The sequence below is a fragment of the Hemiscyllium ocellatum genome, chromosome 37 (assembly GCF_020745735.1).
Source record: "Hemiscyllium ocellatum isolate sHemOce1 chromosome 37, sHemOce1.pat.X.cur, whole genome shotgun sequence".
NCBI classification, from domain to species: domain Eukaryota; kingdom Metazoa; phylum Chordata; class Chondrichthyes; order Orectolobiformes; family Hemiscylliidae; genus Hemiscyllium; species Hemiscyllium ocellatum.
In genome coordinates this window covers 39,611,363-39,683,451 of record NC_083437.1, presented here as the reverse complement: position 1 = coordinate 39,683,451, position 72,089 = coordinate 39,611,363, and the positions used below count along the sequence as shown (strand labels likewise).

Genomic DNA, 72,089 nt, shown 5'->3' with positions numbered 1-72,089 from the left:
GGGTTTTAAATTAACAGGTACAGAACTTCTCATTATTCAAATTATCTGATCCAGTGTTTGGAAAGTGCTAATTTTTTATTTTGCTGCTTAGTCTCTCAATTCAATTATTAGTACAAACCATTTCAGTACAAAAGCCACATTGGAACACAATCTGCTTCTGAATATTCATCACCCTCTAGATGTGTGGATCAAAATTAAACTCTGATTGAAACTGGACAGGTTATTGGTACATTCATTTGTACTTTCTACATTTTCTTCCCAGGCAAGACAGCATTACCATTCTCTTTGGTATCTTTCAATAAAAACTCTTTACTCAGTTGTTTAGACACCCATCACCAGAGAAGTCAGAACCTTGACAAGGTTTCCTCCAGATTCTCCTAAGCATTTAGTCCCAGTTCAGCACAGCCTTAATGAGAAACAATACAGTCCACTGCAAAGCTGATATTTTATGGATTGGGCCAGGTGATGGGTAACCATATCTTCATATAAACAAGTTTAGGATCACCTGGTTGAAAGCAATGAAACATAGACCTCACTGACCTCAGCCTTCATTTAGAACAATAGCCAGGAAGGGGATTATGTAGAAGTCACCAAAAACCATTGTGGCTGTAGCAAAGACATAAAAAACTGGATCACATTGGTAATGGGGTTGATTTAATTCAAGGAGAAAGTGAGGACTGCAGATGCTGGAGATCAGAGCTGAAAATGTGTTGCTGGAAAAGCGCAGCAGGTCAGGCAGCATCCAAGGAGCAGAAGAAGGGCTCATGCCCGAAACCTTGATTTAATTCAAGACAGCAATAGCTTTGATGGCATGGATTACAACTTTTGAGTTGCAAGTGTAATCATATCATGATTCCAATTTTACCTTTGAGAAACGTAGGCATGGTGGGACAATAACACCTGGATTCACATGGTTAAAGACATTGGGTTCATTCCTAGATTTGAAATTTATGAACGCCATTCATAAATTTGATGCAATCAAACTTGGGCACATTAAGCACAAAAAGATTAGGAGGCATCATTAAAAATACAGTCTTTGTCTCACACTAAGGCTAATTGGTATGGACAATGTTAAGTTATTGAAGCAAGGGGCAAATACAACTAAGAGTGCTTTTAATATAAAAAAAATCGTTAGGTACGACAGAAAGACAGAGGAGTTTAGATTAATGGCGTAATGGAGTGTGGAGCCAAAGGAGGCCTGGGAATACATGTGAGGTCAGGTTAGGAAGTAAGCATACTGAGCTAATTGTAGGTCCACCAGATGTTAGAGATGGAGAAATGCAAGGGACTTTAAAAAAATGAAACTTTAAATTATGCACCAACTTAAGTCAACAGGAATTGGAAGAGCAGATGATGGGACTTGATGCAGAGAGGTATGGGCAACAGAGCAACAGATTTGAAAATTGGTAGCTTGTAAATTTGTAAATGGTGAGGATGACAGCTGTAAATTTAAGGAAGTATCAACACACTGATCAAGTAGACAGGGCTATTGGGAGGGCTGACAAGGCAAAGCATTCTGCACTTTTAAGTGGCAGGACACTGGAAAGCAGAGGTTCAGAGGGACCTTGACATGTATGTCCACCAATCACTGAGGGTAGCAAAGCAGATAGATATAAGTGGTTAAAAGGTGGTACACAGGATGCTTGTCTTTCTTAGCAGAGGCACAGAACACAAGGGCAGGGAAGTTTTGCTGGAACTATACAGAATAGCTGGAGTGCTACCTGCAGTTCTTCTCAGCATGCGATTATACTCCAGATGATGCACAGGAGCTTTACTAGGATGCTGCCTGGGTTGGTGAATCTGAGTGATGATGAAAGATTGGTTAGGCTGGATTGGTTTCCTTGGAGCAGTGAAGGTTGAGACAGGACTCTTTTGAGGTGTATATGATAAATGGGGCTTGGACAGTAGAAGGTGGGTCACTAACATGGGGCACTGATTTAAGGCAAGAGATAGAAGGCCAAAAGGACAACAGAGGAAACCTATTTCTCCCAGGGAGCAGTGGGAGTCTGGAATTCAACACTTAAAAAAGTGAGCCGAGTCAGACATTCATAACATTGAAGCAGTATTTAGATATTCACTTGCATTGCCACAGCTTCAAGACCTATGGGCAGGAGGGGGAAAGTAGGATTAGCCTAGTCAGATCTTTGACTGCTACAAGTACGATGGGCCAAGTGGCCTCCTTTTGTGCTACAAATGTCTGAGTTTAAGGCTTGAGTGTGTGAAGAGGAGGCTGGCAGAGAACACTAATAGTTAAGGCTAAGGTGATAAGGACACAAATGTCAGGTCATAGAGATGTACAGCACGGAAACAGACCCTTTGGTCCAACTTGTCCATGCCGACCAGAGATCCTAAACCAATCTAGGCCCATTTGCCAGCACCCGGCCCATATCCCTCTAAACCCTTCCCATTCATATACCCATCCAGATGCCTTTTAAATGCAGTAACTGTACCAGCCTTCACTCCCTCTGGCAGCTCATTCCATGCACGCACCACCCTGTGTGAAAAGATTGCCCCTTAGGTCCCTTTTAAATCTTTCCCCTTTCACCTTAAACCCATGCCCTCTAGTTCTGGACTCCCCCACTCCACAGAAAAGACTTTGTCTATTTATCCTATCCATGCCCCTCATGATTTTATAAACCTCTATAAAGGTCACCCCTCAGCCTCTGATGCTCCACGTAAAACAGCCCTCGCCTATTCAATCTCTCCCTATAGCTCAAATCCTCCAACCCTGGCAACATCCTTGAAAGGGTTCAGAAGAGATTTACAAGATTCACAACATCCTTCTGATAGGAAGGAGACTAGAATTGCACACAATATTCCAAAAGTGGCCTAACCAATGTCCTGTAGAACTGCAATCATGACCTCCCAACTCCTGTACTCAATATTCTGACCAATAAAGGAAAGCATACCAAACGCCTTCTTCACTATCCTGTGACTCTACTTTCAAGGAACCATGAACCTGTACTTCAAGGTCTTTGTTCAGCAACACTTCCTAGGACCTTACCATTAAATGTACAAAGATTGCCCTGATTTGCTTTTCCAAAATGCAACACCTTGCATTTATCTAAATTAAACTCCATCTGCCATTCCGCAGCCCATTGGCCCATCTGATCAAGATCCTGTTGTAATCTGAGGTAATCTTCTTCGCTGTCCCCTACACCTCCAAGTTTAGTGTCATCTGCAAACTTACTTACTATACCTCTTGTGCTCGCATCCAAATCATTTACATAAAAGAGCAGCAGTCGACCCAGTACCAATCCTTGTGGCACTCCACTGGTCACAGGCCTCCAGTCTGAACAGCAGCCCTCCACTACCACCCTCTGTCTTCCACCTTTGCACCAGTTCTGTATCCAAATGGCTAGTTCTCCCTTTATGCCATGATATCTAACCAGTCTCCTACGAGGAACCTTGTCAACCATCTTATTAAAAGCATATAGATCATGCCTACTGTTCTACCCTCAATCCTCTTTGTTACTTCTTCAAAAAACTCAATCAAGTTCGTGAGCCATGATTTCCCACACACAAAGCCATGCTGACTATCCCTGATCAGTCCTTGCCTTTCCAAAGGCATATAAATCCTGTCCTGTAGGTTTCCCTCCAACAAGTTGCCCATCATGGATGTCAGGCTCACGGGTCTATAGTTCCTTGGCTTGTCCTTACCACCTTTCTTAAATAGTGGCACCACGTTAGCCAACCTCCAGTCTTCTGGCACCTCACCTGTGACTAGTGATGATACAAATATCACAGCAAAGGGCTCAGAAATCACATCCTTAGCTTCCCAGAGTTCTAGGATACACCTGATCAGGTCCTGGGGATTTATCCACTTTTATGTGCTTCAAGACATGCAGCACCACCACCTCTGTAATATGGACATTTTAAGATGTCACCATCTATTTCCCCACATTCTGTATCTTCCATATCCTCCTCGAGAACACTGATGCAAATACTCATTTAGTATCTCCCCCATCTCCTGTGGCTCCACACATGGGCTGCCTTGCTAATCTCGGAGGGCCCTGTTCTCTCCCTAGTTACCCTTTTGTCCTTAAATGCATTTATAAAATCCCTTTGGCAAATATGGTTAAGGGGAATCCAAAGCTATCTCCTGTCCCCTTTTTGCCCTCCTGATTTCCCTCAAGTATACTCTTCTCAGGATTCACTCAATCTCTCCTGTCTATACCTGACATATGCTGCTTTCTTTTTTTTAAATCCAAAATCTCAATTTTTCTAGTCATCCAACTTTCCCTTTAACTCTAAACAGGTATATACGGTCTCTGGACTCACCCATTTTTGAAGGCTTCACATTTGAGCCGCCCCTCTACCTACCATTATCTGCCCCCCATCAACCTTTGAAACTAATTGTCTAATACCATCAAAATTAGCCTTCTTCCAGTTTAGAACTTGCACTTTTAGATCTGGTCTAACCTTTTCCATCACTATTTTAAATCTAATAGAATTATGGTCGCTGGCCCCAAAGTGCTCCGCCACTGACACCTCAGTCACTTGCCCTGCCTTATTTCCCAAGAGAAGGTCAAGTTTTGCACCCTCTCTAGTTGGTACATCCACATGCTGAACCAGAAAGTTTTCTTGTACACACTTAAATGCCTCTCCATCTAAACCCTTAACACTATGACTGTTCCAGTCTCTGTCTGGAAAGTTAAAATCCCCTACCATAACCACTTTATTATTCTTACAGATAACTGAAATTTCCTTACAAATTTGTTTATCCATTTCCTGCTGACTATTAGGGGGTCTATAATATAGTCCCAATAAGGTGATTATCCCTTTCTTATTTCTCAGTCCCACCCAAATAACTTCCCTGGTTATATTCTCAAATGTATGTCCCAGCAACAGACAGTTAAAACAAGCTGGAAGTTGTCAGCTTTTCTGATACAAAGCAAATAGTTTCCGAAACTCAGCATGGTAACAAAGAGGACCCTAAAAAGAGACAAACAATCCAGAAACATGGACATCAAGAAAAAAACTGGACAGCTTCTGAAAAATGAATGATTTGAAGGAAAAACCAAGGCAGCAGTATAAAAATCAAGCTATTCTCTCTTCTTCACCCTTGTCACTAAGACCTAGAAACATACCAAGATGTGAATAATCGGTACATGCCCATGACAACCTATGAAGAACTGGTGAAGACGATCATAAGACACAGGAATGCAAGGAAGGCCATTCGGCCCATTGAGTCCATTCTGCCTTTCAATCGCGACTAATGGGCATTTCAATGCCACTTACTTGCACTCTCCCAGCATCCTGTAATTCCTTGCAAGATTAAGAATTTATCAATCTCTGCCCTGAAGACATCTAACCCCTCGGCCTCCATGGCGCTCATTACAATTTCAGATCCTCAGGGACAGCATCTCAGCACAGGTCACAACTTAACAAGCGCAAATGCTTGGAAGTTGAAGCTCATGACTAGAGAGATTAGAGCTGTCAATTTTGATACTGGAGGCCAAGTCTCCGTCTGTTTCCTGAAGAAAATAAAGACTCCTATCACATTCACTATCAAAGAACTTCCATCACGTTTGTCACAACTGGATTTTAGTCCCTTAGTTTCCAGATTTCGGCCTGATCGTACTTGTCCAGAAAATAAGTCTGTATTTCAGTGGTTCAAAACAGAGCTGCTATTGCAAGCAAAACACTCAATGTCTGTCACTTTAGAATAGGTTTATGTAACAGACATGCCTGAATGTTTCATGAGTCCCTCAGGGTAAGCTTTTCAAAGTTAATGTCAAACGTCAGTGCAGCTTTGAAAGCAGCCCCCAAGATTGATAGGCTTTTCCTGTGCCAGAGGAACGCCTATATAAAAATTGAAGCAAGGCTACCTAATACACACACTTTCCAAACAAGGATTAGTACTGAGCATATACTCGTGCAGGTTAGGTACTTTATTGTGCATAGATTTTGTGGTCTCAGTCAAGGATGCCAGCTCTCCTCAAAATAAAATGGCAACCAATTGCAAAATTATTCCCATTGGATAAAAGGAGCAGCACTGCTTAGTTGCATAAGTGTGACATTCCCATATCAACACTGACGTGTGTGTGTGGTTTAAAAAACTCCCAATTACTTTCAAAGCAGTGAGGAACTAAGCCAAAATCAGACACACTGCTTTAACAATCTAACTTAGAACACATTAGAAATTCATACCAACCGCCAATCAGCCTTCCAATCAGTATTGAGGGGAAAACCAAGAACCAATAGAGCCAGAATGGGGAATTAAAACCTTTCAAGATAAGTTTTTTTTAAAAAAGTTTGATTCTCTTCCATTTTCGTCTTCCCTATAGTTGAGCCCATGTTAAGCCAACATGTTAAGAAAACTTACAAGTGAACTGGAAGAATGCATGCATTTATGGAATGCATTAATTTGAGACACTAAAAACTATTTATTTCATAAAATTTGAAAACACTCTTGAGGTGTTGCCACTGGATTTACATTGATGGTCTTCGTCAGTTGAAGGGGAACTGTTGGTCATGATAAGCTTAACACTGAAGCATCAGAATGATTGATTAAAAATGAACCACACTGTCTATGCGCCAATGGAAGGCTCCCTCCAACTCCAAATGTAGCCTGTGCGCAGAACAAGTAACAATATAGCACATCCAAAAAGTGATGCAGGACTGAACATGCATTATGCCTCTGTCAAATGTAGGCAGAGGGAAAAAAAAATTACTGGAGCTGATTACTGTCAAAATTTAGAAGCCTTGCACAGAAAAATCTGAGAACGTAGAATCAGAGGAAGAGGCTCTTTAGCCCATTGAGTCTGCCTTGCTAAACCTATGCCGGTCCCACTTTCCAGCACTTCGTCAATTGCCTTGAACATTATGACACTTGAAGTGCTCATCCAAGTACTTTTCAAAAAAAAGAGAAGTCCAACTCCTGAAACTCAGACCACTGTTATCTAACTAAAGTTCTCTACAGCTCCAACATAACCTTCCTGCTGTTATGATGTATGCCAGACTGATAAAGGAAAGGGTGTAGTATGCCTTAACTACCCTATTAGCCCATTCCTTCAGTTTCAAGGTTTTGTGGACAAGCACCCCAAAATCTCAGTTCCTCTGAACTTCCTAGTGCCCTACTGTTCATCAAGTGCTCCCTTGTCTTGTTCCTTCTTCCAAAGTGCATCACCCCACATTTATCAGGACTAAATTCCCTCTGCCACTGATCTGCCCTCCAGCCACTAGGCCAATGTTGGATCCAACTTGCCAAGTTACCCTCGATCCCATGTGTTTTTATCCTCTATCAGCCTCTCATAGCGGAGCTTGCAAAATTGACTACCCTGATCTACAAGCAGAAAGTGAGGACTGCAGACGCTGGAGATCAGAGTCAAAGAGCTTGGTGCTGGAAAAGCACAGGTGGTCAGGTCGTATCCGAGGAGCAGGTGAATCGATGCTTCGAGCATAAGCTCTTCATCAGGAATCCTGATCTATGCACTTGGTCATCTTTTTGGAAAATTCAACCAGATTTGTTAGGCATCACCTCAGTTAAACAATGCCATGCTGACTATCCCTAACAAAACCTTGCTTCTCTAAATTAGTTCTCTCCTTCAGAATTTTCACCAATAATTTCCCTACCGCGGATGAGAGGTTCACTGGCTTACAATTTGCTGGTTTATCTCTACCACCATTCTTGAAAGGTGGAACCACATTAGCTGTCCCGAGGCACCTCTTGTGGCCAGAGAGAAATTAAACGTTTGGGTCAGGACATTACGAATTCCTCCCTCGTCTCCTACAGCAGCCTATCCAGACCTGGAGATTTGTCCACTTTTACGGCCACCAAAACCTGCTCATGCCCTATGTCAACTTGATAAAGAACCTCTTCAGTCCACCTTTCCTGAATTCTGTACCTACAAGCTTTGTCCTCCAGACTGAAGAGATTTGTGAAATATCCATTTCACACTACCAGTGTCCTCCATTTCAACACAGAATTCCATCTTTGTCTCGACTATTGCCTGATTATTCTTTTCCCTTCAATATCCTTAAGGAATATCTTGGGATTCTCCCTATTCTAGCCCGCTCGCATTTTTGCCATCCTGTTTGCTCTCAAGTTTCCTCTTGCACCTTCTCTGCACCACTAGGGTCTCTGATTTGCTGATGTCCACCTATCCTGATCTCCAAGTGATGAAGCATTTACACCAGTACATACTCATTTTGTATCAAACCTGTTCTGGAATGTATGCAATGTTAAATTTGTTTCCAACCTCCACAGTGAGAGGCTTTTGTGAATACACGTCACAGCTCTCTGTGGTGCCATGCATCAGTGTAATTTTGACTGCCACCTAACAACTATCTTGCATTTAAACAAAGCTCAGGTTATGCGGCAAGGCAGTCAAGAAACCAAAGCTCAAAAGAAAGGGGAAGACATAAGAACAAGAGAAACAAGGGGAGGAAAATATCATGCAACCCTTTGACATCACCATGGCACAATGATTTCAACTCCACTTACCCATATCCCTGGAGTCAAAACCTGGGCATCTCAGCTTGCAAACAAGTTTGACAGTGCAGCATTCACAACCCTCTAGGGTAGAGAAACCCAGAGATATACAACCCTTCAAGAAGAAATTTCTCATCAGTCCTAAATGAAGGACTTGCTTTATCTTAAAACTGTGCTCTATGTTCTCTATAGTAGGGCTTATGCTCGAAACGTCGAATTCTCTATTCCTGAGATGCTGCCTGGCCTGCTGTGCTTTGACCAGCAACACATTTTCATCTATGTTCTCTATACCCCAATGAAGGAAACAACCTTAGAGTGTAACCTGCCAAACCCTTAAGAATCTTGTATTTATTTTGTATAAACTCCAGCCAATATTTCTGTTCATGTGGCAACCCAATCATCCCAGCAAGCAACCTTGTGACATAAAAACAAAATGCTGGAGTAAGTCAGCAGGTCTGGCAGCATCTGTGGAGAGTGAAACAAAGTTCATGTTAAGTTCAGTGTGACTCCTCTCTCAATGGGGTGGGGGTTAGAAAACGAAGGGTTTTTAGTTATTTTAACCAACCTTTTCAGACACACTTCTGGCGCAAGAAGGACTTGAAACTGAAACGATTGGTTCAAAAAGGGAGGGATACTACTACAGCACCACAAGATGTTACTGTATCATTAGCAAGGGTCTCTGGTCGCTAGTACAGTAATGTTACTATTTTACCATCAACAATCCAATGATGGTTTTTGCACTTTTGACAAAGGGGATGGAGTGGAACAGATGGTAAGGTTGCCCAGAGTGAAAGATAAAGAGAAGACTCATGGTAATAAAGGAGAACAGAGGGATAAAATAAGAGAGAATAGCAAGCGTAAACAGCATGAATCTTTGTTTTACTACTTTTAATGTGATTATACCCTTCTAAATAGAAACAAAACCGTACAGAGTAAAGTCACCACAGTCCCATAGGACCACAGGGTTGTTTGCTCATTAGAGACAGTCAACAGGTAATGGTTCAGCCTCAGTTTTTTTTAAATTTCCTCCACACAGTACTCCAAGGAGAAGAGATGGTGCCAAGGCCAACAGCATTAAGAAACTTTGCAATCGCTGTGGATCCAAGATACAATCTGATTTCAAACTTTTGCTGCTCAGGTTAAGCAAAATTTAGCTGGGAATCTCTCTCCAAACAGCTCACTTTTTCCATCATTTTCTTAAAATTAGAAACAATACTGTCAATTTGAAAGCTTAGAATAGTCTACTACTTACACACAAAGTTGTCAAACCACATTTCTTTGGAAATACAATCTTCCCACAGTAGAAAGCAGTTTAGGAGTTTGTCAGTAGCTTGTTAATATTTTACAGTATAAATCTGCTTTGAAAAACAGATTAACAGCTTGGTACTGGTTGTATCTACTCCTGGAAAGCTTGCTGACAAAATCAAATTCAAAGTCACCCTAGGAAAACAACTAAGGAGAGACATGTAATGTGGCTACCCCAATGCAAGGCAAATTTAACGGAATCTAATTCTCTCAAATAAACCAACATAACGACCCAGCAACAACATCCCCTCATGACTCCCCCCACCCCCCTCCCCAAAACCAAATTTTAGCTCTAGCCTGTATTGAGGTGTTTTATTTTAAAATATATAATTCCCCTCTTTTCTAGGTAGGAATTGAAATGCTACCTGTCTTTTCAAAAAAAAATGTAACAAAACAAAACCTGATCTCTTTCAAAGAGCTGAAATGGTTGCTGTGGCAATGGCACATACAAATAATTTATTATTGCGTATGCATCATGATAGATCGTGCAGTTTAAAAAGAACTTGAAAAAAGTGAAACATTAAATATGTACAGAGACAGATGGTCATTGTAGTTAATCTCATTTGTACATATTTTCGTAATGTACTGGCTGGATAACCTGGAAAAAAATCACTAAAAATATAACAAAAAAAATCCAGTATGCTGATTTGTGATCAGATAATTCTCTACTTTAGCAAATTCTCTGCCATAACAGTGCTGGTGTCTGATTAAAGCTTCCTACTGATCAGATGGTAGACTATCCTGTTGCACAGCACAGTAGCAAAATACAAAGCTTTGTCTGAATGTGAACTTAAGGTGATCTGAAATGATCTGTGGTTCTGTAATGCTCCGCTGGAGGTGGCCATGATTGGTGTTCTGATGCCCAGATATCACCAGACAGACTGCACGATGACTCACTAAATGTAAGCAAGCATGGCACCATCATTCCCCCACCTTCAGATTCAGACTGTGGCTATACACATTGCTTTGGCAAGATACGACCTCAATACAGACATTATCTGTATTGTGGAAAAATGATGTACTCAAAATGTTGTTCCTTCACTATTGTTGAGAAAGTGTTTTTAAGAATGATCAATCCTTTATGTAATGTTTCCTGATATTATGGGTGATATTATAGCAATTATCATAGGAATAAAAATCACTGAACTCCATTCTGCTCCAATTAGATCATTACATCAGTATTCCTTAAATACTATATATCCATCACTAGACATTAACCGGAAATCCACTGATGTTGTATGTGGGTCACATCTCCATCACTTCTCCATTCTTTTCCATTTCAGATGACTTAACTCATACAGCAGACAAATGTTTCAGTCACCAGTATAACTTCAGACATTCACTCTGCCTTTATGCAGCCTGCAGTTTCTTCTTTTTCATTGCTTTAAATTGCAGGGTTAGGCAACACAAATTTACAAAAGAATATCACTGCAGCATGACTGGTGACCTCCTGTTTTGCCATAAATAGCTTCTTGTCCCAAGGAATATGACCATACAATTGTTTGGAGGTGCCAATAGCTCACCCTTGTAACTGCTTTCCTTATGTACACCCAGGCAACTGATATCCAAATGCTACCTAATAAGAGTGGGAACGACAGCCAAGCTCAATGCAGGCCTGATTAGGTGCCTACTCTCGCACCTTCCTGCACAAAGTCATGAAATAGCAGTCAGCAGAAGGAGCCTCGTCAATTTTCATTCAATCCCCTGTATTATTTCAGGTGAGATGAGGCGTCCCAATTATTCCCTACCCAAGAACAGAAAACTGAAATGGTAACCAAACTGCCTTGATCAGCCTCACAGCAAGTGACCCAGTGGACCGCTCAAAAAGTGAATAGTCAACCCATTTGCTGTGTCTCTGGGTCTTATGAGCACCTTGCTGCCTAAAAACAAGTGAAGTGGAGCTTACCAGATGTGAAAAAGGTCAGATTTGTGCACACCAACAGCAGCAGACACAACAGTGAATCTTCCAATAAATCTCTTCTCTTTCAACTGCACCTCAAAAGCTGAGTCATGCACTAAGCTACTGATAAGTGTCTGACTCTTCTTTGAACGAGTCAAATGGTCATAAATGTTGCAATAAAACCACTTCAAAAATATTTATTAAATTTTTTTCAATAAAACCCTGACTAACTAATAACTTCAGTCCTGAATGCTTCATTCAGTAGTATCCAATTTCAAGAGGTGTGGCAAATTTCAATTAAAATCCTGAAGTCAACAGATCAATGAGTAACTTCTGATCAGGATTATACATAATGTTTACTTACTCAAAGAAAATGAAACAACCTAATTTGCTAATGATTTCCAGACAAATCAGCGAGCAGAGTTAACATCAGTGATATATTAAAAGGTGCGATGCATGGAGTAGCATGATCTGGGCATGTGCCTGCAATTCTCAGCAGAAGCTACTGACATGGGGCATTGAAGAGAACACTGACAATGCCAACCGCAACCTGTGTCACATGAAGGTCAAAGCAAGATTAAGTCAGTGCAGGCCTGTGTGCAGGGACAAACAACAGTAGGCTGGACAAGTATACTTAGCAGTTAAAGTTAATCTTATTCAGTTTTGAAATGGGGTTTGGGTGCTTCAGACATCGCCTACCTGTTTGCTGGGCAGGCTCCAGTCTCAAGAATTTAAATTAATAAAATGGAAAACATGCTTGATTTATCAACTAACAAAATTCATTTTTAAAATTATCCCAATGACAAAGGAGGAAAGTAATTAGCAAAAAAGTTAAAAAGTAATTATAAAAAGAATAGTTAACTAGGTTGCATTTTTCTAATTACATGAAACAGACATTAATCTAGAAGCACATTTTTACAAATCTGTTTCCAGAAACAATATATTTTACTCACATACTTGAATGTGAACACATAAAACATACAATTAATTCTGGGAAAAACAACTTCAGCAAAGGCTGGTTTACCAACAGTATGCTATATACTTATTACTATCACATCTTGCGAGTTACTTAATTCTGGCGAGCAATCCTGAAAGTTGCAATTAAAGCAGCTTAAATATGTTCTAAAATACATCAACATGCTCAAGTCAGAAAGTTCACATTACAGGAGAGGTTAAACTTTTTTTAAAATACATTCAGCTAGACATGGCAGAACAAAACAGAAAAGGCAAGCTAAATATCCAGTGATTAAAAGTAGTGAGGTAAAACGATCTATTGTTCTTTTTAATAGAAGTCCCTGGAGGTAACTGACCACTGCGAATCTTTAGAGTCCTCAAAAACTACTGTAATTAGAATGTTTTATGCAGGATGTTATTACACACTCAAATTAGGTAACACTGAATATTATTCGCCGAATGGACAAATACCAGGCACAAATAGCATTAAAAAGGGTGCTGGAAATTTGAGCAAATGCAGAAAATGCTAGATAAACGCAGTACGTCTGTCATCAGTTATGGAGAGATCTCTTGAATGGAGTTCCTTTGTCAAAATATTTCAGGCATCCTTGTCTGACTATATGCATTAATACCCAAAAATGGCAATGTGCCTGTTATTATTACTAAAGCCATCTAGTTTGAAAGGAAAATTTAAAACACCCTGATTACCACATACTTTCAAAAAGTGACTCTTGGAGCAATGATTGAGCTCAAATTGCAAATGTAACGATTAGCAGACTATCTGGTCGGATTACTTAAATATTTCAACATTCAAGAGTGATTATTTTCGAAACTCAAACAGAAGCAAAGACAGAATGTCTTCAAGCTCCCTTAATGCTCGTCAAAGCAAACCCTTCCTTCAACATAGACAAATAACACTGCCCTGATTAGTTCTACGTTAGCGAGCATTAAACCATTATATCCACTTGCTTAAAAAGACCCCATGATCTGTTGATTCAATGGGTTATTGCAGTTCACTGTAAATGCATATACACAGTGTGGTAGAGATGAAATGCAACTTCAAATGTATTGGAGTTAAAATTTCCATTGAAAGTATTCATTCCCACAACTGCAAGCTCATACAAGATTAATTTTCCTTATAACTTGTCGTGGAAGGTGAGCACCAATGGAGTGGAATCTTAGTAAATAGATGAAAACAGTTGCTGATAAAACAATGAGAATATGAGAGCAATGCAACATTATCAGGATGCCCAATTCTGGGGATATAAAACTGTATTAATCTGCAAAATCTGGATAAATGCTTACAGATAATTAAGATTCATAAAACAAGATAAATTACTGATTACATTATAGAGCGTTATAGAGCGGTAGTATCTGATTACATAAGGCTACATCTTTATACTGCAGTAATATTTATGCATTTAGGTCTTTTGTTAACTCAGTGCCAAAACACACATTTAAAGACAGAATTTGAAACAAATTTATGTTAACTACAGAGTCAATGTGGTCTCAAAATGTTTATTTATGGGTAAAATGTCAGGCTGCCATGAACAGAAGGCAGATCAAATGCAATTGAAAATCTGTATTGAAATGAAACCCTTCAACGACTTTCTTACGCAGGTATGCTGAATCTATTTTGTAAATAAAATTCTAAAATTTCACTTTTATTCTTACAACTATGTTGTTGCCAAGTGTACAGTAAATGTTGATTTGACAATTTTGGATCTAAGTGACTATTCATTTTAGGTTAACTATGGCTAAATAGAACTAGGTCCCTTTCCAGGCCCCTATCAGTAATTTGAATGCAAACCTCTGGGAAGACATATGACTCAAACCTAAATTGAAATATGGCTGCAATCAAAAAACAAATTGACATTTTTGAAAGACCTTAGAAAACGAAGTTCATGATCATTTCCCGGAATGAATGGAGTTGCTGCATTGGTGTGAATGCTTGCTGTGAAAAGTTAATTTGGAAAGAACAGCAACAGTACATAACCAACAAGTATGTTCAATAATTGGATATGCAATTTATTAAAAAGAACCCACTACATATAAACCTGAAAGCTTCACTTTCACCATGCACATTACAGCTAGAGCTACTTGACAACAGACATTAATGGACCCAATTAAACCAATACAAAGATACTTTTCAATGTAAGAAAAACAGAAGGCAAAACACAAGGCAATAGAAGGTGGTTTGAAGCAAAAGAAAATGAAAGGCTGCTTGAATTTAAGCAAATTTCACAACAATCTAGAATGACTACTATGCATAAAAAGTAACAGAATGTAAGGTGAAAAAGACAAATGTACCCTTTTGAATACTGAGGCTTTTGAAATAAACAGGACAATAATTCAATATAAAGAAATAAATGCAAATTTAAATTGAAAAGGCTGCAAAGAAACCCATATATTTTACAGTTAATAATAAACTTTAGTATGTAAATTTAAGGTCAATATGATAAAGGACGGTTATTAATTTATGCTTCATAAAAATTAACTTTATAAATAAAAAGATTATGCACATTACTTTTAATGCATCTAATGCTGAATTTCACTCATCAGTTTAATCTCGTTCCCCTCACAAAGCATTTTCACTTGGAATTATATCATTATTCCTTTAAAAGCCTGGAATCATCTCCCAACACTAATACTATAGCTTTATGTCTAGACTGCAGTGCCTGAAAGAGGGTATGGAAGGATAGGCAATAATATTGGCCTCTTAACAATACCCACACCTCACAAACTAAAAAAAATTCAATTACACATTACCGTAAAGACAAATCACCTGCTGATTTTTAAAGATTTGAATGTGGCATTTATACAATTTTAAAATTAGGTGTGAACAAATTAAATCCATTGGATTGTTCGTGCATTAAATATCTTTTGATTGATTCAATAGCATTCCCAGTACTGCTAGATTTGAACTATTAGCATGTTATTCAGCATTCAAAACAGTTAAGGAAACTGCTGTTTCTTATGAAAGGATCGCCAGCAGATATACACAGAAGAACTTGGAGCTAGTAATGGGTGAACTGACAGTCTTAATGTGACACTAATACTACTACTTCATAAACATTAAACTGTTTTCAGCTAAATTTACTGGAAAATTCTCAATTCTGTGCTTTAAAAAAAGACAATTATTAACTTTGATTATACTGCAAATGAATGAAGACGAATCAAATCGAAGTAAAAATCACCTAGATTTTTTTGTGATCCAAAACATGTTAAAACAAAGCCATCATATCACCCACTCACTAGTCTGAAGCCAGGAATGCAAAGCTTTTTTTTTAAAGAAACAGTAATTTTTTTTGGACCTAGAATGGACTGCTTGCACCTTTTAAAGAAAATCAAACATTCATTTTCTCTTTCTATATTCAATCTTTTTCACATTGCTATCTTGCAACAGCTTTTTTTTGAAGGGCTGGGGGAGAAAGTGTTTTAATTCAGCGTCTGAATTATATGGAAGATTGGACACTACAAAGCACGGGCTTTGTGCATATGCCAGCTATTTGATTGAGTTATCCAATCATTCCCAATGTCTTGCTCTTCCTTGTCAGAATTATGTCAGTCAAGAAAGATACTGGATTAGAAGTAGGGTGAGCAAAGGGTAGAATCACAAAACTAAAGAATCAAGCATAACAGTATCATTGAAGTTACGAGTATAAATCAAGAATATTGATGCTCTTTGAATACAAGACAACACTGAGGTCTGCAGTGTTCTTAGCCTTTTAAAAAGGAGGCCCATCATTAGTCGCTCGTTTCTGAATGGGAGAGAACACAACAGAGCTAAGTTTCTTTTCCCACAATAGTACAATATTCTATAAAAAGAACAAAGGCAGATTGCATTTAAATGGCTGATGCGCTAGTTTACTAATCATTGAGCACAATAAATTTAAGTTGTGTATTGGATGCATAATTTAAAAATAATCCAAACAACGTTCAGAATTATCCCTAAAAGATATTATTTAATTTCATTACCGTAATTAGTTTATGCATTAATTTCCTCTTGTCATGATGTTTAGGCACACATCTTACATTGACCTTCATGACTGTAATGCATATGTAACCAGCTATTATGGGAATTCCCTAAGTGAATGTTTGCAATGATACTGTAGCTGCAGGCCACCACCACTAAGAGGCACTATAGCTTCACATTGCCCTATGATGTATTGACCAATACCATCGGAGATTTATTCCCATTTAAAATAAATTGTAGTCTTGTCACTTGGTCTAGAAATTCCAAGCATTTCCAGCTAATTTATTAAGTTTGAATAAGTGGTGAATTGGATTATTTTTGTTTTAAATACCCACTAACCTAACAGATGGAGGAAAGAGTATGTCGTTGTGTAGGTTTGATTTTCATAAGATTATAATGTCAAGCTCACATCCATAGGTCGACAAAAAAATGCTGCTGCATCTTTAACATCCTTAGGAGACAATCAAATGATGGAAAAGCGAGATAGGAAACAGCACTCCACTGGATAAATAAGGACAGATTCATTCACACAAGAGTTCATTTCTGCCACTGTTCATTGTTCAGACTCTGACCTTCGTGCCCTGTATCGCCGCTGGCCAGTTGACTTCCGAGTAGCGATGGTTGCAGTGAATCCCACCAAACAACACAAGGACGTGGTGCTGAATTTCAGAGTGTCAAGCCAACCAGGAACATCGGTCTTGAGATAATTCTCCATCAAATGCAAGCCCATCACTGCAAGCCACAGTAGAGAAGCCAGTGCATCAATCCTCCGAAGCCTGGGGAATTTGGTGAAAGACAGAAATACATTTCAGAATTTCATGTTGACTGCCCTAAAGAGACAGAAGACAGTCCAATTAATTACTAAAATGTACTGTTGTAATGAGTTACTATCTTATTTCAACGGAAGGGGAGATTAATTTTGGATGGTATATTCACTTTTATTCTGTTACTTCCATTGTGGTAGGATCACAGGAAAGCCATTTAGCCCACTGCATCTCTGCTAGCTCTTTCAAAAAGGACTTTCTAATTAGTTTCATTTCCTCAACTCTTGCCTGCAGCCTTGCATGGTTTTTCTTTTACAAGATGATCAAATCATTTCAAGAGGAAACTGGTTTGAAGTTACTAAGAATCTACTTCCACCCTCTCTGGCTGCGCATTCCAAATCATGACCTGAATAAGACATCTCACCTCCCTACTGTTCCTTCCCCTCCAATTTCCTAATTGAGGGCCCCTGGTTAGTGACCCACTCACCAAAGGAAACTGCTACCCTTTATTTACATGTTATAGTTTTGGACACCCCAATTAAATCTCAACTTTCTCCATCCTAAGGAGCACAATCATAGCTTCTCTGGTATCACCACATAACTGAAGGCGCTCAACCATCTTATCTGTCTGGTAACCTCTTCGGAGGCTTGGATACCTTTTCCAAAGTGTGGTACAAGAATCAGATAACTGGCCTAAGGTCTTAGGGCAGAATTTAAGCATTTAAAATTTGAAGTTATGACCTGAAATACATGACAAAATATGGTGAAAAAAACTTTCAAAAGGAAATTATACACATTACATTAAATAGTAAAAAACTTCAGTTTAGAGAAAGGGAAAAAAAACAGGAGAACTAATTAGAAAACTTTTTTTGAAGGACATACACTGACCCCATGAGCTGAACAGTGGCTTTCTGACTCGGTGTTAATAACCCTGTTAAGACCTGGGCAGCAAGTTTCAAAAAAAGTTTAGTCTCCCAGTAATTTGCATCTTCTGGGACCAAAGGAGTGGAATTGATAGGTGATCTATTCTTCACACTTCACTTCCATTAGTACAGTTCCAAATATTATGAACCATCAGACACTGGCTCTATAGTTCATTTTTCTTGCCACAGATGGAAAGAAATCAGACCCTGACTTGGTTTCACTCCAACATCGTATAGCTGGGTTCAGTATCATGCAATACCACAGTTAAAAGCAGGAGACAACACCAACTTTCATTTTACTGCTTAAACATTATTTGCTTGAAATGGATTAATCCAGCTTTGCTTAAAGATGAATGTAGCTTTTCTGCCAAAATTGTGCAGTTCCACAGGCACACAGACTAAGATCCCTTATACACAAACTTACACTCTGTCTTAATTGTAAAACAAACTAAAAAATATTGTTTTGCTTGTTACTGTTCAATCACCCAGAATAAACAACTAACTGGATAACTTCCCCCATACCAGAGTCCACAGTTTCTCAGAATAATCTCTCTTCAGGTCAAGTGCATTGCATAGGTAACCACATTTTTTCCATCTATCATTTACCTAAACCGGATTTTGCCTTGTCAAGTGGGGCACATCTGAAAACACCTGCAGGTTGATCAAAGGGGCAGTTTGTTGTTGCCGGAGGGATTTTAGGATATAGTTACCTTGTAAGCCAGCATCCTCAATTCTAGCAGGTTTCTGCAAATCAGGCTAAAGAGTTTGCGCGTACACAGCAGAATTATTCACTGCACAATTAATGACAGAGGGTCAGCATTCTGACATGAATAAAACTGTAGAATGAAAGCAAATACTGTGGATGCTGTAATTCCAAAATAAAACAGTAATGAATAAAACAAATGATATCAATATTAAGATGTTCCAATATATTTGAAACTTTTGAATGTGTCTTTTACCCAACATCCCACTGCAGGAAGAATATACTACATAATTCTGAGCAATTGTACTCAATGCCAGAAAATTTCAAAAGGAAGCAAATGACTGTTGGTGGGGATTCAGATGGGAATGATAAATGATGACTGAGCTTTAACCTGACACTGATCTTGTGGACAGCGCAGGTTAATGCAAATCACAAAGTTAGAATTAGTTGGGCACTAATCAGTGATGCCTGCAAACTAGAAAAAATTGCAACTCAAAATGATCAAGTTCTTAAAATCCTTTATTCAAAACAGCCAAATGGAAAATTAAACTTTTGTTGTTCAGTCATATTATAATTTTTCTTACTTTTTGAATGTTTTAAAGATGCAACAGGGCTAATTGCAACTGGGCTAATTTTTTCTTCCATTGCTCCCCAGTCAATTCATTTCATAGCAACTATGTGCTTCTAATCCCTCCCATTTACCAGAGGGTTATCTGGTGCTAACCAGAAGCACTGGCTACACCCGGCCAAGGTTACTTAAACTGATTGCAAGATCTCAATTTAGGATCTTGGCCAAGCTCAATCACAGAACATTCTGATCAGTGTGGAGCAATTTCATCCTTCTTTTACCCAGTAACTCAATGGGTAAATAGACAAACTTCCTTAACTGGGCATTTCCTCTGTGGGTGACATTCCCTTCTATGACAACAATACTGCAGGCTGGCCAGAATCAAAATTAAAAAGGTCACCAAAAAGTTATTGAACCCAAGGAAACTAGGCACACCACACGACACAAAATTAAAATAAATCTTCCTTATGATTCTGTGCATAAATACATAATTTGTGATAGCTCTGACCCTTAAGCAATTCAAATCTTCCATACCCAATCTACATTTATCTGAGGCAGGTAACAATGATCTGATCTTTCAAAATATGGAACGGGAAGCAATGCAGCAGACAAGTGGTTAAGGATAGAAAATTATGGTGGAAAAAGGGAAAAGATGTTTTCAAAAACTAGCTGGCTATTCACCAAAGAGGACCAATAGTCTGGACCACATTATTTTGAATCACATCACTACTTTTAAGAAGGAAAAATAAAAAACAGAAAAATCATAAGAAAATCCCTTTTCCCAATGCTTCTCAAAGTGATGAGCCCACTGTTGGAAAATTAGCTAGGGGAGATTTAGTCCTGGATCACACTTAGACAGACTGGTAAAAGGTTAAAACAAACAAAATCATAGTTAGAAAGGTTAGCACTCATCTGACGAGCTATATTGATCAGCAAGAACCCATGTTGCATAACCTCTAAATAAATTATTTTTATGCACTAAATCAAATACTTTTATTTCCCATTCCCCCCCAGATTTTAAAACACTATTTCTAATTCAAATTCTTAAGTTTTTTTTCTCCAAACAATGCTGAATCAGACCAAGCTGAACAATGTAAAACAAAAATTTTACTTTTAAAGTTATTTGGGAGTCATAGATGGTTTGGGAGAACTGACTTCATATTTTTGGAATCTAAAAGGTTTTGAAGTAATTACACTTTTCAAAGTAATTAGAACATTTTACTCCTGGACTACAAAAAGTTAGAATTCTACATGATTCAGGATCAGTCATATGCTCAAAAAAATCTGAAAGGGAATAAGAGTTTTGGGACACAGGAACAAAATAAGTTCATTCACCCCCTTCTGAAAATTATAGAATGATCGACATCACGATTCAGTGAGCAAATGGAACATACAAGATATACTAGTCATAGGGTTAGGTTCCTTCCCTAGTCTGCTTATATTAGCCAGAAACTTAGCAATGTCCTGACACAGATGTCTAAACCTCCAACAACTACAAAACCTTTCTTCGCACCAAGCATGATTCTGGTCAGGGAGAACTATCCTGTGATTTCCAATTTCTTCAATTTAACTACTGCTCCTTGATGTCATTGTCTATCAAATATTACTTTGACACTGGGAACAGTCACTCTCATCTCTAACTATAGAGTTCAGCTCTTTGGAATGGTGTGCAGAATGGGCTACAAGTTGAAAGATACAACACAGTAGTTTGACAGTATATATGTTGCCCCAAATTGAAAATGTATGAATTATTGATTTTTAATTTAATTGGTTTAATTTTTAAGAATTAATCTCTGGGATATGGGCATCTCTGGATAGCCAGCATTTATTGCTTGTCCCTGATTTATTACCTGGTACTTGCACTGGAAATAAATTAACTTTAATTATTTCAAAAGTGTCCTGGTTCATTTAAAGTTACCGGCTCCACTGTTCTTTAAGCTTGGACCATAAACAGAGATGGAATTTTAAAAAAAACAACAAGCTACTTCAAGTGTTTAGTCCTAGTCCGAGAAAAGGAAGGTTTACAGGTTTCATTAAAAGAGAGACGTGTTCAGAAAAATGGTCAACTTCCTCAGCCACCATATCACCACGATCGCATGATCATTGCAAAACTGCTGTTTTTTCCATTGGTGACTTCTGCCCCTTCCTCCACCCTGAAACTTGTTCTGTTTTAACATGCTAGGAAGTGCAGTATTGGAGGATGCAGAAGAGATTTCAACTTTTCACAAGTTGCTAAATGAGTTTTACAAACTCCTTATTTCTGTTCTGTTAACTCAGTAAAGTCCCCAAGAGTTCCAGAGGACCAGACAGCTTATCTTACAGAGATACAACTGGTGGGGAGTTTAACTTGAAGTTGACTATGCCTCAGGCAAGGGTTAAAAGTGAAAAGGTGGTAACCCCAGTTGGTACAGGAACTGAACTTGTGCTATTGGCATCATTCTGCATTGCAAACTAGCCATCTCGCCAAGTGAGGCAACCAAACCCCATGTTATCTCAAATGATTAGTTAAATTGTTTCTCCATATAGCTTTACAAATGGTCAATCACAATTCATAGAAAATCACACCTCCTTAAAAAGGAAACACAGTCATCTTCAGGAATAGGAATATATTCAGCCCTGAACTTTAAGCACATGAAGCGAGATTTGTGAATGGAGCGATATGCTAATGTTGAAGCAATTATTCAACCAAAAAAAGTGGTCACTGAATTACTTTTAACTTACTTTTTTTTCTATTTTTGATCCGGCAATATCCACCTGATTGGACAGTATAATATCGAAATGCACAAAATTATTGATTTTGGTAGGAAGAGAAAAGGAAGCATATTATCCAAATGCAAAGATGTTGCAGAACTCAGATGCAGAGAGATCTGGGTATCCCTCGTGCAATAAATCACAAACAAACAGTCTGTATGCAGGTACACCAAGAAAATTAAGAAAGCTAATGTTATAGTTTCTGCAAGGGAAACTGAATACAAAAATAAGGAAATAATGCATGTTACACAGGATTTTGGTACTGTCTATTGGCCACCTTATTTTATAAAGAAAGCCGTTCAGAAATGTAGGTGGGTTATCTTAAGAGGAAGGTTTGGACTAGCAGGCCTTGTATCTGCTGGCTTTTAGAAGAATAAGAGTGTGATGAAATGTGTGATTTACATACATTAATTTTAAGGATGTGTATTTTAAACTAATGGCATTTGGATGATGGTCCTTTTTTTTGTATGAAGAGTTAATAATCGAGTAGGTCAGTCTTTTTGGAACTATGGTTTTAAATCAGTATGTGTCAGAGTGCAGATGATTACACGTCTTCTGGGACATCAGTGGACGAATTTCATGACAGAATTAAGGTAAGCAGAAGCTAGGATGAGCTTTTCTTTAAAACAAAACACCTTATTCAACTCAAACGACAACTGAAGTCAGATGCAAGAGTAGTTTTTCCTAGAAAAAGGAGTTTGGTCATAGCAGTTAAGGGCGTAGCTTACTTCAGCTTAGGTGTTTCAGTTGGTGAAAACTCCAGACCAGCAGTGTTTGCAAGTAAGATGCATGGGTTACTTAAGGTGGAGAAAAGGATGTGGGCAGTTACAACATTTAAAAGACACTTAGAAAGAACTTGAATAAGAAATGTTTGGAGGCATATGGGCCAGGAGGAGGCAGGTAGGACTAGTTTAGTTTGGGATTATGTTCAGCATGGACTGGTTGGACTGATGGGTCTATTTCCATACTGTATGACTATGCCCACAGCTTACAGGACTAGAACAGGAAAGTAGAAGTTAACCCTATTTTGATAGGGAAGGAAAATTTCTCTGGATTTTGCTCAACTATAAAAGCAATGGCATTGGAGAAAGATGGAAATTGTTCTGCCTTGCATTTGAAATATTTTAAGCTATGTAGATACAGGTCATTCTGTTATAATGCATGTTTTGCCAATGTGATTGACGAATTGGGGACATGTTTCTAAAACGCAAACTTTTAAAATGAGATTACAGCACCAACACTAAGTGCTGTTTGTGAAGTGTGATTTTTCTATAACACGGGGTTGATCAGAATGCATCCATTGTGTTATAGGAGAACTGACTATGTAGGTTTATTTTGTATAATAACCTTCCGTGTTTTTTTAAAAAAAATCAAATCTGCAACCTGTGTGGTTTTTTTTGAGTGAAAGACTGCCATGGTAAATTAGAAAAACAACTATCAAGTCAGATTTAATTGAGATTTGACTTGCCCAGTGGTAGCATTTGCTGAGATCATCACAGGAGACACTATTACATCTGATACGATCAGAGATATCTTGACAGGCGATATAGAAAGGATGTTTCCTTTTGTGGGAGAATCTAGAACTAAGCGGTCACTATTTCAAAACAAGATGTTGCCATTTATAACAGAAAGGAGGAGAAATAATTCTCAGAGGGTGATGAGCCGTTGGAACTTTCAGCCTCACAAGACATTGAAAGCAGAGTCTTTGAATATGTTTGAGCCAGAGGTGGATAGATTCTTGATAGGCAAGAGAATGAAAATTTATCAACGTAGCTACGAATGCAGAGAAATCAGATTCACATGATCTTACTAAATGGTGCTGAGGTCAAATCCTGCTCTTCATTTGGATGTTCCTAAGATGAAGTCATACAGACCAGCCTACTCTCAAGTTTGATCTTAACCAATGACAAAATTTATCTAAATTACCCTGATATAAAAGACTTATTCTTTTGAAAAACTGGGTGGATGGGTGGGTGACTGGGTGGATGGGTGGGTGGATGGGGCACAATGCAGTAAAAAAAGCAATTCCCTCATGGTTGAATAAACCAATCTTTGCGAAATCATTAAAGAGCAAAAAAGATGCAAGCGATCTTATTCATCTGACAAAAACACTGGCAAGTGTCATAAAAAGAGCCAAAAGAGTCATACAGCACAGAAACAGACCTTTCCGTCTAACTCATCAGCACCTGATATATCAATCAGACCTCGTCCCATTTGCCAGTATTTGGCCCATATCCTGCTAAACTCTTCCTATTGGTAATACCCATACCTTTAGGAAAATGAATAAGCAGGCTTTTCATAACCAAAATTGCTATATATCTTTCTGCAAAGAGAAGTGAATTCCCCCAGCTAAAATCAACAAAGAAAATAGAAGTAGGTCCTTCAGCTCTTCAAGCCATTCTCCACAATTCACTCCAATCATGGCTGACATCCAATTCATTACCTGGTTCCCACCTTCTTCTAATATCCTTTTGATTCCTTCAGCCCTTAGAACTCTCTCCAATGCCTTTTCGAAAACACACACTGTTTTGTCCAGTTATAAATCACACAACATTAGGTTGCAGTCCAACAGGTTTAGTTGGAAGCACACTAGCTTTCGGAGTGCTGCTCCTTCATCAGGAGGTTGTGGAGGCCACAGTTGTAAGGCACAGAATTTACAGCAAAAATTTACAGTGTGATGTAATTGAAATTATACATTGAAAAATACCTTGATTATCTGTTGAGACTCAATGTATAATTTCAGTTACATCACACTAAATTTTTGCTAAAACTTCTGTGCCTTACAATTGTGGCCTGCACAACCTCCTGAAGGAGCAGCGCTCCAAAAGCTAGTGCTTCCAATTAAACCTGTTGGACTATAATCTAGTGTTGTGTGTGATTTTTAAACTTTGTATACCCCAGTCCAACACCAGCATCTCCAAATCATGTTTTGTCCACCACTGCTTAGTGTGTCAGAGTTCCACAGGCTCAGTACACCCTTGCATCATCTCAGTCATAAATGGCCTTTCCCGGGACCCTTAAAACACTTTTTCACACTGCACGTAACGGAACAAGCAAAGTCTCACCTTATTCGTCCAGCCAGAAGTACAGCCAATAAGCAAGTGAACAGACCAGTGGTAACAACGGCCATTTGGTGGTTTTTCCCATACTCCCACATTGCTTGCAGGTTAATTAGCATTTCCTCTGGCAGCACATCTTGCAGTTGTTCCCAGCGAGTGACATTCTCAACAGGCTCAGATGCTGAAATAGCTTTGTTGCTGCTATTGGATAGATGTGACATTGGATTAACCACATGCATTTCAGCAGGTGGTTTCTGGCCCATAAATGAATCACCTGATCCATATACTGCCATGGCAACCAGCACAGCGCAACTAACAAAGGCCACAAAACGAAGGAGTAACACTTTCAGTGGAGTGGAAAGGCTGGAATAATGAGAACTCTGAAAAATAAAAGAGGTAGTAGTTAGAGGCACTGAACACACAGAATCTCAGCCACATCTCATGTTAAAAACCCACAAACTTTATAAAATCAGATGTAGAATCACAATGATACAGCACAGAAAGAAACTATTAATTTTATCATTGCTGTATCAACTCTTTCAAGAGCTATCCAATTAATCTTTACTCCTACTCTTTACACAACGCCCTGCAAATGCATCCCTTTCAAAATGTGTCCATTCCCTTCTTGAAGATAAATGAATTTGATTCCATCATTGTTAAAAGCTGAGTGTTTAACGAAAGTTAAACCAAAGAAAAATTGGAGCACACAAAGAGGTATTCTGTCCATTGTGTAACATCAACTGAAAACTAAACTCACTGTCTATTCTAATTCCAGTTTTCAGCAGCTGGTCCTTAACTGTGCAGATTACAGCACTTCAGGCACAGAAGCAAGTGTCTTCCAAGACTTGAGGGGGGTTTCTATCTGCACTGTCAATCCAGGCAGTGAATTCCAAATACACACCACACACTAAGTGAGAAAAGGTTTTCCCTCACGTCACCTCTGATTCTTCAACTAATCATTTTAAAAGTGGTAAGTAACCTCTTCCTAGGTGATTTAGGTTTATTCTATCCACTCCATCTAGGCCCCTCAATTCTGTACATCTCAAATCAAACCATCCCTTAGCCTTCTCTTGAGGAAAAACAACCTTTAACATTTTGAATCTTCCCTTATAACTGTAATTTTAAAGCTCTGGCAACATTACATGTGGTGCCCTGATCAATATTTAGCCCACAGGCAACACATCAGAAACAGATTTCACAGGCACTTATCTTTTGCTGTCTGTGCAACTTTACAAGCTAGTTGCTAAACCACAGTACTCAATAAGCTGTAATGCATTTTTCATAATCTAAAAGACTGAAAGGCAAGTCCTGTGTTTGTTAGTGTGACACCAGTACATAATCTTCGATTTCATGCTTGGTGCTCAGATTATACGAAGTCATATCTACTGTTACACACAACTTCATAGGAACACACTTTAAAACTAGAGAGCAACATATTATAATACAGTTTAACTAGAATAGAAGGGATGTAACTAATCCACAAGGGTGACTATTTTCGCTGAAGAGGAGAAAATGGTCACTCTACTAAAACACATTTTTCTCAACAGCGTGTGGAGCAAATATCCTTGTGGCCTACATAAAGAACAAACTTATTAGGGTGGAACGTGTTCAGATTCTTTCATTCTTGTGCACTTCAATAAACACCAAAATCAAAAAGTATAAAATTCTCTTCATTGTGGGCCAGAAAGAACTAAACATCTAATACTTGCACATACCTGATTTGAGATGAATTTTACTGGAATGAGCGAGGTACATATAACTCATCTACATCCAAAACTAATACAATAAGAAAAGCTGTCAACATCAAAAAACATCCCCAAAAGCTATTCTTTTTATCTCACTGAGAAAGGATAATTTATGTTTTCCCCTCAAAATTCACAACAGTCTAGTTCCCAACATATACCACAGTTTAACTGTTTACACTTGAGAACTAAATAGGCAACAGTAGAAGACTGAAACATCTGTATCTATTTGCTATATACTAAAGGGATGATTGTTTATCCATTCACCATTTATAGTACTTTGAATCCTCTTTCTTAACACACTTATCCGTAATTATTTATTTCTGCCAAATTCCTCTAAGCTGTCTTATTATATTGCAAAATGGCAACTTATTGACAGATGAATATAGGTTAATGCCATTATAATACAAGGCACTCCCAGTCTTAAAATGTTCGAGAGAGAAATGTTACATAAACATTGGTATTGGTATCAGTGGCAAATTGTAAAAAAAAGAAAGTCCTTGCTTTTTGAGCTTATGCAATTTGGGAATACCCAAGTAATTCAGCATTAGCAACAATCAAAAATAAATGTGTCTGTGTTGTGTTCCTATTCAGCTCCTATTGCCAGCAAGATCATTTCTTGGTAAGATGATTAGAGTTTCCCTTGGTCAACAGAGAAGGCTGATTGAGCAACATGTGTGCAGAATTGTACATGCGTTTACAGTTCAAAGCAAGAACTACCTGCTGCAGAAAACTGACAAAAATACACCTGAACAACATAAGCTGTTACTAAGTGGTAAAATGGCCAATGCCTTGTGATGACACAGGTACACAGAATTACAACTGGTTTGTTAGTCAACTGGTGCCTGTGCATCGTTTACCTCTCAGGTACAGCATGTCTGAGTTAGAGATCTCCGGCACACAAACAGGACCTTCGGTCCGTCATGCCCACACTGGTAAACAAGTACCACTTAACCATTTGAATCCCATTTTCCAGCACTTGGACAATAGCCACTGCAGCTCAAGTACAAATCTGAATACTTCAATGAATCTCTTGATTCTGCACTGGAACTGTCATTTCAGATAACGTGCTCAGGTCTTGGGAATTAAACCAATGATCTATTGACTGAAAAGGTGAGATCATTACCACTGAGCCATGGTCAATATCATAAAATAAACTATTCAAAACCGGGTTTATTCAACAATAATGTCGCTAAGGTTTTAAAATTGCTGTTATTAGGAATGATGCAATGGGTTAAAGTTCATTTTCCTTTAAACTGGAGTTGCTATTGAATTTATCTTAGTCCTTTTGTATGTGTTGTAATACTTTAACTTCATTATTTTGGAGGGTTGTAATTTGCCACATTGCTCAGCAAGGTCTCTAATGCCCCATTGGTCTCACCCTACCATTAACAGTGTAAGCTCTACTCAAAATACTTTTAAACTCTGACAATCCAAGTTACAGCTTTAGCAACTAGACACCCCACTCCACCAGAATGTACCAATGGCATTTCCTACAGTCAAAAAGGTTGAGATCAGCACGTTTCACTCAATGAAATTGGACTTAATCTACTTGTGACACATTGTCAGAGTTGCTTAACCAATGTCATAAGCTGCACATTACAGAACATATGGATATTAGAAAGAAAGTAGGCCATTTGAGGCCCCCCATTACCACTCAACAAGGTGACCATCAATTGGTCCCAAGTCTCAACATTCTCTTTAGTGCCAGCCCAACACAGCCTGCTTTCAAAAGAATTCTCAAGTTACCTCTTGTCAGCTTGCTAATTACCTCCATTCTAAGGTCCTCACAAAGCAAACTATGGTGATCCTAAATACACTGTTTGAAAGATTCAATATCTTTCAAAAAAAAATTGTGTAACTGCTTAAAGAAAAGACAGAGGGCCACTGAGAAAGAGGACAGCTGCAGTAATTGGACATTGCTACCAAAAAGGCGAATTGGACCAAAGGGTCTCCTTCAGTGGTGAATCAATCATTCTATGACTGGCTTGAAATGTAATTTGAATCATCACTATTACAACGCATACTGAAGTGGCTCGAGAAACTGAAAATGAACCATTTTTAAAGTTAGCAACTGAATTATGAATAGTTTACTCCTGTCAGTCCTCCTCGTCTGCTTAAAAATGTCCTTTTTAACGCTTCAATACCCGAAAGTAACAAAGGCAATTTTTGAGAGAGAAAATTACCATGGAGAGATCACATTACCTGCAGATTTATTCAAACATTACAGAATTCAACATCTTTTTCAGTAAAAGAAACCCTCTAGCTGAAATTCGTATGTAGTTACATGATGAAGAAGACAGATTCAAAGAACTCCCTTTGGATTTTCATTGTAAATGGATGATCTGACCACACTTTACTGACAGAGGCGAAATATGGATATAGTTTTGCTCACTGAGCTGGAAGGTTCGTTTTCAGATGTTTTGTCACCATGCTAGGTAACATCTTCAATGAGCCTCCGAATGAAGCGCTGGTGGTGTAGCCCACTTTCTATTTATATGTTTGAGTTTCCTTAGATTGGCGATGTCATTTGCTTTGGTGTTCTTTTTCTCGGGGAGTGGTAAATGGGATCCAAGTCAATGTGTTTGTTGATAGAGTTCTGGTTAGAATGCCATGTTTCTAGGAATTCTTGTGCATGTCTCTGTGTGGCTAGTCCTAGGATGGATGTGTTATCCTTCCTCTTCTGTGTGTAAGGGTACTAGCGAGAGTGGGTCATGTTGTTTTGTGGCTAGTTGATGTTCATGTATTCTGGTGGCTAGTTTTCTGCCTGTTTGTCCAATGTAGTGTTTGTTACAGCTTCTGCAAGGTATTTTGTAGATGACATTAGTTTTGCTTGTTGTCTGTATAGGGTCTTCCAAGTTCATTAGCTACTGTTTTAGTGTGTTGGTGGGTTTGTGGGCTACCAGGATGCCAAGGGGTCTGAGTAGTCTGCAGTCATTTCAGAGATGTCTAATGTAGGGGAGAGTGGCTAGGGTTTCTGGATGTGCTTTGTCTACTCGTTTGGGTTTGTTGCTCATAAATTGATGGACTGTGTACATTGGGTATCCGTTCTTTTTAAATACACTGTACAGTGACTTTCCTCTACTCTGTGTAGTTGCTCTGTGCTGCAGTGTGTAGTGGCGCATTGAAATAATGTTATAATGCAGCTTCATTTGTGGATGTTCAGATAATTGCTTCTGTAGTTCAATATTTGGTCTGTATGTGTTGTTTTCCTGTAGATGCTGGTTTGAAGCTCCCCACTGGCTGTTCGTTCTACTGCGACATATAGTATGACAGTTTGTTGTTGTTTTCCTCCTCTTTAGTTAATTATATGCCAGTAAGGGTATCATCGATGGTCTTGAAATATATCAAAAAACTATAGCTAAGTTACATGCTCTGATCACCATTCTGTCAAAAAGTGCTTCAAGAGAGAGTACCAAATGATGAGAATTAATGATAATGGATTTGACTTAAATGAATCAAAACAGGACACAAAAGGGATGCTGGAAAACTCAAAAAAGTTGCATATTCCATTCTGGATAAACAAACAAAAATCATAAATGAAATGTCACCAGAATCCTGCAGAGAGAAGTCACAACAAAATACTTGTCCCCTTTTCTAACAGGTTTTCTAACCAAGTCTCAAAAGTCATAAGCTTCATTATCAAGTCTCAGAAACTGCCACCTACGTCTTACATACTCTCTCTCGTCCAGCTAATGGAAACACTATCGAACAAAAAAAAAAGTGAACCTCACCTGCACAAAGGTTTTATCTGCTTCTCGTCGACGAAGTTGATGGTCAAATAGAATTGCCCGAATCTGTCGGTCTTGGTGTTTGATATAATACTCCACTGCTGTCTGACAGGGACGGCATAACTTGTAGGTCTGTTCAAGATGGTGTTTATATACCTCAATTTCTTCTTCATATTTATCCTGAGAGAAATAGGAAAACATTGGTCAATGTCTAAATCAGTGGAAGATGTATGTTTTCTAAAAGTTGCAACTTGTTTGCATCCAAATGCAAGAGATTGTACGACATAGGATAATGTCATTCATGAAGCGCTTGCCAAACCTTGCCACGCTGAGACCCTATTTCAAAGTTTGCAAACAAACAATCACAACCCCTCAGCAAGCAGGGAGGGAGGGCTTGAGGGGGTTGCAGTGCTACCTCAGCTCAATTTCAGCTCGAGATCCCTCTTGGGGTCCTAAACCCAATAAGATTTCCCAATAAGAGCTGCCTCACTAAATTCCGATTCCCTGACATATTAAGCTTCTCTTTTTCACTGTTTCAGAATAGTTGAAGCAGAATCCACAAACCAATTTCCAAGTTCAAAGGCAAGTGGAGTTTCAAAACTTTCATTAAAAATGACTTAGGTTAACACATCCAAATAAGTGATGTTGGGTATTGGATAACCAATGCCATGCACCACATGAATAACACAATCTGAAGTACTTGCAGTTGGCACAGAGTAGCATTAAAGGAGCTCAAGATCAGATTGTCCTTTGACAAGGCAATTTGGCTTGTCTGCTTTACTTCCAAATCATTCCTTCACCCAAAAATTTCAAAAATCAAACATATTTCTGTGAAGATATTGGTTTTGCATTAAGACAGAGCATCCAGTTTATTACCTCCTAGAGACAGTTCAACACAAGACAATAGAAGGAAATACTGGATTTATGTTTTGGACATTCCTTACTTTTTTGTCCTTACAGAAACACTAATAAATTTACATTCTAGCAAATCCTCAACAGTCAGAGACTCTGGATGCCTTATCAGAATAACAGACAGCAAAAATATAAAAAACGACAAGGATGCAAAATTATAAAAACCTTATCATTTCAGTATATTTTTTATAAAGCTTCATAATTAATATTTTTCAAAGTATTTGCTCTTCTTTGTAAGTACTGTGTAAATTGATTTATTTCAAGGTCTTTTCAAACAATCTCACTTTTAAAGTAAAAGTCAGCTAATTAAAAATACTTTGGAACATTTTATTGAAAAAAGTCAATTCTGGGGAATCATGACTTCAAGTAATTGTCTGGATTCACGTCTCAGGAATCACGCACTTGGGTTTTAGGGTGGTTCTGTTGCAAGTTTTTTTTCCTCCCAGACAGTGAAAAAACTTAATAAAAGTTGGGATAGGTCTGCTGAGGAATACACTGCCGAGCTCTGACTTTCTGGAGCACCACTATAAAGCTAGTGCAAAACTAGATTGTCCTTGGGCAACTACATCTGGAATACTTCTCAATAGTGCTTCCTGAGCAAGCTGCCTGCACCAACCACCAAGTGCATGCATCTAATGGAATGTGCTAAAACACCAACCATATGAACATACCATGCTCTTGAAGGAAACAATAAATATTATAGGCCAAAAATGCCTTTTTCCTCCAAACTGAATGATGAAAGGATTTGAAACCAAGGATGAAAATATTAATAGAAGTATTACAAAACCAGGAACCAATTCAAGCCAGAAAGCACATCAAGACTTGATATGGTCAGCAGAGTTTTTATAAGAGCTCTAGTTTACAGAAGGTAGTAGACTGGAAGCCAGCCAAAAAAACCATATACGTGTATAAAAAACATTTCAACTGAACACAGACCAAGAACGGAGGTGTGGTTGGAACATGCTTTCTTTGATAACTTCTTATTTTGGCCTCAAATTCATTTTATACTCATCTTGAATTTGCATACAAGCTTGTTGCAGCTGAGAACCAAGAGTGAGAACTGTTCAGACAGGTTTTAAACTGCATGCAAGTAAATAACTGCTCAGCACTCCTCCCTCTTCTCCCCTCCCATACAAGTGATATATTGAGAAATCTTGATGAACTATTTTAGAAATAAGGATAAAAAATAACTGGAGTCACATTGTTATTTGACAGAAAGCTATGGACGTTAACCTTTGATGGGATCCTATTACACAGTATCTGTAAAGACAGATAGTTAATCCTCAAAATAAACACTTTGTCTCAAGAATCATCTGGTGAAAGTCTCACGACCCGTACTCTAGAAACCTACAGCCTTGCTTTGTCTGAAGAGTTCCTAAATTATTCAGCTCACCTTCAGAAGTTGAACATTATTTATTCACAATGCCTGAAATTAACTAATCTTAATTAGTACTGAAATATGTTCCTTATATGTAGTTACATTAGACAACATCTTTTGTGCTCTACAAGCTTTCAAAGCTATGCCACTATCAAAAATCTGTCAGATCACAGACACAAAGCTCCTTAAAAAGTTTCTTGGAGATCTTCTTAAAGTAAATAAATTTCTTGACTTGAAGTTCAGCAATCACTTACAAAATACGCATACAGTATTCAACCGTGAATACCAATAAACAGGTTTGAAGTGTAAACAAAATAGAATTCACAAAAAGTTAAAGTACCAAGTCAATCACTTTCAATTGGAAGTCAAGAAATATGCCTATGACAAAGACATTTTCCACTGTATTCTCCTGTTCCAAAGGAGCTAGTGTTTCGTACCCCAGGCCACTAGTCATTTTTAAGTATGTAACCTATGTATGTAAACAATTGAAGGCAACACACTCTCAATGATAGCACCAGAGATCAATTTAATCCTATTGTTGATATTTGCATGCGCGTATTTCTGTACTGCATCACTCAGTTGTATTTCAGGCTCGGGAATTAAGCCAGCCATGTGGGCAGCATTCACCTTAGTCAGGAGGTTGTAGGATCAAGTTCCACTCCAGAGACTGCAGCATACTTTTAAAAAAAAAATTTATTCACAGGATTAAAAAAAAGTATCATTGGCTAGTTCAGCACTTACTGTCTATTCCTATTTGCCCTCTAGGGTGGTGGTGATCTGCCTTCTTAAACCACTGCAGTCCATAAGATACAGGCACACCTACAGTGCTGTTAGAGAAGGGGTTCCAAGATTACCGAGGAACTGGGATATAATTATGAATCAGGATTGAATGAGAATTGGAGGGGAACGTGCAATAGGTAAAATCAGAACTGGCAGCTACTGATTTATTGGGTGTCACCTGTCACTATATGATGAAACCTTTGGACAGGTATCAAAAATTTAGTTAAGGAATTAAAAACCTCTCACAGTCAAGTGTAGAACTGCAACACAACTGTTCAGCCAATCAATGCTACTGGATAAATAGTGATCTCTAGAAAGAACACTAATGAAGTGCCTGGTTTACAGTGGACAACCACAAATATATTAGCTCTCATTTTAATCTGTGCAACCAAATAAAAAGAACAGTAGACCATTTGCCTTGTTCAGTCTGTTCCACCATTCATTAAAATCACAGCCGAATCTAGAATGGTGTCAGCTGGACTTTCCTGTCTGCTCTCTCTAGCCCTTCACTCCCTTCTCAGTCAAAAATACTTTTTACTTCAGCCTTTAATAAATTTAAATACCAGCTTCTACTACCTTGAGGAAGGGAATTTCATATTAAAAGAACATAAATAGTTATGAATCTTAAAGAAAAAGTTGTCTTATTTTAAACTACATCTCTAGTTTCAGTCTCCCTGATCTCAATTTTTGTTCGAGTACAGAGTTATAGAGATATGCAACTTTCATGATTGTCAGAGATTCTTACCAATTAAGTCACAGCTACACCAGCAGACAGCAGCTGGAGCAACTTTTAAACTGCTCTTATTTTGGTTCCAAAGTTTGTTCCAGAAATTGTATTAATGAAAAACATGATAGAACACCAATAGTTTGAATACTGGAGAAACTCCATCTTAATCTGGTACTGAAATTTACTGATACCCAGTTGATAAGATTTTGATTTATCTGGGAAGTTCTTGCATATAGTGAAGCAACTGGTAATTGGGATGATCAGTTTTGCATGCAATCTAAAGTTACACTAAGTATTAGTGTGGCAAGAAGTGGTAGGAATTGTCTATTGAAATAGTCAAGTGTAATCCTTCACTAATAAGTTGATTATGTGTGATAAAAGTATGATAAAGCCACAAATGTGAGTTTTATCAGTTTACAGAAAAACATTAACAACTATTTAGTTCAACGAGTAATGCACTAGTGGAAGTAACCTACAGTGTACATGAGATTTGTTGTTGCATGACTTGGATTTGCAGTGCCATTACTGGAATGTAGCATTACAAATCCGAGTGCAATGAATACAGACTTTTGAGTGGATTAAAGTAATAAAAAGATTAGCTTCCACAAAACTGTTCACCCAAACCACAATATGGATCCACCAATGCAATACAATTTCAAATCGTGCCAAGAACGCTCCCTTTCCCTTTCAAAATACCGATGCATCATTTACACCAACACACCATCCCTCCAAATACAAAGAAGAATGGGAGAGGGGGGAATCTTATAGAGAAACACAAAATTATGAAGGGGATAGATTTGAAAGAAACACAGGTTGTTTCCACAACTAGCGGGCATCGCCTCAAAACAAAGGGGACCAGGTTTAGGACTGAGTTGATGAGGAACTTCTTCACTCAAAGGGTTGAGAATCTCTGGAATTCCCTGACCACTGAAGCAGTTGAGGCTACCTTGAAGGTTTTTAAGAGGCAAAAATAGATTTTTCAACAGTAAAGGAATTAAGGGTTATGGTTAGCAGGCAGGCAAGTGGAGCTGAGTCCATGAAAAGGTCATCCATGATCTTATTGAACAATAGGTTCAACAGGCCAGATGGCCTAATCCTGCTCCAATTTATGTTCTAATGATAAATCCTTTGCAACCCAGTTATGTCCATATTTCAATTTCCATAATGCATAAATGTTTGTGACATAAGTAAAATTGGGAATGCTCAAGAGGTGAGAATTACAGATCACAAGCTGGTTACAGGGCTGAAGGCTTTCGTGGATGTAAGGATATTGGATCATACCCAATTTTGAAAACATTGATAACGAATTTAAAATTTAAATTTCACTTAACCAGGAGCTCCTGTACGTCAGCGAGCACAAGGTAATAAATGAAATGGGACTTGGTCAGAGTTGAAGCACGGGCAGCAGAATGCTTGGCGTCAAGTTGGTGGAAGAGTAGAATGACAGATCAGCCACGTGTGCTTTGAATTGTCGTGTCTGGAGGTAACAAAGACATGGATTAAAGTTTCAACAACAGATTGTCTTTCCTCTATCTCTGCCCATTTCCACCTTCATAGCATGTACAGTCTTTATATCACAAATGTGATGATGAGAGTGGTCAACAGTTTGAGGGGTGGTGGGTTGGGAACCAAAAAAGATGCCTCCTGTATTCCTGATATTTTACTCTTCCACATAAAAGCCAAATGCTTTGCTGCCCATGCTTCAACTCTCACCAAGTCCCATTTATCACCCCACTACTTGCTGACCTGGAGTAACTCCTGGTCAAGCAAAGTCTAAATTAGTTATTCTTACCAGGTTTGTTTCCTCAACTGTTAAAATGTTACAACTCCACCTCTGTCTCTCTCTTTCTGACTTTGCAGGACACCGCTTTCAAAACGTTTTTTCTGCCTACAAATAGGCAGATGAATTGTACAAGTGATTTTCAACAGCACAAAATAAAACTGAAAAGACCAGCCGCATCACTATAGATCTGACCAAAATGATGAGGCATGCCCAAACAACAGTAAACAGCAACAACCGCTCAAAAGCATGGTCAGTTTATAGGCTGATTATACAGCCATTATATACAATAGGAAGCATGAAAATGAGCTCTAACAAAACCAGCTGCACAGAATCCCACAATAACTGATGAAAATGCAAAGGTAGAGAGACATGGAAAGAATTTTACTTCAAAGACAAGAGTACTCTTGAAATCAAGTTAGTGTAAAAATTCCATCATGCAAGAATAGAGAAAGTCAATTTTCCAAGTTTCTCTTCAATTTTTCAAAGGTTTTAATTAGGTTTATATAGGCAGCCTGAACAAATAATGCAAGTGACACATGGTAAAAGGGGGAACAAAGTTGATTTTTTTATTCCACCTTATTAAGGGTTAAACTCATGCTGCATACAATCAAGCCAGAAATCTCACTCCTGGTCAAAAGGGACTATCACAGGGAAAAGATAACCTGGCTTTCAGAAGAAAAAAATCATGTTATTTATATTGAAGTTCTAAATGCAGCCAGTTACATGACAAAAATCTCCAACATAAATCTTTTGGGATGGTTTATACTTCAACACCAAGTAATTAAACTATAAAATTTTGCATTGTCATGACAGTGATTTAACAGCTCACAAACTACTATTGCCACATCCTACCTTGCAGCAAAAATCCCACTCGCACATCACTGACGCTTACTGACCTACGCTGGACCCTACAAGAACTGAATACACTTTATTTGGAAAAAATAAACCAGAAAATGGAAGTTTGGATTCTAGTCCTTCCTTTGTAGCTCAAGACAAAAACTATAACTACCTGGTGATCACTTATTTGTTATACAAGTGCAAAACAGCACCAAGCTTAATCATCCTATGGACTAAACTGGTCACACTTCACATTGCGATAATTCGTGGAATAGTAGGCTAGACTTTCAGTGCATTCTTCCCATCAGGGATAAGCAATGCCTCAAAAGAAAAACTCTCAACTTTATTTTCAAATCCCTCCACTGTGCTTATTCCTTCCCTTTCACTCATCTCCTCCAGGCCAACCAGCCTCCTAACATATCTGTGCTCCTCCAATACTGGTCTTTTGCTCATTGCTAAAACCCTACGCTCTGAAATTCTCTCACTAAATTGGTTTCTCACCTCTCTCTGCCACTAAGATTTTCCTTAAAACTACCTTCGATTTTACCTTCCCAATTTCTCGATATATGTCGGTGCCAAATTTTATTTAGTAACACGCTGGTGAAGTGCCTTGAAATTTTTAATCCTAACTAGGAACATGTGATACAAATACAAGTAGTTTTGTTGTTAATGTCTACATTTGACTAAAAAATGTGCCTCCAAATATTGTTGGTATATTTAGAGATGAAAAACATTCGTATTAGAGGTATTATTTGTTGAAAAATAGAAAGTGTTTTCATATATTCTAACTCCATTATGCAAGAATATGCAGGAAGATGAACATCTATAAATGAGGAGTGTGGTGACTTAACCTATAGGATAGCCCATTTCTACTTCGGTTAAAGCAGTATAAGTAAAGCATACCAACTTTGTTACTGTGCTATTATACCCATCAGAACCATGCCCAAATTGCAATTTCAGTTCAAAAGCTTTATGGGCAACTCAGTTGTGGTAGCCAAAGTCAGGAAACCATTTTTAAAAAGTTAGAAAACTTGGAAATATCGAGCAAGTCTAACAGCATTGGTTTGAGTTTCTGAAATATTAATTTTCTATAAAAAATCCTACTATAAAAGTGGGTATTTCTAGTAGATGCTTTTAATTTCAGATTTCCAGCATCTTCAGTATTTTACTTAAGTAAACAAACCACAGGTTTCAACAGTTTGTTAAAATTGATGAATAGGCAGATCTAGACTAGCATTAACAGAAAAGAGCATGTAAAATTCATCCCATCTTTGCTTAAAATGCCCTGTGGCACAGTGGTAGAGTCTCTCCCCCGGACTAGGAGGCCCGGGTTCAAGTCACACCTGCTCTAAGGGTGTGAAATAACATCTCTGAACAGGTCGATTAGAAAAATAGGTTAAATAATTTTTAAAAATCATCAGTGCTAGAATTCAATCAACTGGTGTAACTAGAGCACCCTCTACTGTAATAGAAATGTCATTGTTAACCTCACAATATGCTGTATTATATTCTAGGTTGCAGATTGTTTAACAGTAATCAGGATGCAGAACAAAAAAAAAACTTTAGGAAGCAGCTTGTACATCCCAATTACAGCAGGCCAAAAACAGAGGGTTGCACCTATCAATGTTTCCATTTAAAATAAAACTAATAGGACATATTCAAGAGTACTGCTCCAAAATGCAGTTTATTTGCGGTCACAAAATTGAGAATACAGAATTATAAATTATTTAAAGTCAGCCATATGCCATTAGTACACTAAAATAGCTTGCATTTCGAGAGCACCTTTTAACATACCAAAATATTTCAAGGCACTGTCCAAATAACAAACTTGATGCTGAGCCACAGGAAGAGACATTTGGACAAGAAACCACGAATGTTGTTTGGGACTGAAAAGTGGAGACTATGTGGGAACTCGAGAGATTAAAGAGCTATCAGTAGACAGCTAAACAAAATTTTGTAGAGATTCTGAAGGATTGGAAAACCGGTTACAAAAGGTAGACAGGAAGGGACTTGAAATCAAAGCATTTTCCAATCAGGAATAAAAGGAAGATACTGAACACAGGAGTGATGGACTTGGTGTAAGATTTGGGCAGTTGGAGTTTAGGATGAGCTACAGGAGGCTGGCTATGAAAACACTGGAATAGTTAGCAGATAGACATTGTGTGGTCTTGTTGGTTGTCTTGGCAGTCAGAACCCTAAAAAGGGAAACTATGGCAGTGTTCACCCAAGTACAGAACACTTGTCAAGAATGCAGTTTAATACTTTGTCAAATATATCTCAGAAAAGAAGAAAAGTATATCAACCAGGCTTCAAATGAGACTTCAATTGAGTAAATGCCTGATCACTCACTTCCAAATAATTCAGTTACCTCCACTTAACTTCAATTAACTTGGACAGGCTTACATTCATACTGTCTTTCTCAAATTCAAGACATCTCAAAGCACTTTACAGCTCATTAAATATGTATAGTCAGAATAGTGTTGCAATATAAAATAGAGAAAGATAGCAATGAATTCTACACAAAATATACTACTTAAGCCAAAATTCAAAATATGTACTCAATCAACTATATTCTGATCTTAGGTGAGAACACTTGCACTGCCAAGCCAGCAAGAATTTAACATTGCTAAGCCCATAAATAAAATCAATGCTGCAGTAGAGATAAAATATACTTTACTTGCAACGTTAAAAAAAAGGGAAGCTAAATCTTCCTTTCTCTGTACATTAGTCCATTCCCTCCCTAATGGCCTTGCAAGTCTACCTACAGCAGAAGGACTGCAGCAGGTTCAAATGACAGCTCAACATCACCTTCTCAAGGGCAACTAGGAACAGGCAATAAATGTTACCTATGCTCAAATCTCATGTTAATACAACAATAATAAAATGCCTCCATGAGAAAGGATAGTTTAATCATGACATGCTATGATTGAGAGCAAAGAAAAATGTTGCCAAAGTATATTTGGCAGCAAATTCTATTTGTATTGCATTACTATTGAATGGAGGATTTGCAGATAACTGCAAAACACAGTCTTTAAACTTTACCAGAAAACAATTTGTAGTTTAATTTTATTGGCAACTGCTTTGCTAGAATGACCTGCATACATAGAAGCTCTTGTAAGTGTAGATTAGCAGTCAAAGATACTTTACAGAGAACCAAGAGCAAAAGGGATGTCGTGCAAAGGAGTAAACTATTAGGACAGATAATGCAAAAATTTAGTCACACAGGTTTTAAAAGGAAGGCCTTTAAAAAGAAAAAACAAACAAACAGGGTGGCAACTTTTGAGAAAATTCTAGAAGGTCAGGCTGGACACATTTGTGGGAGGAAGGGTGATGGCCATCTACAACAGCCAAAATTAAAAACACCCAAGCTGCCTTGTTAATAGCAAGCAAGGTCTGTACTTGTTGCATCTGAGCATGTCTACCCATTCCTCCATCTCCCTCCATGAAAAACAAGGCCACTCATTCTGCCTCCAATACTTACTTATTTCTAAGCAGGATCTCTATGCAAAGGAGGTGCTAAACTCCCTTCAAACTTATACTCACTAACATGCCATTTGCTAGTCACCTTGCACCTCACTTTTAGTCTTTAGTATACAACCACACAGTGTAATCCTATACTAGAGACCTAGACTTTTGCCTAAATTTCTTAAGATAATGTGTAAATTGGTTCTTCTAAATTTAATACTAAACCTCCACACTCCATAACTAGTGCAGATTTGACCATGTCAAAGGCAAAGGGCTACCTAATGTTAATGACACATTATCACACTTCTGGGTGCTAGATAAATCTAAGCCGGAGGTCACATTTTTCCCCTCAATTGTCAGAATTTATGATTCCCCATCATGTGTCTAAAATGAGGAGGAGATTTATAAACAGCTTGGAATTTGAATCTCCTACCTTAAATCAGAGCTAGGACAGCAGTTTTCCAAACTTCAACAAATTTAATGCAGATTCCACAATAATGTAACAGTACATTTAATTCTCCAAATACAAAAATATTTTGGGCAAAAAAAATTTGGCGCAATGCCCATTTCCTGATAGAAATTACTCCCAAAATCAGAAGAAAAACAACTTGATTGCAATGTGCAAATGGAAGGATGATCATGACTTCTTTCACGCTGTTCTAGTCTTTGCTTCTGATTCCAGCTTGTCTGTACTAAAACACTGATAAAATACATTGGTGAATTTTCAATTTATGCAATGGATATGCCCATTGCTTTGTTATTCAGTCATTGGAAATGACTAGGACTTTGTTTCATACAAATATGAATTTACAGCATAAGTAGGCCACTCAGGCCTTCAAACATACACGGTCATTCAATAAGATCATGCTGATTTATCGGTGTTCCAGATTTGACATTCTCATCAGCCCTGATAATCTTAAAAATATTCAGGGTTGCACAACCCTCAACAATTTTCCTCAACTAATTTTAAATGTACCCAATTCTGGACTCACTATCAAGTCTATTCAAAATCTAAAATGTCAATTAAATTCAGACCAACTCTTCTAAACTCCATGGATAGGATGAATAGATAGAGTCTTTTTCCTAGGGTGGGGTGAAGAGAGGAGAGAAGAGTCCAGAACTAGAAGACATAGGTTTAGAATGAGAGGAAAGATATAAAAGGAAGAGAGATCTAAGGGGCAACTTTTCTTACGCAGAGGGTGGTCATGTATAGAATGAGCTGCCAGAGGAAGGGATGGAGGCTGGTACAATTGCAACAGTTAAGAGACATCTGATGGATTTATGAATAGGAAGGGTTTAGAGGGATATGGGCCAGGTGTTGCCAGTTGGGACTAGATTGGGTTAGGATATCTGGTTGGGCCGAAGGGTCTGTTTCCGTGCTGTACATCTCTATGACTCTAAAACACACTGTGCTTATCCAAATCTTTCTAAGATAATCCATTCATTCCAGATGTAAAATTACAAAATCTCATCTGAACCACCTCAAATGCACATACATCCTTTAAGGAAAATACAGAGAGATGTGGATTATTATCTTCATATTGCAAACACAGGCCACGGTGTTGATATGTAGCACATGCTTAATGGGATACACTGAACAGATTTAGCAACTCAAGACTGGGCATACACAATGCATTGTGGACGGCACCGGTGCTCAGTGTCAGTGGGCCAGGTTCGATTCCAGCCTCGGGTGACTCTGTTTTAGAATTTGCATTTTCTTCCCATGTCTGCGTGGGTTTCCTCCACGTGCTCCGGTTTCCGCACACAGTCCAAAAATGCACAGGTTGGGTGAATTAACCATACTAAAACTGTCCGTAGCATTCAGCAACATATAGACTAGATGGATTAGCCAGGGTAGACGTGAGGTTACAGGAGATGGTGAAGGTCTGGGTGGAATGCTCTTGAGGGTCGGTGCAGACGCAATAAACCGAATGGTCTTGCTCCACGTTATAGAGATTATATAATCAACAGTACCCAAATTGCACTCCAATGAAATCTGCAATTTTATGGCCTGGCATATGCTCTACGCTGCCATTACTATTAAGCCAGTGGACCAATCCTAGTTCAATGAAGAGTGAAAGAGGTCAAGCAACACCAGGCATAACCTAAAAGTGAGGCATAAAACTCAACCTACAAAACAGGACTATGCACTTGCCAAAAAAGCATAAAATGATGGACATAACTAAGTGATTCCACAATCCCTGGATCAGATCTAAACTTTGCAGTCTGGTCACGGTCAAGAATAATGACTCATGGACAACTGAATTGCCTGGAGGCGGCGGCAGCTCCACAAATATCCTCATCCTCAATCATAGAGGAGCCCAGCACATCAGTGCAAAATATTAAGCTGAAACATATGCATTTTGGCCTTGTGAGATCAAATATCACAGGTGCCACAAATTTGATTCTCTCCATGTGACACCATGAAACAGTTGGAGGCACTGGATAAGAGTACTGGCAAGAATACTGAAGACATGTGGTCCAGAACCTGCCATGCCTGAAACTCCACACTGCCATCTAACTATTTGCCTTGTTATCTCTTTTACACAAAAAAAGCAAACCCAATCTAGTCAATTAAAGACCCAGCAGTCAACTCTCCACCAAGCGATGGAAGATATCACCAAACAGCAGCACTTCCTGAGCAATAACCTGGTCACCGACATGCAGTTTGAGCTCCACCAGGGTCTCACCTCACCATAGACTTGATTCAAACATGGATGAAAGTTTACAATTTTGGAGAAGATTTGTAGCTCAGGCTGTGGATCAGGTTGTAAGTTTGCTTGTTGAGTTGGAGGATTAGTTCTCAGATGTTTCATCAATTCACTTAGTCATTTCTTTCATGCATGTAGGATGAAAGCCATCAGGATCCAAGGCTTACCAATCTGCAGTTCCATCAGTTTACTATATCATTTGCCTAGTCAATACAATTTCATCAATTCCTCTCTCCTTCAACCTCCAGATTCACAGGCATTACTAGGATCCATTGTTTACTGCTCACCTTTCTTAGCCTCGAGAAAGTGATGGTGAGCTTTCTGAACACAACTAGATGGCTTGATAGTTCGTTACTTCAGACAACATGTCAAGGACAATTCAACCATATTTACTGAGTGTCTGAAATCAGAGGCCACACCAGGTAAGAGTGGCAGATTTCCTCCCCTAAGAACATTAGTGAACCAAGTGGATTTTCAATGATAACCAAGTAGCTTCTTGTCCGACATCATTACAAGTATTTTCATCCTGATTTATTAAATAAGGTACATGTTTTGTTTTCCAACTGCCAACACTAAACCTCTCAAAAAGGTCAGTTGTCTTAGGGCCCCATCTTTCCGATAGGAAGGAGACCAGAATTGCACGCAATATTTCAACAGTGGCCAAAGCAATGCGCTGTACAGCCGCAACATGACCTCCTAACTCCTGTAGTCAGTACTCTGACCAACAAAGGAAAGCATACCAAACGCTGCCTTCACTATCCTATCTACCTGCGACTCCACTTTCAAGGAGCTATGAACCTGCACGCCATGATCTCTTTGTTCAGCAACACTCCCTAGGACCTTACCATTAAGTGTATAAGTCCTGCTAAGATTTGCTTTCCCAAAATGCAGCACCTTGCATGTATCTCAATTAAACTCCATCGGCCACTTCTCAGCCCATTGGCCCATCTGGTCCAGATCCTGTTGTGATCGGAGGTAACCCTCTTCGCTATCCACTACACCTCCAATTTTGGTGTCATCTGCAAATTTACTAACTGTACTTCTTATGCTCGCATCCAAATCATTTATGTAAATGACAAAAAAGTAGAGGACCCAGCACCGATCCTTGTAGCACTCCACTGGTCACAGGCCTCCAGTCTAAAAAAACAACCCTCCACCACAATCCTCTGTCTTCTACCTTTGAGCTAGTTCTGTATCCAAGTGGCTAGCTCTCCCTGTATTCCATGAGATCTAACCTTGCTAATCAGTCTCCCATGGGGAACCTTGCCGAATGCCTAACTGAAGTCCATAGATCACACCGACTGCTCTGCCCTCATCAATCCTTCCACAGAATTCTCGGGTACACCTGATCAGGTCCTGGGGACTTATTCACCGTTAACCGTTTCAAGACATCCAGCACGTCTTCCTCTGTAATCTGGACATTTTGCAGGATGTCACCATCTATTTCCCTACAGTCTATATCTTCCATATCTTTTTCCTCAGTAAATACTGATGCCAAATATTAATTTAGTATCTCCCCCATTTCTGTGGCTCCACACAAAGGCTGCCTTGCTGATCTTTGAGAGGCCCTATTCTCTCCCTAGTTATCCTTTTGTCCTTAATATATTTGGAAAAACCCTTTGGATTCTCCTCAATTCTATCTGCCAACGCTATCTCATGTATGATGAGCCGGAGCTTGTAAAAGTTTAACAGTCTCTGGAAACTCCCACCTCATCCCTGGGAACAAAAGATGCCAACTGCTTGATCTTCAGGGGCTGGTTATTGTTGCATTTCTTGCAGAACAGAATTTGCCCATTTGGCCATTGCTGAATTTTGGAAGCTTGAGAGGGTGTTGCCCAGCTGGTGACCATGTGATTCAGATGTTCCATGTATTGAGCGGGAATTGGCTTATTGTAGTCTCCATTCTGAAAGAAAACACAACATGACTTTCAAATCCAGAGAAGACTAGAGACAAGTTTAAGAAATTAGTTATAAAAACTATATTGTATTTGGTCATTTCTTCTCACAGAAGACAGCCTGAGCCAGTTTGTTACACTTCATTTGATATCAATTGTCATATTTCTCCTTCCAAAAGTACACAAACCACATTTGCAAATGACAGTTACTTAGTAACTGAAAGAGCCAGAGGCAAGGATCTTGTCTGGCAAGATCAGTGTATTTAAGATGAGATAGATAGGTTCTTGATTAGTAAGGGGATCAAAGGCTGCAGGAGAGGAGGGCAATGTCAGAATAATCAAATGGTAGAGCAGACTGAATAGGAGGAATAGTCTAATTGTACTCCTATATCTAATGGTCTTACACAGTCAAAACAAGAGGAGGATTGATGAACTCTTTTTTTAAGCAAACATTTTGATTACGTTTATGGGATTCCAAACAGAAAGTGTTTTTTTTGGAGGAAAAAACTGAAGAGTGGTCTCAACTTAAAAATTATGCCAAAAGTCTAGAGATTCAATTTGCTTTTCATATAAAGTATTCCCACACATTCCAGAAATTCCCAGCTAGTAACTGGTAACAATTCAGCTTTGTGCCATTTTACTCACTGATATCAGAAGAGCTGGCTCACAGAAAAACAGGGACCACCGCCAAAGGAGGGGTTAAAAGGAAAACTCCCTACCGTCATACACATGCAGAGAAGTGCAACTTTAAGCATTGTAAATCCCCTAACCTCTTGAAAACCATTGTATTGCTCGCAGTTTGGACAATCCCAGCAGTTTCTGTTCCCATAAGGTACGGTTGTATCCTGGCTGCAGAACCAGCAATTCACTTTCACATGTGTTGGCTTTTTCCTGCAAAAAGCAAAAAAAAAAGCAATCAGTGAAAAAAAAAATTGATTGCCAAATAGCAACAGTCAGAAAAGATTACAATAAAATATGAAACTATTCTTCCAGAAGTTGGCTGCTAACAAACAATAAAATCACTGATAAAAGGCAGTCCATTCTAACTGGACATTGTTTAAATTGAATGTTCCATCACACAGTTTATAACTGAAAAGATTCAACCAAGCAATGAATTAAATTTCAACAGACATAAATAGCTCTTTTTATATTTTGTACTCTTTTCTGATATCTCACGACTGAGAACATTTTTTCTGCACTTTTCACATCCTTGCTGCTCATTTAATATTTAGCATCCATAGTAAAATACTCCTTACATAATAGGTAAATGTCGACAGAGTACTGACAGGTTTACCACAAGGAAGGGTTGACCAAAAAGTGAAAAAATACACACGGCTGCATACCATCACCCCAGAAGTTCCTGCCCATCACACCTGGATCGCATCCCAGCTTTAACTATTGGCTCACAAAGTGGTATCAGCATTCCAAATATTTAAATGATATAAGGAGACCTCATTCTACACAAGATTATAGAATCCTTACAGAGTGGAAGCAGATCATTCAGCTCATTGAGTCCACTCTGACCCTCCGAATAGCACCCCATCCAGACCCCCACCCTGTATCCTTATATGCCCCGTGCTAATCCACCTAGCCAGCACATTCCTGGACACTATCGGCAAATTAACATGGCCAATTCACCTAATTGCACACCTTTGAACAGTGGGACGAAACCAGAACACCAGAAGAAACCCATACAGACACGGGAAAAATGTGCAGACTCCACACAGAGTCACCTGAGGGTGGAGTTGAACCCTGTCCCAGCACTGAGGCAGCAATGTTAAACACTGTGCCACCATGCCGTCCAGACAGCTCAGAAAAGAAAGGTTATCATATCCACTGTAATCACAGCAACCCAAATGATTTGCTCAACGTACAACAAATAAAAATCACTCAAAACCTATTACAAAACCCATTACAAAACCCAATACTCATGAAATCATATGTGGTTCTTCTATTACACAAGAACTCAATAAACCCCATGGGCATCAAGAGAAACATTTTAAAAAGAAGCACACTTGAATTTCGCTTACACAATCAACTACTTCCAAGCAATGACAACTTCCAAAACTCTTCATTCATGACTATGGCATCAAGGTGTGTGCATGTGGAAAGGTACAGGTGGGTATGATTAGTAGTGCCTCCTGTGACAGCTTGTAACCAGTGTCAACAAACTCCTGCAGATCAATCGCAATCCCTGTGTCTTCAGCTGTTGCAGTTTTAGAACATTCTGTTGTAAGAGATGAAAGGCAAGAAACACGACTGAAGTAACTTCAACAACATGAATAATGTGCTAAATCCTGTTAAAAATCTGACACCACCAGGTTGTAGTCCAACAGGTTTAATTGGAAGCACACTAGCTTTCGGAGCGACGTTCCTTCATCAGCTGATTGCGGATCACCTGATGAAGGAGCGTCGCTCCGAAAGCTAGTGTGCTTCCAATTAAACCTGTTGGACCATAACCTGGTGTTGCACGATTTTTAACTGCATACACCCCAGTCCAACACCGGCATCTCTAAATCATGGTAAATCCAAAATTGCCCACAAGGTACTCCAACTCCCTCTACAGACCAACAAAATAAAACTAAAGGCAAGTCATGTAACTAGATGCAAAATTAAGTTCCTTTTTCATAGGGATGTACTGACATAAAGATTCTGGGGATCATATTAAAAGGAACTAAACTGATCAAATGTTATGAATCTGTTCGCAAGACCTGTCTACCCACAGCTCAGATAAAGGATAATTTTATGCAGAATAGTATAAAAGTAACTCAAACATCTAGGTTCACTAATTATTAATCCCCTGCAATCAAGTCCCACATCCCAAACCAGATAACTGAAATCAATTTCAATGGAAAATCAGTAATTTCAAAAATATCAGAAAAGTACCATCATGAATCAATTTACTCAGTGCAACAGAGGACATCCACTACCTGCTTGCGCTACTCAAATGTATTGTACCAAATTTTAAAATATGGATTGCCCAACTGATTTCTAGGAGAGATTCATTAAGTTTTGCAAATGACAGTAATAAGAATTGGGGCAGAAACAAGTGCCACGGTGTGATACTGTATAGTTTGACTTCAGCTATTTTCTGTAAAAGAAATTGCAGCCCCATCAGACTCCTCAAGTTTGAGATAAGTCAATCATTGCAAAATCACAGGCAGGATAATGCACAATGTAATCTCAGAGGGAACCATCAGAATCAAAAGTTATTTATGCAGTGTGCCTGGATAAGCATTGTTTACAGTATAGCAATTAGAACTATGCAAAGTACTCTAACTATGGAGTAACTGAGGTTTGATCTAAGTTTAACATCACCAGTCAATTCTATGTTCTTACACATTTTTCACATCCATTACCAAAAAGCAATGCTAAACTTTTTGCAAATAGATTGAATTATTGAACATTGGAAAGAAACAATAAAGGGCTTTCATACACAAGAATGCTACAAACAAATGCAATGCCATATCCAGGCTGATGGCTGGAGTTACTGATACTAAAACAACATCACATCTATCAAGCAATAACACTGAACAGTGGGGATGGCAAGCAGCTGGTCAGCACTCATCCACAGAGCAGAGTCTGTGATCATCAGGCACTGGAGTTAACAAAAGGCTACTATTTGCAATGACAACTGTGATCAGAAATACATCCTGCTTCAAGCATGGCAGAAGCAAAAGCAAGAAGTATTAATACAGTAGTTGCATAGTTGACTGAGCCAGAACACATTGGCTTTTTGACCCATATGAGGTCAGCAGTCATGGCAGGAGTGTGGGGCAGTCCACTGATAATTATTACTGTACTCAAATTCAACTACCGCTCTGGGGACCAGGATTTGAATCTCAATACAGCAGATAATGGCATTTCAATTCAATATAATCTGGAAATAAGAGGTTAATGACGACCAGGAATCCATTGTTAATGGTCAGAAAAACTAGTTGACTAATGCCCATTAGGGGGGGAAAAAAAAACTGCCATCCTTATCTGGTGTGGCCTACATGTGACTCCACTAGGCAGAAGTGGGTACAGCAGTTACTGAAGATTAAAGTCAAGATTAGAGTGGTGCTGGATAAGCACAGCAGGTCAGGCAGCATCCGAGGAGCAAGAAAATCAATGTTTCGGGCAAAAGCCCTTCATTCTTGATGAAGGGCTTTTGTCTGAAACGTCGATTTTCCTGCTCCTCAGATGTGACTCCACACCTACAGCAATACAGTTGACTATTAAGCCCCGTGGGCAATTAATCATGGGCAAAATAACTGCCGGCCTAAGCAGTGATGTCAATATCCTACGACTGAAATTTTTTTAAAAAAGTGAAATAAAACAGAAAATTCCTTAAATTCAACTGCACTACCACGATTCTGCACCATGTGAAATACCTTTAGGTAATCACAACTTACTCCAATGCAGCCATAGACTTACTCCAATGCAGAAAGTTGCCATAGTCCTACTGAACCATAGAATTGCACTCTCATTAAACAGAGTGGTGGGTTTAAACAGAGGGTCACTATGCCTCACATGACAGGGAACGTTAAGAAAGATAATCCTTTATGGGAACCTCAGCCAATACAGGAATTGAACAAACATTGCAGGGCATCACTGTATTGCAAACCAGCCAAATGAGCTAACCATTTCTACAGCCTGATGGAATTCCTCTACAATTTAACTACTGAAACCTTTAGTTTGTCAGATCACACATGTGTGTCCATTGTTATAAGCACACAAACAGAAGACATCCAGACCAGCAGGTCCCTGTTTTTCACAGATTCTTTGCTGGAGTAACTGTACAGGGCACCCTCTAAAACACGGATACAAGTGGCGAGCATCCAGTGCAGGTCTTAACAGCAGTAGTGAGCTATCCTAACATGCGGCAAATGGTTTGGAGAAGAAACTCTCGTCCTCAAACACATGCAAGTTTCAATCATTGGTCAAAGGAAAGGTACACTGTAAAGGGAACTCTTCTTAATTGTTTAATCTAGTCCCAGGCAATAAGATCTGTTGCAGCATCCCCATCCTCCAACAACTGCTCAGGTGTCCCCCTACCCTGCTAGGGTCACTCTGGAAAGCACAGCAAGGAATGTTTTGGGACCAGTTCTATTCCTGTCTTCTCCATCAAAGTACAGATCAGATAATTACCGAAAGTTGAAAACCGTGACCGATTTACTTCAGAACATAGATCAATGGTACAAAAATAATGGATTTGGACCCTTATCCTTTAAAAACAAAGGAGAGGAAAGAGTCTTTTTTTTCCTGATCTGCACAATGAAATTTTTTAAAAAGCCCTACGATAAAATAAATTCCCAAAGGCCTAGTTATAGAATAGAAAATGGCAAAATAGCATGGATACAATCAAAAAAAATTCTATCCAATACTACCTTAATTTCAATCTGGAAAAAAAAATGGATAGCGTCTGTTATTAAGAAAAGCACAAAAGGACAAGTGATGCTTGCAATTCATCAGCCACCTCTGTGCTGATGATCTCCTGGGGCAGATGTAAATTGATCCACCTCCTTATTAATTGCAAACTCCAATTATGCATTCTACACAGATGCTATTAAATTGTGTCCCATTTTAGCATGAATATTGGCTGGTTATACTACTTCCAATTCTTATTTTAAGATAAGAATATACTAAAGATGTTAAATCAAAACAAAATGCATCACAGTACATGGTGAACATCCTCCCCATCATACGGAGTTCTTACTCTCCCTTACTCCCACCTCTCGTCCCATAAAAACTGGAGATAGAGGATTGAACATCTACCTAAATTTGATCTCTGTACTTAATCATTATGTCAAGGAGGATTATAAGTGTGCGTTGATTAAATATACATGCAGTTTCAGTGTTTCATTTGACCCTGGTCTTTTATGTTCTTTTACATATGTACCGGTTGTATGTAAATCACCAACTTGGCATAGTAGCATAACTTGCCCCTCAGAAAAATTAAGCACACTAGGAACATGAGTGCACAGCCTGTGCTGGCTTGGTTGTGCTGAGGCAAGACATCTTAAAGCCTTAGTTGTGTCTATATAGCTGGACATGAAAAACATTCATTACAACTCAAGGAGGAGTAGAGAAATTCTTCCATTGTGTTCTGGTCAACTGTTCTCTCTCAAACAATACATCCACGCACATTGGTTAATCACTTAACCATCTGTCATTTGCAGGACCTGGTTGTGCATGAATTGCAAAAAAATTAGAACCAACTTCCCTCCATCTGCATTTCATTATTTGAAACATTCACTCAGCCTCATTAGCTTTAACATTTACATAATTGCAAAGAACTTCCATTTATATAGTATCTTCCATGCAGTAAAATGCCTCCCAAGGACTTCATAGAAATACAGAGGAACATTGATTACCCGAATATCGATTATCTGAATATATCAAAGAGCTGTTTCAGCCCTGATTGCATCTTTTGTTTACAGGTACAATGACTAAAAACAAACTCTGCTCACTGAAATGCTGCAGAGAACAGTCCATCCACCGAGGGTGCTTTTGCCTAGTCTCAAAGGGAAGCAGACTTCACAGAAAACTTCGAGCCCCAGAGGAAATATTAATCGAATAATCAATTATCCGAATGATAATTGATATCCATCTTATTCGGATAATCGAGGTTCCTCCGTATTATGACACAGAATTTGACACTAAGTTATGCAAAGCAATTTAAGACAGGTGAAAAAGGAGCTTAACCAAAAAGGCAGGTTTTAAAGTGTCTGAAAGGAGAAACAAAGAGTGACAGAGAGGCAGCAGGGTTTAGGAACAGCTTAAAGCCTAGACAGCTGCAGATATTAATTACTACACCATTGGCAACTATATCAGGAAATCGCAAAAGGACAGAATTGCATGAATACAGACACCTTAGGAGGCAACTGCAGAAACAATTAATGTTAGCAAACACAGGGGTGAACACACTTGAGAGTTAACATTTAGAAGACAGGTATGAGAGACTCTCCTTCAGGGATTCTCACTCCTCTTTACAGCAGTCTCAGGCCAAGTCCTAACTCCAGATGCAGGCTCTATTTTCACCGAACCAGAAGTGTCACAGAAACATGAAACCTGTGCAAAGTCAATGCGTAACAAGGTCCAGAAATAAAGTCAAGACAGACAATCTCCTGCATGGATCTCACTGCTCTTCAGTCTGGTATCAGGTCAGAGCAGAATTAAAACTAGTTATCTACACAATGGCCAATTGAGAGGTAAGGAAACCTGCTTACGGCCAACTGCAGAGTTACTGTAAATGCATCGATAAATTCCTTATCACTCACTTTAGAAACTATAGCTGCCACAGTCACCAACACGAATAAAATCTGCACTCCCTCCTAGAAGCTTCAAAATAGATGGCTTGAACTGCATTCAAAAACAGCCCAACACTTGGAGCAATGAGACAGCCATGTGAATCTTTGTCATTACAGACTAAATGCAGAGCACTTTCCAAACAGGGAAACACATTCAAGGTCAGAAGTCCCCAAACTGCTTCGATAGCCAGCTCAGAAATTATACACCAAGTTTTCATATTAGAAATAAGCTAGGAAACAGTCAACAACTGCAAGCTAACATCTTAGGCCCAACTGAAGGTTATAAATTGTAGCTTTGGAGAAAAGAGGCATTATTTATATAACTTCTTTCACAACCACAGGGCATCTCAAAATTACTTATAGTCAATTAAATACTTCCAAGGTGCAGCCACTGTCGCAAATTATGGAAACAGCATACTTGCATACCGCAAGCTCAAAAAAAATGGCAATATCATGATGCCTAATCAGAGCCTGTGCACATTGTTGGTTGGAGGTTAAACATTAGTCAAGAAACTTGGAGTGTCTCCCTGCCCTTTTTCAAAAATAGTGCCATGGTATATTTCATATTCATCCGTGAGGACAGACAGGGACTAGGTTTGTCTGAAAGCTCGCCAATAATGCAGCAGTCCCTCAGCATAGAACAAGGGCCAGCCTTGATTTTTGTGCTAGAGTTCAGGAATGGGACTTGAACACAACTTTTTGATTCAGAGAGCGTAACGCATTGAGCAACAGCTGACTGATTTTAAGATTTAGCTTATTGGACCTCAAACCTTGGATTTGAAAAGTAGTAGTAATGGCAAATGCTGGAGACAAAGAATCTCAATTAACCTACAGTCCAGGGGTTCCCGATCGAATGAACATCTGACTTACAAGTGTTCGTACTTACAAACGTGATCCCCTACAGGAGACTAATTTTAAAGACTGGGATACAAATATTTCTTGAACTTATGAATGGCGGCTTTACATCATCCTTTGCTATGTTCCAATCGGCACACAAATCAACTTGTGAGCAGATTCCAGATAAAACCCATTTGCAACTTGGGAACTGTCTGTAGTGTGGAACCCAGTTTGATTGCTTCAAACAAAAAAAGCAGCGTACAAGATAGAGGAAAGATGTTGTCTGGATATCCTGCACCATGGAAAGGATATCTAACCCACTGAGCTTATTCACTGTTCTTTTCTTTGGTAATAAAGTCATCTCAACTTGTCCAGAGAGATTGACAAATACTTGTGTGTATCATATTTCCTCATTTCAGTCACAGGCATGACAAGCCCATAGCTGGAACCTAATATAAGAAAAAAAAACCCTGAAATTGGTGGGAAATAACAGTTTGCATTTCTATAATACTTTCAAGTGCAGTAAAACTTGGAAAAGATTTCAAGTTTCAAATAGCAACACATTAAGAGATATAAGCAGCAGACTAAATGCTTAATTAAAGTAGTAGAACCAGCTTAAAAAAGGACAGAAGGAAAGTTTTATGAAGGGATGGAAGAACTCTGGACCTAAAAAGCATTAAAAGCGAAGTTGCTTCTTATGATTTTCAAACATATCACAGAAAAACTAAAAGCATACAGATATGCCATTCGACAGGCTACAAAAAGAAACAAGAAACTAGCTGGCTATTCTAATGCCACCTTCTAGCATCTGGTCTGTAACCTTGCTGGTCACAACATTTCACTTACAATCACGATTGTTCCAAGTCTGAGAATCTGAATCATCAGTCTGAGTCATGAGCATTTGAGTCGTGACTGTGAAGGCTGACTTCCAACCTACACTTCAATGAAGATCAGCAAGGAATCCAACTGGAAAATGCTAGATTTAAAAGTCACAAAGTTTGCAAAAGAAAGAGGCCAGCAGAAAGAAAACTGGTGGCAATGGAGAGGAAGAAATAATATTTAAAAATTGAGAAGAGGAAATTAATCAAACTCTTGAACATTCCAGAAAAGCAAGGCTGTAAATCTCACATATACTGTAGTCTGCTAGCGTGACAGACAAGACCATAAAAACCATAACAAATAGGAATGGGGTAAGTCATTCAGCCCTTTGAGCCGTTAATAGAATCACAACTGACCTGATATTGCTCACTGCAGCCATGGCGCAGTGAGTGAGCTGAGGCCCTGTCCCTGTGCAGAATATCCCTGCTGCAGCCTTTCAATGGAGCAGCAGCCTGTCAGTGTGTCTGTGCTAGAGAGTCCGGTGCAGTGAGTGAGCTTATCTCTCCATGCTTCCAGCTCACTGCCTTTATTCCTGATGAAGGGCTTTTGCCCGAAATGTCAATTTTGCTGCTCGTTGGATGCTGCCTGAACTGCTGTGCTCTTCCAGCACCACTGATCCAGAATCTGGTTTCCAGCATCTGCAGTCATTGTTCTTACCTACCTGATATTGCTCACATCAACTTTCCTGCCTTTTCCCTGTAACCCTGGTTTCCCCTGAGGATCCAGAATCTGTTACAGCCTTAAATATACAAGTATTCTGCCTGGACAGCTTTCTGTGGCAAAGAGCTTCCAAGACTCTCAATCCTGAGAAGCTCCTCCTCATCTCAATCTTAAAATTAATATCCTTTTATTCTGAGATTATGCTCTCTAATCCTAGAGGTCTCCCATTTATCCTGTCAAGGCTTTTAAGAATCCTATATTTTGCAATGAGATCACCTTTCATTCTACTAAACACCAATAAGCAGAGTTCCAACTTGTTTAACTTTTGCTTATAAGACAATCCCTCCACACCTGGGATCATCCAAGTGAATGCTTTCCGAATTGCCTTCAATGAAGTAATATCGTTCCTTAAATATGAGAACCAAAACTGCTCATAGTAGTCTAAATGTGGTCTCACTAACATCTTATACAGTTGCAAGAAGACGTCCTTACTCTACAATCTAACCCTCTTGAAGCAAGGGCCAACATTCCATTAGCAATTAGTAAATTATCTAAAGTACTTTAACTTTTTCAGGAAAGATATTTTATCTGGATGCGTGAACATCATTCATCCTGCAGCTGGTCACAAATCTCTACTGATGTTTTAAGGAGAGCTGTGTAAATGGGACATTTGCCCACATGGTGATGGCATACCAAAAAGTACTACATCGACTGTGTAAAATGTGAGACATGGTGAGACTGTGCAATACACTCAATCGATGGAAATCTTGTCAAATGAAAATTAGCAACTGCTGGGACAAATCCAACCAAAATCATTCAACCACAATGTTTCAAATCTGCTTTAAATTTCATTCCCAATTCTACATTTTACAAGGTTTATTCTGACTCATGCCAGCATTAGGCTCTGTTTGGACACAAAGTTTAGATTTTTGTCTCAGGAGAGCAAACTCAAATCCCACATACAAAAGCAGAGCTCACTCCTCCCACATACAGAGCAATAATTCTCTCCCACATTTTAGTCAAGAATGGTTAAATTGATTTGGAACTTAACTGTTCAAGATGATTTTCTCCAACACCTCTGTTAAAACAAAGTGAACATAACTTTTATTTCACTTGTATCTTGGACCCATGTGACTAACCTTTATGTATAGGCTGCATCATCCATTTAACAGAAAAAAAATGTATTGTGCTCTCCCACACAAGAACGAGTGTCATGGACTCATCAGAACATGACTCATGGAAGGCACATCCATCCACCCACACTTCAGTAATTTGAAAGAAATAATGGCTGCCCTACATGCTCTCAACTTAAAGACCCCATCTCCCTCCCTAAAACATCTATTCAGAGGCTTGCCCTTGTGTGAAAATCAGTAGCTTCCTCACAATCGAGCTAATTAGTCCTTTCACAACACAATCAGAACAAATTCTCCGGCTGCCTAATATTTTGCAGACACAATGCTGTCCAAGATATGTTGTGAAGCAAATTAATTAAAAAAAAGTTAACTAAAAGAATTGTATTTCTGAAATGATTAGATTTTGAAAGAGAGGAAAAGCACATCTTGTCATTTCATTCTCTAACTGTTCTTTACCCAACAAAGCAGACAGCCAGCTGGCACTCCAGGATCCCCACTTCCTCTCATCTTACCTAGGCTAAAAAACAGAATATCTTTCTAGTCCTACCCTATCCTAATACAAAGTTGCAGTTTGTTTAAGGGACACTATGTTCAACATTTAAAGTTTCACAAGAGATCAAAAAAGACAAGACTATGGTAACCCCTTTTCCTTAAATTCATAAATTGGACAACAAATTTTATTTTAGGTGCCTAAAATAAATACTCTTGAGCCATCACATTTCTCTCATACTGTAAATTAAAATCTCCATATAACAATACTATGGCTTTTAAAAAGTGCATATTGTCCTGGTTGTTTTGTTGGAGAGAGCTCAGAACCTATGGTTCAAGACCTGTCTCTCCAAGGCAATAGCGTAAACAATGTGAAGCTGAAGTGTTTTTTGAAGTTGGAACAAGAGAAGCAACACAAATGGGTAGTGCCAGGCTCCCACCAGCATTTTAGTTCAGCTTTCAGTAACTGTCAGCATTTTGAAGCTGACATCTCTCTCCCTGCTACAGCAAAACCCTCGAGCTCTCGCTCTCTGCCAGAAATTTTCTCTTGCTGTTCCTTTGACCTGGACTGGAGAAACGTTAAATGAGAGGCAATCTATTTTCCTGAATTTGCCTTTACCAAAGATGTGTTCATGAGATGTTACTATATTTAACTACTAAACAGCAACTGTTCCAGTAATCTACTTTCTGTTAAGTTTCCAGTAGAGCCAAAGTTATACCAATTCTTTCTTTTGTTTGTATTTTTCCTGGGGGTAAGAACAGAGAGTGTGCTTTGCTTAAAGCTGTGTAGTGACCAAATTCTCTGAAACACAGCACCTTACACTTGCTTTGAAATAAAAGTCAGGGTCTAAGCTATCTCCTCCATATATTTAAAGGGGGGAACATCCAGAGTCAAATTTAACTCCAGGAAATTCCAGCTGCAAATGTGTTGCTGCTCAAAGCACAGCAGGCCAGGCAGCATTTCAGGAATAGAGAATTCGACGTTTCGAGCATAAGCCCTTCATCAGGAATGATGAAGGGCTTATGCTCGAAACGTCGAATTCTCTATTCCTGAGATGCTGCCTGGCCTGCTGTGCTTTGACCAGCAACACATTTGCAGCTGTGATCTCCAGCATCTGCAGACCTCATTTTTTACTCCAGGAAATTCCAGTCCAGTTCACTCTCATGAACTAAACTGGGCCCCAATGAGAAGTTTAAAACAGCAAATGCAGCACCCTGTAAAGTGAAAAAACTATTTCATAGCAACAATGTTTGTAGTTTAAACACATATTTGGTCCAGAGAGAACATCAATTGACTTTTGACAGGTTTAGAGTCAGAGATGTACAGCATGGAAACAGATCCTTTGGTCAAAGCCATCCATGCCAACCAGATATCCCAACCCAATCTAGTTCCACCTGCCATCACCCGGCCCATATCCCTCCAAACCTTTCCTATTCATATAGCCATCCAAATGCCTCTTAAATGTTGCAATTGTACCAGCCTCCACCACTTCCTCTGGCAGCTCATTCCATACACATACACCTTGTGTGTGAAAAAGTTGTTCCTTGGGTCTTTTTTTAAAAATTTCTTTCCCCTCTCACCCTAGACCTATGCCCTCTAGCTCTGGACTCCCTGACCCCAGGGAAAAGACTTTGCCTATTTATCCTACCCATGCCCTTCATAATTTTGTAAACCTCTATAAGGTCACCCCTCAGCCTCCGACACTCCAGGGAAAACAGCCCCAGCCTGCTCAGCCTCTCCCTATAGCTCAAATCCTCCAACCCTGGCAACATCCTTGAAAATCTTTTCTGATCCTTTTCACGTTTAATAACATCTTTCCAATAGGAAGGAGGCGAGAATTGCACGCAATATTCCAACTGTGGCTTAACCAATGCCCTGTACAGCCTCAACATGACCTCCCAACTCCTGTACTCAAAAGAAAGCATACCAAACACCCTCTTCACTATCCTATCTACCTGCGACTCCACTTTCAAGGAGCTATGAACCTGCACTCCAAGGTTTCTTTGTTCAGCAACATTCCCTAGGACCTTACCATTAAGTGTATAAGTCCTGCTAAGATTGGCTTTCCCAAAATGCAGCACCTTGCATTTATCTAAACTAAACTCCATCTGCCATTTCTTAGCCCACTGGCCCATCTGCTCAACATCCTGCTTTAATCGGAGGTAACCTTGTTCACTGTCCACTACACCTCCAATTTTGGTGTCATCTGCAAACTTACTAACTGCACCTCTTATGCTCACATCCAAACCATTTACGTAAATACAAAAGGTACAGGGCCCAGCACCGATCCTTGTGGCACTCCACTGGTCACAGGCCTCCAGTCTGAAAAACAACCCTCCACCACCACCCTCTGTCTTCTACCTTTGAGCCAGTTCTGTATCCAAATGTCTATTCTCCCTGTATTCCATGAGACCTAACCTTGCTAACCAGTCTCCCATGGGGAACCTTGTCAAACACCTTACTGAAGCCCATATAGATCACATCATCTGCTCTGCCCTAGTCAATCCTCTTTGTTACTTCTTCAAAAAACTCAATCAAGTTTGTGAGACATGATTTCCCACACACAACACCACATTGACTATCCCTAATCAGTCTTTGCCTTTCCAAATACATGTACATCTTATCCCTCAGGAATCTCTCCAACTTGCCCACCACCGACGTTAGGCTCATTGGTCTATGGTTCCAACTATAGTGGCACCACATTACCAACCTCCAGTCTTCCGGCACCTCACCTGTGACTATCGATAATACAAATATTTCAGCAAGAGGCCCAGTAATCACATTAGATTACTTACAGTGTGGAAACAGGCCCTTCGGTCTAACAAGTCCACACCGACCCGCTGAAGAGCAACTCAACCAGACCCATTCCCCTACATTTACCCCTGCACCTAACACTATAGGTTATATATAAGAATGGCCAGTTCACCTAACCTGCACGTTTTTTTTGGACTGTGGGAGGAAACCGGAGCACCTGGAGGAAACCCACAAAGACACAGGGAGAATTCGCAAACTCCACACAGTCAGTTGCCTGAAGCGGGAATTGAACCCGGGACTTTGGCGCTGTGAGGCAGCAGTGCTAACCACTGAGCCACCGTGCCACTCACTTCTCTAGCTTCCCAGAGTTCTAGGGTACACCTGATCAGGTCCTGGGGATTTATCTACCTTTTACTTGTGTCAAGACATCCAACATTTCCTCCTCTGTAATATGGACATTTTGCAAGGTATCAGCATCTATTTCACTACTTTCTATATATTCCATATCCTTTTCCATAGTAAATACTGATGCAAAATACTCCTTTAGTATCTCCCCCATTTTCTGCGGCTCCACACAAAGGCCGCTTTGTTGATCTTTGAGGGGCCCTATTCTCTCCCTAGTTATCCTTTTGTCCTTAAATGTATTTGTAAAATCCCTTTAGAATTAAGGAGAATCTATTCGCCAAAGCTAATTTATGTCTCCTTTTGCCCTCCTGATTTCTCTCAAGTGTACTCCTACTGCCTATATACTTTAAGGATTCATTCGATCTATCCTGTACATATCTTACATATGCTTCCTTCTTTTTCTTAACCAAACACTCAATTTTTTTAGTCATCCAGCATTTCCTATACCCACCAGCCTTTCCTTTCACCCTGACAGGAATATACTTTCTCTGGATTCTTGTTATCTCATTTCTGAAAGCTTCCCATTTTCCAGCCGTCCCTTTACCTGTGAACATCTGCGCCCAGCTTTTGAAAGTTCTTGCCTAAAACATTCTAAATTGGAGAAAGGCAAATTTTGCCTTTCAACTTTTAGATCTGGTCTATCCTTTTCCACCACAATTTTATGGTCGCTGGCCCCAAAATGCTCCCCCACTGATACCTCAGTCACCTGCCCTGCCTTATTTCCCAAGAGTAGGTCAAATTTTGCACCTTCTCTAGTAGGTTCATCCACATACTGAATCAGAAAATTGTCTTGTACCCATTAACAAATTTCTCTCCATCTAAACCCTTTACACTATGGCAGTCCCAGTCTATGTTCAGAAAGTTAAAATCCCCTACCATACTTACAGATAGTTGAGATCTCCTAACAAGCTTGTTTCTCAATTTCCCTCTGACTATTAGGAGGTCTATAATACAATCCCAATAAGGTGATCATCCCTTTCTTATTACTTAGTTCCACCCAAATAACTTCCCTGGATGTATTTCCAGGAATATCCTCCCTCAGTACAGCTGTAATGCTATCCCTTATTAAAAAGGCCACTCCCCTCCTCTCTTGCCTCCCTTTCTATCCTTCCTGTAGCATTTGTATTCCGGAACATTAAGCTGCCAGTCCTGCCCATCCCTGAGCCATGTTTCTGTAATTGCTATGATATCCCAGTGCCATGTTTCTAACCATGCCCCGAGTTCATGTGCCTTCCCTGTTAAGCCCCTTGCATTGAAATAAATGCAGTTTAAATCATTAGTCCTACCTTGTCCCTGCCTGTTTGACTCGCTTCTGTTTTCAAATGTACCAGTCTCAGATTGATCTCTTTCCTCTCTATCTCCCTGGGTCCCACCCCACCACCTTATTAGTTTAAATCTTCCAGAGCAGCTCTAGCAAATCTCCCTGCCAGTATATTAGTCCCCTTCCAATTTAGGTGCAAACCGTCCTTCTTGTACAGGTCACTTCTACCTCAAAAGAGATTCCAATGGTCCAAAAGTATTAATCCTTCTCCCATTCACTAGCTCCTCAGCCATGCACTCATCTGCTCTATCCTCCTATTCCTACCCTCACTAGCTCATAGCACCGGGCGTAATCCAGATATTACTACTCTCGAGGACCTTTTTAAAATTCCTGCCTAACTTTCTGTATTCTCCCTTCAGAATCTCAACCTTTCCCCTTCCTATGTTGTTGGTTTTCAGGTGGACAATGACCTCTTAATGGTCCCTCTCCCTCTTGAGAACATTCAGCACCCTGAGACATCCGTGAACCTGGCACCAGGGAAGCAACACACCATTCCGATTTTTCACTGCTGGCCACAGAAACGTCTGTCTGTACCTGGGATTAGAGTGTCCCCTAACACAATTGATCTCTTGGAAGCCGACGTACCCCTCATTGCATTAGAGCCACTCTTAATATCAGAAACTTGGCTGTTCCTGCTATGTTCCCCTAAGAATCCATCACCCCCTACATTTTCTAAAACAACATACTTGTTTGAAGTGGGTATAGCCACAGAAGGTTCCTACACTAGCTGCCTACCTCTTTTAACGCTCCTGGACTTAACCCATGTGACTGTATCGGAGACTTCCCCCCCCCCCACCCCACCATAACTGCCATCCATCACATACTATTGCAAATTCCTCATTGCTTCTAACAGTCTCTCCAACCGATCCATTCGATCTGATAAACTTTGCAATCAACAGCATTTATTGTAGAGATAATCTGCAGTAACCCTTAAACTCTTTTTGAACTCCTACATCTGACAAGCGCATGTCACTCTACAAAAGGCCATTTTTGCTCCTTCACAATCTACAGACCCAGGAAATAATACTGTTTTATTCCTCTACAAACAGTGCCCGAGGTTAAATTAATAGTTACGGCTTATAGTCTTTTGATTAAATTTAAAATATCTCAAAAAGCACATAATCAAGAATGAACTCACTCTATTCATTACAGCACACTTTCTGTAGGTCCCACTTAAAACAATACACTTATCTGCTTCTGTGCTGTGAACTTCACCCAAATAGTTCCTCCAAGATCAGTTGTGAATTTCACTGTATGTTAATTTTCCCAGATGCACTCAATGAAATAAAAACTTCAACAGCAGCCACTTGAGCCATATTAACAACAGATGGGTCTTGATTACTGGTTTGATCCTTGAAAACACCACAATAAAGATTATGTGTACAGTGTGGCTCCAGACTGACCCAGTGTTAAAAGTGGATTGATAATGAGCATGTACTGACCATATATCTCACCACAATCACACATATGTTTAAGCAGTAAACAGTGCTAGAAAGGGACATATTTCAGGATGTTAATATCACATGCTCCTCTAAGTCAGGTAGACCCTATGGCTTCAGAAACTTTGTTGAGATCACATTGAAAAAATGTCCAAGAAATGGAAGTACAGATCACTTTAGTATAGTGGTTGTTGGTTAAACCTTTTGCTTTAACTTGCCATCACCCAAAGTAAACTTAACACTGAAGTGGAAGTCAGCCGCAGCTCAGCAGCAACACTGGGTCCCAGAGTCAGAAAAGGTATGTTCAAATCTAAACCTATTACTGGATGAAAATTATCAAGGATGGCAGTCCAGTGCAATTCTAAAGGAGTACTGCAACTACCAGCCGTATATACTTCAAATGGGACTTTAAACTGAAGCTTCGAGTAGAAAGTGAGGACTGCAGATGCTGGAGATCAGAGCTGAAAATGTGTTGTTGGAAAAGCACAGCAGGTCAGGCAGCATCCAAGGAACAGGAGAATCGACGTTTTGGGCATAAGCCCTTCTTCAGGGATCATTAAATCATTAAGCCCTTTAAACTGAAGCTGACTTCTCAGGTAAATGTATAACATCTCACTTTTTCTTTCTGCAAAATAGCAATGTAAGAGCTGCTATTTTATCCCCTCAATAGACTTCATTAAAATGGGTTATCTAGCTAATGGGTTTAGAGTCATACAACACAGAAGCAGACCCTTTAAGTTCCCAAACTTAACTAGTCCTACATCTCTCTAAACATCTCCTATTCATGTACCAATCTAGACATTATGACTTTTTTTTCACGTGGGACTTTGCTGTGCACAGATTAGCTACCATATTCCCATTATTTAAGATGATTACACTTCAGGAAGTATTTAAATGCGGTTTAGGGTACTTTGCAGGCGAGAGCGATGATACATAAATGCAAACCATTGCTTACTCCTTTTGAGCCAAGCACTCACTTCCACTATAGATTTAAAATTTTTAATGCAAGAAACTTCTACAGTTTTAAAAAAAATTGTCCATGGGATTTGGGCATTACTGGCTAGGACAGCTTTTATTTGCAACTGGATTATAATTTCCAACATCTCAATGAATATCACAACTTTGCAAGCAAATAATACTGCTAGTAGATCAGCAGATACTATAATCAAGTGATCTCATGAAACAGCTAGATTAGGCACCGAGAGAAACTTTCATACTGACTGCATCAGGTCAAGAACATGACCCACCACAATTACTATCGGCCTCGCTAGCAATGCCCATATATTAAACAATTAATTCAATGAAAGCACAATAACGTACTGAAATAGCAATTCAGAATTTAAACCCAAAACCAACCATGGTACCGTTGAACTGAATTTAATGATTTTGGCACCAATTAAAAATAAAAAAAAGACCAGTCATAATTTAAATTTGTTCATCACTATCCATCAGGAAAAAAAAGCCTCAGCAAGACAGACCTAGTCTCCAGAGATCATGCCCGAGGATCTGAAACTAGTTGTTGTCAGGAACAACCACTTAACAGATGTTCTTAATAACTTAGGTGGCAATAAAATAGCTTCTCGATGCAAATAACATGACAAAATGGCTCCCAGGCTGCAAATAGTCAATTATGCAACAATAGCAGAATTGTCAAACTACAGTCTGCTTCAATAGAGATGAGAAGACAATGCTCCCTCTACAGCACAGAAATAACTAGGCTAGATAAGATATTACTGGCCATCCTAACCGACTTTCAGATGCAGGTGCAAAGGCTTGGTTAGCGAGATAAAGGTGGCCTGAGTGTTGGAAAACAAAGTTGCTTCACAGGAAATATCACTGGACCAAGTAACTGTCAAATAAAGCAATATTGTGTATTGATTGGTAATCGTCTGGATGTACTGTGTGATCACAGCCTGTACTTTTCAGTAAGAAAAGTATAAAAACATCTTTGTTTTAAGCCATGTGCGCAATTCCTCTGAGGGATATGGATGTACACAACCTCTGTTTCCAGAAGCTCTGTACCCAGCCGTATGAAGTCTTAAAGAATCAGACTGATTGCGAGTGCTTATTGATCGATCACAGAACAGGGAAAGAGACCCCTTCCCTCAACCCCATCTGGATGTTCACGCTCACAGACTCCACACAACCCTAATTTGCCCTTCAAATCAAGCCACTCTTTTCTCCCAAACTTCCATGAAACGGAACAGCCAACCATCTTCTCTACACATCTTAGTTTAGACAAACTCGGTCTCTCAAACACTGCGTCTCATCAGTTTCAAGACTAACTCGGGAATTGTGTCTAAGACTCCCTTGGATTAGGATGTAACCAATTCTGACACTGCGCATTTGCTCTGTTAGAAATAATACACTTGAAAACAAAACCCACACACAGAACAATCTCAGAAAGATCTACCAGCAGATATCCTTTGGATCAATGAAACATGAGAAATCACCGAAGTTTTTTCTGATGAACTTCATATTTCACTGGTAGGCTTTGAACTACCTTGGCGAGAGGAGCCCCAGCTAAATAGATTCAAGACAAGCCAGATCTGTAGCATAAAACGCCCAGCAACTGTCAACATTCCAGGCAAGTCAAGTTGTACTAATAAGTATTCTATCAAAGTTCTTATCTGAAATTCAACCCAGCTTCAAATGGCTGTTGTTGATGAGATTTTTGTGAACCTGGGAGATTAAATTAATCTCTGAACACATCTGGTTAGCAGCCCCTACTCAGGAACTCAGCATCATTAATTATCTACCCTACCACACTGTGGTAATTCAGCCTGTCCTCTGCAGAGCTGCATGGATCGCAAGAACAAAATACACAGATGGGAACAATTATCTCCAAATAATGAAACAGGTTATGGTGAGCATACACAGCTTAAATACGGTGAGGAAACGCATTATAAAATACAAAATCTCCCTGTGGCAGTTTAAATACCATAGGCAACCTGATCTACGGGAGTAACTCTTTCTGATATTACCATGATTAGTTTTGGTGTGCAATCATTGAAATTAACATCTAAGGCATAATCAGCAAATACTTTAAATTTCAGACCAGGACATCCACTTTACCTATCCATTCAAGAATAATTTCCAGTATATTTTCATACGCAGCATACCCCCTCTTTGGGTGAGCAAAGAAGTGGTGAGAAGAGTCCCATCAAATTTCATCATCAACATCTCCCTGATGTGTGGCTTGATTACACAACTCTGGCTCGGAGGTAGCATTGTACCCATACAGGGTTCTCACTTTTACTTACATGCAAGTCATTCTGCATGAAGAGCTTCAATAGTTTGTTCTGAACGCACTGTCGTCTTCAAAGTCTGCACATACAACTTTCATGTTTAAAAAAAAAAGTCTCTGTCAGCCCACACCACAGAAATGAAAGTTCTCTTCAAAAAAAATCACAAAAGACATCCTCTGTGACTGACACAATATCAGCTCTCCTGACCACTCCTCCAATTTCAGTAACAAAGAGCTCACATTTCCTTAAATCTCTAACATTTGAACATCTGAAAATGTACACCTAATGGGAGAGCCCACCATTAACATGACACTCTTATCTAAATGTCCAAGTGCAAAACCTGGAGTAAAATTATTAACCTGTTCTCAGGTGGAAACAGATTCTTTCCCTCTTAACACCAAATTCTTGCTAGCTTATGGCCCCAAAGTGAATTCATCATCTGCCAACATAGTTGCCAATAACTCAGGTAGGGGTTTGAACAGTGTTAGCTGGCTGGTCAACTGTAAGGCCATCTTATCTGAGCCCCACCTGAGATTCAGAAAGGTACAATGCTACCAGAGGATAAAAGTGTTAATTGTACGTATTCTACTTCTGCAGAAATAAGCTTCAACATACTCAGTGGAATCTTCTTCTGTCAGGGATGTAGCAATCATTGCATGGACCAGCATTTAATGTCTATCCCCAAATGTCCTTGAATCGAGTCTCCTGCTGGATCATTTCTGAGGGCAGTTAAGAATCAAACACATTGGTGTGGGCTCTGAGGGAAGATACCAGATTCAACCCACCATTTCACAGTCTGCCAACATTTACTGACGAGATCTCAAAAAAAAATTGCTTGCTAAAAAATGAAGGGCACTGCAGAATAGAGTACATTTATAGTACATTTTAGTAGAGCAATATTTGTGTGCCTTACATTTCACTGCTCATTATTTTGTCAACTTTCTCTTGGTTCAGTCTATTTTTATACATTGTCTCCATCTGCCACAGTCTATCATCCCACTTTTACACCTGTCATCACTTACTGCACCAATAGGCAGATTTAAACTTCTTGACAAGTAGGGGAAGGCATGAAGACAAATAACTACAATGCATTAAAGCATTCAGCCAATAAGATGAAACTCTAGGAAGGCTGAACTCCCACGACTGAGCTTAGCTGGACAGATTTAGGCAGCTACAAGCTGAACGATGCAATGAAGTGTAGCACGTATCTCCAAATCAGAGGCAACAAAAACACACCCACAACTAACTTAAAACCTGACATGTAGCTAAGCAGCATCTAAGGTACAGTCTTATGTGCAGTTTGTGACACATTCAGCAGAGAAGTCCAAGATTGAGAGCGTGACCCCAAGATAAACTCTAGTCAAACTAGTTTCCTTTAAGACAAAATATCCAGATGGGGCAGTCAATTAGGAAAAATGAAAACAGCCAGCCGAGCCAACCCAGGCTGGTACAACTCCATGGCACAGCTCAGTCCCCAACTACAGCAAACACACTTCCAATATCCAGCCAGGAAGGAAGGAGGGACAAGGACAGAGAAATCATTGCAACACATGAAATTAAAATCTCATACATTTCTCGAGCAGATACAAGTACAATGGCCTGCACGGGGATTGTGATTATCTAACAGAGGGGGAGAGCGAGGACTGTGTGTGTTGCGGGGGGGGGGGGGGGCAGGGCTGGTTGAGGGAACAGGATGGTCAGGTTGGGACGACTGGGGGCGGGAGCGGGGTGGAGTGTGCGGGGGGGATGGGTGAGGGGGGATGGGTGAGGGGTGATGGGGGGGTGAGGGGGGAATGGGGGGGGTGAGGGGGGATGGGGGGTGAGGGGGGATGGGGGGTGAGGGGGGATGGGGGGTGAGGGGGGATGGGGGGTGAGGGGGGATGGGTGAGGGGTGATGGGGGTGATGGGGGGGTGAGGGGGGATGGGTGGGGGGTGAGGGGTGGGGGGTGAGGGGGGATGGGTGGGGGGTGAGGGGGGATGGGGGGGTGAGGGGGGAATGGGGGGGTGAGGGGGGATGGGGGGGGTGGGGGGGAATGGGGGGGTGAGGGGGGATGGGTGGGGGGTGGTGAGGGGGTGATTGCGGGGTGGGGGGGGGTGAGGTTGGGGTAAGAGCGCAACGGGCCGCATCGCAGGTCCCGCCCCCTGCTTACCTGGTAGCCACCCGGTAGATGGCAGCTCCGGTAGCACAGATACCGAGCCCCAAGCCTCCGGCCAAGGCGGTGGGGAATGTCCCAAGAGCGCGGTTCACCGCCTCCATCACCGGCGCTGGCCGTCCCCGTCCTCTGGAGAAATGGAGCCCGCGCTACCACAGCGCCTGCGCCAACTGCACTGCGTGGCTGCGTCATCGCGCCGCAAGTCACGGCGCCCCGCCCTCCTGTCAATCACTGGGCCCACTGTATCCATACACGTGTGTGCCATGTGGCTCTGTTTGGGCCTGGGGATGGGGAAGATGGATAGCTTAGTTGGCTGGATGGCCGGTTTGTAATACTGTACACAGCGTGGATTCAATTCCCACATTAGCTAGATTACCATAAACGTTCAAACTTCTGATGGCAACCCATCAGAATCTCTCTAACCTTGTTGAATTGATTTGAATGTATTGTCCCATGTGCCAAGGCACAGTGAAAAGCTTTGTCTTGTGAGCAGATTACATAGATAAATAAATAATCGGTAAACAGCAGCAAAAACAAAAAAAAACAGGTAGAGGCAAATGCTAAGAGTTTGTGAGTCCATTCAGTGTTCTAACAACAGTCAGGTAGAAACTGTTTTGAAAGCAGCTGGTGTGTGTTCAGGCTTCTGTACCTTATCCCTGATAGTAGAGGTTATAGGAAAGCATTGCCAGGGTGGGCTGGATCTTTGATAACGCTGGCAGTGTTTCCTTGACAGCGGGCCTGGTAGATGGATTCGATAGGTGAGAGGTTGGCCTTTGTGATCCCCCACCCCACTCCGGCCTATCACCCTCACCTTGACCTCCTTCCACCTATCCCACCTCCATCGCCCCTCCCCCTAGTCCCTCCTCCCTACCTTTTATCTCAGCCGGCTTGGCTCTCTCTCTCTTATTCCTGATGAAGGGCTTATGCTCGAAACGTCGAATTCTCTATTCCTGAGATGCTGCCTAACCTGCTGTGCTTTGACCAGCAACACATTTGCAGCTTTGTGATTTCTGCAACCGTCTCTGATCTTGAATGGTACAGTTGCCATACCAGGTAGTGATACATCCAGACAGAATGCTCTCAATGGCACACTATGAAAGTTAGGTAAAAACAATGACTGCAGATGCTGGAAACCAAATTCTGGATTAGTGGTGTTGGAAAAGCACAGCAGTTCAGGCAGCATCCGAGGAGCAGTAAAATCAACGTTTCGGGCAAAAGCCCTTCATCAGGAATACAGGCAGAGAGCCTGAAGGGTAGAGAGATAAATGAGAGGAGGGTGGGGGTGGGGAGAAAGTAGCATAGAGTACAATAGGTGAGTAGGGGAGGGGATGAAGGTGATAGGTCAGGGAGGAGGATGGAGTGAATAGGTGGAAAAGAAGATAGGCAGGTAGGACAAGTCATGGGGACAGTGCTGAGCTGGAAGTTTGGAACTGGGGTGAGGTGGGGGAAGGGGAAATGAGGAAACTGTTGAAGTCCACATTGATGCCCTGGAGTTGAAGTGTTCCGAGGCAGGAGATGAGGCGTTCTTCCTCTAGGCGTCTGGTGGTGAGGGAGTGGCAGTGAAGGAGGCCCAGGACCTCCATGTCCTCGGCAAAGTGGGAGGGGGAGGTGAAATGTTGGGCCATGGGGCGATGTGGTTGATTGGTGCGGGTGACCCAGAGATGTACCCTAAAGCCCTCTGGCAAGGGTATTAACCGTCATGCCAAAGTTCCTCAGCTGCTGGAGGAAGAAGAGATGTTGTTGGGCCTTTGTAACCAGCGTGCCCACATGAAGAGTCCAAGAAAGCTTGTTGTGGATGACCACTCCCAGGAGCTTGACACTCTCCACTCTTTCCACCTCTGTGCTGTTAATATATAGGGAAGCATGAGTAACATTCCGTCAAAAGTCAGTAATGAGCTCCTTGGTTTTGCCTGCAGGGAGAGCTAGGTTGTTCTCAGTGCACCATTTTTCCAGGTCTTCCACCTCCTGTGGGCAGTCTGTATGGTGGTGTCATCAGCAAACCTGTAGATGGCATTAGTCTGGTTTAAAGTCTGGTTGAAGATTTGTAGCTCGGGTGTCCGTTGTTGTGGTTCTGTTCGCCGAGCTGGAAGTTTTTGCTGCAAATGTTTCGTTCCCTGGCTAGGGAACATCATCAGTGCTATTGGAGCCTCCTGAGAAGCGCTGCTTTGATGTTTCTTCCGGTATTTATAGTGGTTTGTTCTTGCCGCTTCCGGGTGTCAGTTTCAGCTGTAGTAGTTTGTATGTGGGGTCCAGGTTGATGTGTCTGTTGATGGATCTTCTTGCCGCTTCCGGGTGTCAGTTTCAGCTGTAGTAGTTTGTATGTGGGGTCCAGGTTGATGTGTCTGTTGATGGATCTTCTTGCCGTTTCCGGGTGTCAGTTTCAGCTGTAGTGGTTTGTATATTGGGTCCAGGTCTATGTGTCTGTTAATGGAGTTTGTGGATGAAACTCATCCACAAACTCCATTAACAGACACATAGACCTGGACCCAATATACAAACTACTACAGCTGAAACTGACACCCGGAAGCGGCAAGAAGATCCATCAACAGACACATCAACCTGGACCCCACATACAAACTACTACAGCTGAAACTGACACCCGGAAGCGGCAAGAACAAACCACTATAAATACCGGAAGAAACATCAAAGCAGCGCTTCTCAGGAGGCTCCAATAGCACTGATGATGTTCCCTAGCCAGGGAATGAAACGTTTGCAGCAAAAACTTCCAGCTCGGCGAACAGAACCACAACATTAGTCTGGTATTTGGCGATGCAGTCATCAGTATACAGTGAGTACTGTAGGGGGCTGAGTACACACCCCTGAGGGGGCTCCTGTGTTGACTGTTAGTGAGGATGAAATATTGTCCCCAGTCTTCACTGATTGTGGCCACATATGGGCCAAGAAACTGAGGATCCAGTTGCAGGGAGTGGGGCTTAGTCTGAGATCACTAAGTTTAGTAATCAGTCTTGAGAGGGTAATAGTGTTGAAACTGAACTGTAGTCAATGAGTAGGATTCTTACAAGCTGTTCTTGGTGTCAAGATGTTCTAGGGAGGAATGAAGGGCAAGTGATCTGGCATCTGACATGGATCTGTTGGTCTGATAGGCAAACTGGAGTGGGTCAGGAGTAGTGGGGAGGCTGGAGTTGATTACTGCCGTGACCAGCCTTTCAAAGCACTTCATGACCACCGAAGTTAGGGCCACTGGGCGGTAGTCATTGAGACATGCTGCATGAACCTTCTTAGGCACAGAGATGATGTTGGCCCTCTTGAAACAGGCAGGGAGTGGCCTGCTACAGGGAAAGGTTAAAGATGTATAACTGGCAACGCTGCCAGTTGATCTGCACATACTCTGAATGCATGGCCTGGTACTCCGTCTGGTCCCATCACTTTACTTGGATTCACATGAAGGAAAACTGACCTGATCTCTGATGCAGTGACTATTGGGATAGGTTCGTCAGGACCTGTCGGAATAGGTGTTACCTCTCTGCCAAAATTCTGCTCAAAGTGAGCATATACGGCATTAAGACAGTCTGGAAGGGATGTGTCATCGTCTGCTATCTTGCATTGTCTCTTTTTCGAACCTATGATATCATTCAGTCCTTGCCATAGTCATTGGGTGTCTGTCTGGGTCTCTAGTTTGGATCAGTATTGGTCCTTGGTGGTGGTCATGCAAAGGTCATACTTGGATTCCTTATATTTGAGTGGGTGTCCTGATCTGAAGGTCTCACACCTGGTTTTTTGCAGATTCTGTATGTCCTGATTCATCTAGGGTTTCCTGTTGGGGAACACCCAGATTGACTTCTTCCATATACAGTCCTCCGCACACTCGCTGATAAAGTCTGTGACAGTGGTGGCATACTCGTCCAAGGTACCTGTGCCCTGTTTGAAAACGGCGCAATCATTCCAGAGTGGATCCACTGCCTCCACTGACCAGCACTGGACCTGTATCCGCGAGGGGTTCTCCTGCTTGAGCTTTTGTCTGTGAGCCGGGAGAAGAAACACAGCATTGTGGTCGGAGTTCCCGAAAGGAGGGTGGGAGATGGAGCAGTAGGCATCTTTCACAGTGGGGTAGCAGTAGTCTAAAATGTTCGGGCCCCATTTGAGGCAGGTAATGTTCTGGTGGTACTTGGACAACACTTTCCTTAGATTGGCTTGATTGAAGTCACCAGTTACA

At 40.0% G+C, this 72,089-nt stretch overlaps 1 protein-coding gene across 1 annotated transcript; it reads right to left on the bottom strand.

Moving 5' to 3' along the window:
* Positions 1-14,599: 14,599 nt before the first annotated feature.
* On the bottom strand, positions 14,600-68,061 carry tmem201 (transmembrane protein 201). The gene is made up of 6 exons (XM_060851884.1): positions 67,913-68,061; positions 46,072-46,192; positions 45,116-45,310; positions 30,817-30,993; positions 25,347-25,720; positions 14,600-17,348 (listed from the first exon to the last, which is right to left on the bottom strand). Exons 1-6 carry the CDS (start codon positions 68,017-68,019, stop codon positions 17,126-17,128), a joined length of 1,197 nt encoding a protein of 398 aa, XP_060707867.1. The 5' UTR covers positions 68,020-68,061; the 3' UTR covers positions 14,600-17,125.
* Positions 68,062-72,089: the final 4,028 nt, after the last annotated feature.

Excerpts from the sequence above, each read along its gene's own strand:
- tmem201 (XM_060851884.1), bottom strand. The coding sequence starts at position 68,019 with ATGGAGGCGGTGAACCGCGCTCTTGGGACATTCCCCACCGCCTTGGCC. Across the intron at positions 46,193-67,912 it reads ATCTACCGGGTGGCTACCAG|GAAAAAGCCAACACATGTGA; the intron begins GTAAGCAGGGGG and ends TGCTTTTTGCAG. Across the intron at positions 25,721-30,816 it reads CAGATAAAACCTTTGTGCAG|AGTTCTCATTATTCCAGCCT; the intron begins GTGAGGTTCACT and ends TTTATTTTTCAG.